The 72,089-nt window shown below is 35.6% G+C and overlaps 1 pseudogene; it reads right to left on the bottom strand.

The window, feature by feature from the left end:
* Positions 1–37,422: 37,422 nt before the first annotated feature.
* Positions 37,423–67,343, bottom strand: LOC149241178 (WRKY transcription factor SUSIBA2-like; annotated as a pseudogene).
* Between the last annotated feature and the right edge of the window lie 4,746 nt (positions 67,344–72,089).

The raw sequence follows: 72,089 nt of genomic DNA, 5'->3' as shown, positions 1-72,089 counted from the left end.
TGGCAAGCAGATGCTTCATCACCCAGTACATATGTAATGCTTTCTTGTACAACGTTAATCTCCCTCTCGTGTTCCCAGGGTCCGGCAGCAGGGTATCCCACTCTTCCATTTCGGGATCCGAAGGTTCTTCCAACACTCTGTTCTCCAACACATCGATTATCCTCCTTATGTCTTCGTTTGTTCCCTTGCTGTAAGCTGTCTCCGCTGCCTGAGTTGCCTGCCCAATAGAATGTCGTCCTCTCTTCGGCTGATCAGATGCTGGAGCTCCCTTTCACCATAATCATCCTGTCTCGTTCTTCCTCATCCCCTGCGTCTCCTTCCTTTCCCTCTTTTACCCGGCCTGCCTCTGTTGTTGTTTCTGCTGCTCTGCCCAACTTCAAAAGTCACTCTCGCCCCGCCATCCTCCTTCCCTATCTCTATATCCTTCTCTCCAGAGCTGTTAGGCGCCACCTTAATTTGTTCCTGCTCTCTCCAGGTGGTCTTCCCTTCGCCCTCCTTCTCCTGTCTTCCCCTTCTTCCTCCCTTCGCCATAATACTTTGACAACGCCTGAGTCTTTGTTTTGCGTCTCTGTGCCAGACTAATCCTTCCCTCTCCACCTTCCCCAGCTTCCGATTGTCTGTCATTCCACATGCATCTCTTCTTAAATGGGTTTCATCGCCTAGCATCTGTAGCTGCAGATAATCGCCGCCGGACCTTTCTCCTGTCATTGCCATAATTCGTTCTACTCCTTTCCTTGGTATGCGTACTGCTCCACCACCCTTCACCTCAACTCTATTAATGATCGCCCTTTTGTGTGGCGCCTGCCGACCACCTCCCCATCCCATCACTGCCCTGAATTGGCCGTAATTCTCCACCCCGATCGGGGGAGAAGGGATACCTATTATTAATATAGATTAGATGAATAATTAATTTCGATTAGATCATATTTATTGAGGTTTTTTTTTTTAATATAATAAATATAAACATAATAAATATTAAATATTTGTTATATATTCATAAACAAAATATATTATAGACTTTTAATATATATATAAAATTTAAATAACAAATATTTTATTAATATCAAATTTAAATTATTATAATAAATCAATATAATTATCCCACAATATAATTAATTTTTATTTAACAATATAAGTTTTAAATAGAGTAAGAATATAATCAAATATATTGTTAATATTTTTATTTTATATATATATATATATATATATATATATATATATTTTATTATTTTATTTTATATATTGCAAGATTTGTTCATTCAACTTGTCCTGACGATGAACCACACTGGTTGGTTCGAAACGCGTCGACAAAATTATCTCTATGTGATTTTCGCCAAAAATTCTTCTCAAAATTGATATGGATCACAGAAGCCTAAATTCTATAAATATATTAAACATTATATATTTAACTTTAAATTATTAAATATTTAAATTTATTTTTATTTTAAATAATTTTTTAACAAATACATTAAATGTTTTTAAATTTAAATTTATTTTTATTTTAAATAATTTTTAACAAATATATTAAAGATTATATATTTAAATTTAAATTCTAATCTTTATAAAATTATTAAATTCTAATCTTTATAAAATTATTAAATATTTAAATTTTAATCTTTATAAAATTATATATATGTTTGGTAAATATTTAAAATATATATACATCGTTTTATTAAATATTTAAATATTATATAAAGTATTATATTTTTTTTTTTCTAAGTTAAGACTAACCTAAGTACCCACGGGGGATTTGAACCGGTGACCTATCGCAAGGAGTGCCTTAACAATGCACCCATTCACCATCAATCCAAAGCCCCATGGGCTATAAAGTATTATATTTAAATATATATATATATATATATATATATATATATATATATATATATATAATATATATATATATATATATATATATATATATTGAAATAATAAATATTTTATTGATATTAAATTAAATTAAGTTAAATTTAAATTTATTTTTATTTAAAAGGGTCTTTTAACCAATATATTAAATATTATATTTTTAAATTTAATTTTTTATACAATCATATATATATATATTGAAATAATAAATATTTTATTGATATTAAATTAAATTAAGTTTGAATAATTCTATTATATTTAATTTCACACATATTCATTTTAAAGTACATATCCAAATGTCATTAAAATCATTGTAAATACACAACCATACAAATGCAACTAAAACCAGAAATATTGCTACAATCAGGAATACACATCAAAAGACAAGCATACACAAACATAGAAACATCTAGTGCTGGGTTTCATGGGACATTTTTAGCTGAAATAAGTCTTCGGTCCAGAGAGTTGCCAGTCCTCCAGAGGATCCCCTTGAACTAACTGCTTTGCCTGCGCTTTTCTTCCATTTTGTTTTGCTGATATCTAGAAGAGCACCCCCTTCTATCTTCGTCTCTTGGAGCATGAGGATATCTGAAGGTTCTATTTTCAGAAGGTCCATGACTGCTTCAGCTTTGGATGCGTTCCCCAGCCCTCTACAATTCCAAGAGGCGAGCTTCATCATTTACTTGAGGATGGGAGTGTGGCCTCCCTTGGAAGGCCTAGGTCTAGTGTTTCTTCCCATGGTCATTTCAATGGTGGCCTGGCTTCCTTGGACTTTGAGTCGCTCGACCTCCTCTTCCCTTAGCTCTTTGCGAGATTTCCTGCCTACTCTTTTAGAAGGTCGCTCAAAGTTTTCTTCCTATGAAGAACCTGAGCTTTCTTCTCGCTTTTTCCTTGTTACATCCACATATGAGGGGCTAGAGGGGCTTCGTTGCATAGGCTCGACCTGTGGAGCTTCTTCCCCCTCTTTGATGGGGGATGGGTTTGCTGTGTGCTCCAAGTTTTCCTGAGTCGAGGTAGAAGGGATAGTCTGGGTTTTTTCTGTGCCTTTCTAGGTTACTTCCTTTTCTTGATTGGGCTTGAAACCGCTTGGAGCTCTGGACAAGCTGCCTTTGCCATTTCCTTTTTTTTTTTTCGGGCGGTTTTTTGGACTACAGTCCACTGGTCCTCATTTGTTTTGTCTGCCTGCTCCTCGATCTTTTTCTTGCAGTTCTTTGCAAAGTGACCATGTTCATGACAGTATCTGCACTTGAATGGGAGCTGTTCGTAATCCAGTTCCTGAACGTGGGTCCACCCGGCGACCGAGAGCTTTATTGCTTCAGGTAAACCCTCCTCTAGATCAACTTCTACGCAGATTCGGGCACATGAGTACTGATCTTTCCTTACTACTTGATCTATATACTTTCCTAACACGTTGCCTATGATCTATAGAGTTTTTTGGTTCCAGCAGTGTAGAGGCAGATGGGGAAGTCGCACCCATACTGGAACTGCTGAGGGGATGTCCTCAGAGGGGTCGAAATTCGGGAACCATTTGTTTAGATACAACGCCTGCTGTCCCATAAAATAGGGGCCATTTATGAAGATTAGGCTTCTGTCATCCGAGCTCTCGAAGACGAACACATAGAATCCTTTGCCTACGAAGTAGCTTTTAACCCCTTCTTTGATCAAGGGAGACTAGTTTCTTTGTGTCCAGTCCTCCACCGACTTGGGGGATGGCCGGAGACCCGTAAACTGGCCTATCAACCCTTTCTCAGCTAGATTCATGGCAACTTTGCATATTTCTTCTTCGGGTAGGGAAACCGTTGGGATGGAATCAAGCTTCTTGACGAATTTCTGCTAGCTAGCTGAGGGTGGGCGTTTCGAGCTGGCAACTACCATGGTTTGAAAGCCGCGATCTCCGGTGGAAGGGTATGGTGGGGGGGGGGGTAGAGCCCCCGCTGTGCTCCATGAAGGGTACTGCAAGGCTTTGCGATGGGGCGCAGCAGCCGCAGGCCTAGCAGGAAAGCACTCAAGAAATGAAAGATCCGAAGCAGATCGTCAGGCGCAGGAGAGAGGCTGAATCCTCCAGCAAAGAGCCCGTGAGCCGAAGTTGGCCGGCGGGCAGAACCAGCAGCAGGGGCGGCTAGGTCTCAGGAGCATAGATCCTAACTTTTTATTTTTTCCAACATGCAAAATAGAATTTTAACTTATTATTGTAAATAATTTTTTAACAAATATATTAAACATTAAATATTTAAATTTAAACTATTAAATATTTAAATTCTAATCTTTATAAAATTATTAAATTCTAATATTTATAAAATTATATATATGTTTGGTAAATATTTAAAATATATATATACATCGTTCTATTAAATATTTAAATATTATATATATATATATATATATATAATTGAAATAATAAATATTTTATTGATATTAAATTAAATTTAAATTTATTTTTATTTTAAATGGTTTTTTAACTAATATATTAAACATTATATATTTAAATTTTATTTTTTTATACAATCATATATATATATTTTGAAATAATAAATATTTTATTGATTTTAAATTAAATTAAGTTTGAATAATTCTATTATATTTAATTTACCAATAAAATACAAAATTTTATAAATATAATTATACAAATATAATTAAACAATTATAAAAATATAAATTAAATACAATTATATAAACACAAATTGATGTAATACAAATGAAATATAATTATTTGAAAACGATTATCAAATGCAATCATACAATTATGCAAAGTATCTAAATCAAATAAAATAATCCAAACAAAATCAATTAAATAATAAAATTATACAAATACAATTATTCAAATAGAAAACAATTACAATTATTTAAATACAAGTACATAATATCATACATAAACATAAAAACATTAAGCATCAAATATTATCATTCCCCATATATACATAGTGGAGGAATGATAAAAATTGCGCTCTAATGCTTGTATGTGTGTATTCATATAAAGAGCTTCTCTTAGCTTCAAGAATCATAAATTCTCTACTGACGAGGCCAACCACATGAAGTTGGAAGCTCATCTGGCCTCCCCCCTCACTTCTAGCCTATAATTACACTACACTCATCACTCCCCAAACCCCACCTTTTATTTTAAATCACATACAATATGCCATCCGCATTCATTCTAAATACATAGATATAAAGGAAAACCAAGTAATAAACATTATACACTGGCATCAATGCACATCTAATTTCCATTAATACATGACTACATATGAAATTTTGTAAACATAAAAACATACAAAAATATAAGCATTATAATTTTAATCACATTACAAACAAAGGAATTGTAAATACACAAATCCCAAAAATTGTCAAACATACAAACACTAGATGCCATGCACAAAAATGTTGTAAATGCATAAACAACAAGCCCATGTAGGCACTAAGCATTGAAAAATTAAATTCACACACACTTCAAAGTACATGTCATACAATAACATTGGAAATACCACATGCAAATCAAACTCAAAAGACAACCATATAGAAACATGATCACATATCAATTGCACTCTACAAATATTGTAAATGCATAAGATACAAGCACATGGAGATACTACGCATTGCCAAATGAAATTTCACACACATTTATTCTAAAGTACCTATCCAAATGTCATGCACAATCATTGTAAATACACAACCATACAAATGCAACCAAAACCACAAACATTGTTACAATCATGAATACACATCAAAAGACAAGCATACACAAACATAGAAACATCACATATCAATTGCACCCTAAAAATATTGTAAATGCATAAGATACAAGCACACGGAGATACTACGCATTTCCAAATGAAATTTCACACACATTCATTTTAAAGTACATATCCAAATGTCATTAAAATCATTGTAAATACACAACCATACAAATGCAACTAAAACCACAAACCTTGCTACAACCATGAATACACATCAAAAGACAAGCATACACAAACATACAAACATCACATATCAATTGTACCCTAAAAATGTTGTAAGTGCATAAGATACAAGCACATGGAGATACTACGCTTTGCAAAACTAAATTTCACACACAATCATTCTAAAGTACATATCCAAATGTCATACACAATCATTGTAAATACACAACCATACAAATGAAACTAAAACCACAAACATTTGTACAATCATGAATACAAATCAAAATACAAGCATACACAAACAGATAAACATCACATCAATTACACCTTGAAAATATTGCAAATGCATAAGATACAAGCACATGAAGATACTAAGCATTGGCAAAGAAAATCTCACACGCATTCCAAAGTACATATCCAAATGCCATACACAATCATTGTAAATACACAACCATAGAAATGAAACTAAAACTAGACGCATTGTTACAATCATGAATACACATCAAATTTTGATCACCATACACAAATAATATTGCAAATACAAAAAAATACAAATATCACCCATCAAATTTTAATCATCACAGAAACACATGTTGTAAAGGACACAAACACACATACACACACATTTAAAAATACATATCAACATGCCACACATATTCATTGTAAATACAAACATTAAAACTCAAACAACAAACATTGTGATAGACAATCAACAAACAATACATATCAGCCTGCCGTACATATTCATTGTAAATACAAACATTAAAACTCAAACAACAAACATTATGATAGACAATCAACAAACAATACATATCAACATGCCATACATATTCATTTTAAATGCAAACATTAAAACTCAAACAACAAACATTATGATAGACAATCAACAAACAATACATATCAACATGCCATACTTATTCATTGTAAATGCAAACATTAAAACTCAAACAACAAACATTACGATAGACAATCAACAAAGAATACATATCAACATGCCATACATATTCATTGTAAATGCAAACATTAAAACTCAAACAACAAACATTATGATAGACATTCATCAAACAATACACATCAACATGCCATAGATATTCATTGTAAATACAAACATTCCAACTCAAACAACAAACATTATGATAGACAATCATCAAACAATACATACCAGACATATTCATTGTAAATGCAAACATTAAAACTCAAACAACAAACATTATGATAGACAATCAACGAACAATACATATCAACATGCCATAGATATTCATTGTAAATGCAAACATTACAACTCAAATGACAAACATTATGATAGACAATCAACAAACAATACATATCAACATGCCATAGATATTCATTGTAAATACAAACATTACAACTCAAACAAGAAACATTATGATAGACAAACAACAAACAATACATATCAACATGCCATAGATATTCATTGTAAATACAAACATTAAAACTCAAACAACAAACATTATGGTAGACAATCAACAAACAAACCATATCAACATGCCATACATATTCATTGTAAATACAAACATTAAAACTCAAACAACAAACATTATGATAGACAAACAACAAACAATACAGATCAACAAGCCATACATATTCATTGTAAATACAGACATTAAAACTCAAACAACAAACATTATGATAGACAATCAACAAACAATACATATCAACATGCCATACGTATTCATTTTAAACACAAACATTAAAACTCAAACAACAATCATTCTTAAGGGCATGGAGAAGGGGCTTTCTAGCCCCTTCAAACAATTTTTTTTTTTTTTTTATTATGAGAGTTTCCAGAGTAATTACACAATGAATAAATACATGTTAATTTCTTTTGAAAGTGATTAATGTCATAATCATTCCATCTCTTCTGTCACGAACATGATGGACATGAGAATGCTTCACATGCACATATATTCCAGTGATTCTCTGCAAAAATAATATAGTTTAAAACTCAATGACAATCCATGCTTTCTATATAGTGTAACAAAAAATACATAAATTGATTCATCATTTAAGAAAGAGAGTAACATAATTTGATGATTGAAGTTATCTTCATAATTCAACAGGGAGAAATTTCACTGCTTATATTGTAAAAGTTGGTAGTATCATCCTCTTAATTCCTATTGTAAGTTCTGGAAAATCATTAGGAACATTATTTTAGACTCCTATCTTCTCTATATCTATTCTTTCTATTTCACAGTTTTTATCTTCAACAACTTTCTATTTGACAGTTTTTTCTTCAACTGTTAAGATTTAATATTTATGATTTATCGAGTAATTTTTTTTTGAACATAACTATAATGAAAAAAGAAAATGGTGAGCACCTGTGTATGTTGAAGCTCATCAACAAAATGGTTGAGCACCTGAGTATCCGGAAGCCCACCAGTTCTTTGCTGCGTCCATTCCTGTTTCAAAATGAATCCCAGACCAATGAAATCAAATTACTTTTACTTACTAGAGTGGAACAGATAAAATTCAGTGAGTTATCCAAATTTTAGAAACCCACACCAATGAAATCAAATTACTTACTGATTTGTCATTCCGGGGATCAATATTCACAGAAAATCCAGAATCTGATCCCTTGGATTTGATTTGTGATTCCAGGGATTAATATTCACAGAAAATCCCTTGGAGCTTTAGTACCGAATTTGTTCCAGCACGCACTAGGTCCCGCAGGGACCGGCACAGGTAAGGCAACGAAACAAGGGCCACGCACTGGAACAGGTAGGCAGCAACTAAAAAGGGGCCACACATTAGCACAAGTAGGCAGCAACCAAACAAGGGCCATGCACTGGAACAGGTAGGCAGCAACCAAACAAGGGCCACACACTGGCACAGCTAGGCAGCAACCAAACAAGGGCCACACACTTGTACAGGTAGGGAAACCACTGCCAGAATCGCTCTTGAGATATCCCGCCATTCCTATGCTATGCTGAATCGAAATGGACCTCAAATCCAAAGGGAAGCTTATTTCACGTTCATTCTGCGTCGCATTGAGTCGCGGATGTAAGCTAATTTCGGCAACACAGCAGCAGTCCATGGTGTCCCAAGTGTGGATGATCTTTCATGTTCTCCGTGTGCATCATTGCCAGGTCAGGATCTTCAATTGCTTTGCTCGTCCTTGAGATATCCCTTCATAACACTCCCAACCTCGACCATCTGCACTTCACCTATCAAATCCAATTCCAATTCCAATTCTGCTGGGCCCAACCTTGCCCATCTGCCCAATTCCAATTCCACTGGGCCCAACCTCGCCCATTCCGCTTGGCCCAACCTCACCCATCTGTCGAATTCCGCTAGCTTTCATTTCGTGGGCTGCAACTCAAACTCTTTCTCACCACGCTCAATTTCCAAGCGCATGTGGGTGGGTAACACAAAATCTCAGGCTTCAATTTTCAGCAACACAGCAGCGGGCGAAGGCTAAGCTTATGGTTGGTTCCATCCCTAACGAGAGGCAGGAATTGGTTAGAGCAGAGCAGAGCAGGCACTGTGTTAAGAAGAGGCAAGAATTGATTTGAATTGAGCAAAGCAGAGCAGGAATTTTGCGTTAAGAACAATAATGGCCCTTGCCATTGGAACTGCGATTTATGCATTTCAGGGACGTTGGGAGCCACCACACAGCCTTGCAACCAAAATGGCCGATCTCAAATCAAATTTGTTCCTGCTCATCCCACTCATTTAATTTGAATATATAACCATAAAAGCAGAGAGAGATGCAAAGAAATTTACCCAATCTACCTGGGATTCAATCATTGCGCACGCCTTTGGATGTACCAATACCAATTCATATTTAAGTTTAACCTGCCAATTCAATTCAATAATACTTGAACAACAACAGAGCAAGTCAATTGCATTGAATTACAAAATTCATAATTAAATATCTTGTAAGAACAGAGCAAGTCAATTGCATTGAATTAAAAAATTCATAATTAAATATCTTGTAAGAACAGAGCAAGTCAATTGCATTGAATTAGAAAATTCATAATTAAATATATTGTAAGAACAGAGAAAGTCAATTGCATTGAATTACAAAATTCATAATTAAATATCTTGTAAGGTAGGTAGCCAATCTAAAATCTGTAACGAAACTATTACATGTATAGATATTTGCATACCTGGTATGGTATTGAGAAGCCTGATGGATGTGGGTGGATATCTTCTCATATACATACTTGGGATGGGATTGAATCCTCCTTTAGCGCCCTTCTGCTGATTTAAACAAAAATGAATTGATGTGAATGTCTACCTCCACCTCCCAGTACCGCACAACACAACACACATACACAAGACAAACAAGACAAAACCAGACCAGACAAAACCCAGACAGACCAAACCAGACAAAACTCATACAAACAAAACAAAACATGACATGACATGGAGCTCCAAGACTCAATACACACAGGACGACCCATACAGTGCAGGCAGCCATGGGAGAAGGAGAGGGAATGGAAAAGGCAGCGATTCTGACCAAGGTTGCAAATAAATAATGGTTGGATTCAACGGTCATGCTTTCACCTCTGCAAAAAAAGCTTTTTGCCAGCTCTGAAAAAAGAAGCTTTTCTTTGACCGCCACCTCTTCAAAAAAAGCTTGCTGCCAGCTCTGCAAGAAAGCGCAATGACCAGGGTTGCAAATAAATAATGGTTGGATTCAACGGTCATTCTTTCACCTCTGCAAAAAAAACTTGCTGCCAGCTCTGCAAAAAAGAAGCTTTTCTTTGACCGCCACCTTTGCAAAAAAAGCTTGCTGCCAGCTCTTCAAGAAAGCGCAATGTTAGTCTCTTTCTAATTATTTCACATATATACTTTCATAAAGATACTTGTACCCATAGTTACCAGACTCAGGTGAGTTAACTTGGCTAGTCTGACTCTGCTAGGATCTAAATTTGAGCAGATCAGACAGAGTCAAAGCTTAACCTGGTCAGAACTCAGGGTCTAACTCAGACTCGAACAAAACTTGAGAGTTATCTCAAGATCTGACATGGGCTTGGGCAAGAATCAGGTAAAAATTGACAACTAAAAAATAATAGTTTTGTCCAAGTTATTTTCTTTTGCCCAACTTTCGTGAATTAAGTCTCAAGTCTTGCCTGATTTTAAGTCAAACCTTGTTTCTTTGTCCATGCTGAGTTGCACATAATTCTTTATAGAAACAATTTCCTTAATGCTATTTTATAGACATATAATTGAGTTCAGGATCAGCTGATGCTTCCTTCACTTTTTTTAATGAGGTTTGTATTTCCAGAATCTCTTTTGTACCAAATCTCTTTTAGGAAGTAGCTATTCCCTGAATATGAAGTTATGCATTATTTCTCAGTTCTCAGTTTTCTGTTTTGTTATGGATAAAAGATGTAGTTAGCATGCTATGCCAAGTTTAGTCATAGAGATTAGTAATGAAAATCCAAATACAACATATAAAAGATAAGGTTGACAGTGGATGGTTGATTGGCTCCCAAGATACGATAATTATATTTTCCTTTCCAGTGATGACATTGTTGGTGGATTTTTTGGTATTTTTCACTTGTTCATGCTTCAGTCTTGTGTTTCAAGCTTTGGAATATAATTTCCTTCATTCCATTGTTGCTCAAGTTCATCGGCTTTATTGCATCTAAGATTCACTCACTTACACACAAACATAGGAAATGCATAGGAATTCGTTTAAATCAGAAACGAAACTAGAATAAAGAACAAAGGAAGAAAACATCTTTATTTATCAAAACCGTGCTGATTATTATTGCTAAGGCTTAATACCATGAAGAATGACTGGTGAATAGCACTACAACAAAACCTACCTAGATACATACTTAGACTGACACTTCGCTACATAAACAGCTCCATTGAAACTGACTTACTGAGACAGTCATCCATGTAGTTTGTAATTTCTCAATACTGCTTTGCCGTGATTGACAAAACTATTCATCACCTGTTAATATGTCGATCCTATATTTTTCTCTTGTACTGGGCAGTGTGTGGCATAAATGGGCATGTGACTACTCTGTGAAGAAGCAAAGATAAATTTTCCAACCATCAGAAATAATGGAAACTCCAGATTTATTTCAACTAGATTTCTCTTCAAGCACCCCTTCATAAGATTCCCATCCATTGAAAACAATGTTGTTCTCACCTTTTGAGAATTGGGGCTTGTGTCCTCTCAGATATTCATTTTTCAATCTGAAGGATGTTGTTCCAGGATGGTGAGAAAATGGAAATAGATGTTCCAACATGCAAAAGTGCACCTTGTGATCTTCCTATCAACTTCTTTTCCTTCACTGTACCACATGGCATCCTTTCTGCCATCTGACTACTGTTCCTACCTTGCTACTTAGCCAATCAGAGGTACTTGTTGAATGGTGGGTCCTCCTTCCAGGGGATGCATTCTCCTTGAGTTGCTTTGTCTGCAATTTCGGCTTGGCTTGTGTTTCTTATATAAGGCATCCTGTTCAACATGTTGAGTGTATTAGGGTGGAGCTAGACTCCATGACCACTCATGCAAAAAGTGGGCCCTTATGGGAGTGCAAGACTCTTGGCAAAACTTATCACTTTGTTACAATTAAATTCATGTGTTCTTCCCTTGGCCTGAGAGTCAATTTGGTGGTATGGTGACAAAAGAGGCTAATTACTTTGAACAATGGGGATTTAATGACTTGGCTAGCACTTTGAGATGAAGATGTAACCATTTCAATGCTGGAAATCATTGGAAAGTAACCATCAACTGCTGTTGCACTCATAAACTTGTTGGCTGCGATGATAAACCTACTGGTTGCACTCACTACCTTACTGGTTGCATTTTATGTTCTACATCTGGAGAACAACATTTCATGTTTTACATGGCTTTTGTATCTGTGTTATTTTGGTTACCATTGCCTGTTCTACAACTGGAGGAAAACTTTTTACGTTCTACATGGCTTTTTTGTCAGTGTTATTTTGGTTGCCATTGTTTAGGTGTTCAGGTTTTCTTCCCTCTTTTGTAAATTAGTGATAGGAGTTGCTTTTTCGTAATAGTAATCGAAGTTGCTTTCTCATATTAGTAATGTAAATGCCTAATAAATTTGAAGTTACATATTTAGTGGAAGTAATTCATTTTGCTACTCCTAAAAGCTTGTGTTAAGAGTAAGAGGGCTATTAATGGGACATGCCACTGTAGCAATAAGAATTGCAGTTATTGTGGATATGGATATCACAAAGATAACAGAGAATAGAGACTAAGAATGTTTATATGGATAACCCCCAGTCTCCCAATTTGCATTTATCTGTTCATCAACCATTCGTAAAACTTAGGATTCATAAGAGGCGATGCATCATCTGCAAGGTACATCGCCCTAAACCATTCTTATGGCCTGGCGAGAGAATATTGGTTAGGCCCTTGGGGTATTTTCCTTAGCAGAGAACATTGTCCTGCTAGCTTAAAATATAAAAAATTTCCATAAACTTTGTCTTCCAGTATTCAGCTATCAAGTTTGGTCTTTCAGTATAAAAGCTTCGACATTTTTGATCATCAGCAAATATTTTTGATCATCAGCAAATAAAATTTAAAAAACAGGGTTCAACAGGGTTTTAGTGTTTCCATTCAATTTGTTTTATAATCTTTGACTTAATCCTCATTATTTGAATTAAGTTTGTTTACTATCAATCTTTGTTCCCTCCATTGGTCTTTGCCTGCTAGCAATTGAGAATAAATTAGCCATCCATATTCTCTCTTACGGCTAATGGCTGCATGCATGGAATTCACTATTACTGTGTTTTTAACCAACGTACAATGTGATGACTCTGTCACATTGTATTTATTTTTCATATCACGTTTGGGCCATTGTTATGTTAGCTGGTTAAGATAATTGTATCCATATTTACCAGACTCAGCTGAGTTAACTTGGCTAGTCTGACTCTGCTGGGATCTAAATATGAGCAGATCAGACGGAGTTGAAGCTTAACTTGGTCAGAACTCAGGGTCTAACTCAGAATCAAACAAAACTTGAGAGTTATCTAAGGATCTGACTTGGGCTTGGGCAAGAATCAGGTAAAACTTGACAACTAGAAAATAAAAGTTTTGTCCAAGTTATTTTCTTTTGCCCAACTTTCCTGAATTAAGTCTTAAGTCTTGCCTGATTTTAAGTCAAACCTTGATTCTTTGTCCATGCCAAGTTGCACATAATGCTTTATAGAAACAGTTTCCTTAATGCTATTTTATAGAGACATATAATTGAGTTCAGGATCAGCTGATGCTTCCTTCACTTTGTTTAATGAGGTTGTTTGTATTTCCAGAATCTCTTTTAGGAAGTAGCTATTCCCTGAATATGAAGTTATGCATTATTTCTCAGTTCTCAGTTTTCTTTTTTGTTATGTATAAAAGATGTAGTGAGCATGCTATGCCAAGTTTAGTCATAGAGATTAGTAATGAAAATCCAAATACAACATATAGAAGATTAGGTTGACAGTGGATGGTTGATTGGCTCCGAAGATACTATAATTATATTTTCCTTTCTAGTGATCACTTTGTTGGTGGATTTTTTGGTATTTTTCACTTTTTCATGCTTCAGTCCCGTGTTTCAAGCTTTGGAATGTAATTTCCTTCATTCCATTGTTGCTCAAGTTCAACAGCTTTATTGCATCTAAGCTTCACTCACTTACACACAAACATAGGAAATGCATAGGAATTCGTTTCATTCAGAAACGGAACTAGAATAAAGAACAAAGGAAGAAAACATCTTTATTTATCAAAACTGTGCTGATTATTATTGCTAAGGCTTAATACCATCAAGAATAACTGGTGAATAGGACTAAAACAAAAGCATGGAAAGCAAAATTTGGGAATTTTACTTCCATGAGGAATGACTTATGCATAAAACAAAATTTGGTCGTTCTCATTATTTACTACTTACAATCACAGTATTCCCTTTCTCCCCATCTCGATGCTATATTTAATGGAATTTGATATTGTTTTTATGTTGAGCTTGAACAACACCATAGGTTGACTGATTCAAATTTGGAAAAAAGTATGAAAGGTATAGCCAAAATTATGCTAGCAAACCTAGGTCCAACATCTATAGTGTTCTGGGATATAAAAGCGAACACGAATTCATTCTTTTATTTTTTAAACAAGAACAATTTATGTTTATATTATGAAAGATAGTTTACATACTGTGAAGTGTTGTTTAGAGGCAAAACATACTTAGATACATACTTAGAGTGACACTTAGCTACATAAACAGCTGCATTGAAACCGACTTCCTGAGACAGTCATCCTTATAGTTTGTAATTTCTCAATACTGCTTTGCCGTGATTGACAAAACTATTCACCACTTGTTAATATGTCGAAGTCTATCTTTGTCTGCCTTACAGGAACCCCCAACAGGGTATCCTCCAGAGGAGTGTCATTTGGAGTAGAGTAAGAAGTGCTTGAATCAAAGCCTTCGCTCCACTATGATGGGAGGTACTTCCTTGAAAGCTGACCATAGATTCTAGCATATTGGGATAAGAAAACAGAGTTATTCGATGGAACTTTTCTGTTGCATAATCTCTGTACAGAGGCCTCTTGAAGTTGAGAGCCTTTTGAAGCTGGGATTTGGTCTTGTGAAGTTGCTTTGTAGGGAGTGAGAACTTCAATAGTTGTTGGTCTCACTTGCAAGGAATCAATGCTGGAAGCCAATCCTTCACAGAGAGTTGAGAACAGAGGAAGCACGGAGAGAAGGAAAGCATTCCCAATATAGCCTGCTAGCTGATTCATAATGTTATATGTTGAAGCAAGGACACCACAGCTCCTCCTTTCTTCCATACTAAGATCTGAGTCCTGATAACATTAAGCTTTCCTTGTTTTTTGTGTTTCATTTTCATCGAAAATTCGGACATGTTTATGTTTTTTTCCAACACAATGTGCTTTCCCTCCCAAACATGGAATTTCCTTAGAGTCTCTCTAAATCTATTTATGTTTCTTTCTATCTCGACATTCAAAGAACTTGAAATTCCCATTTATGGAGCTACTACTACTTGTCAGTCTCTAAGTACTGTTAGATCTTCTGAGGTGTTCTTTTGTAAGTTTTAATATAAGTATTCCTTTTGAGTGATGCCAAGGATTCTACATAGTTGTTGGTTGCTACTCCAATGTCCCAAGTTAAATTTTTAAATAATCTTCCTTTTGTTGTTAAGATTATCCATGCCATGAACGAATGGCTTGGATCTCCTTTTGATGTTCATCAAAGAGCATTTGTTAAAATCTTCGCATCCAATCATTAATATAATCAAATTTGCAGGAGATTACTTAAATGGGATTACATTCATGTACTTTTTTCGGTGCTGGTTTCCCTCCCTTTCTCTTCCCAATTTGCCAAATCATAAGTATTCTTCCAACCTTTTTCTTGTTGGCTTAATTCACTCTGCCTAATTTTTGAATTTTTCTAATCAAGTTGGCATTGATTCTTTAGACGTATTGGGAATATACCTATTTTCATTGAATATCTGGTCGTTTTGATCAGCTGTATCTTCGAAAGAGAATAATATTCCAAATTGCCTTTATAATTGGCTTGTTTTTGAATCCTTCAAGCAATAAAAGAAACCAGTTACTGAATAGTTCTCTTTAGAAGATGCTGTAATAGAGGAGGGGAGACTCATTCTCGTAACCGAAGAACGTAGGAAAGGGGGTTTCGTTGTTTACAAAACAATAGTCACATCTTGAAGGATCATTGATTCCTTGTTTCACCAGGTTCTCCTCTGTTAAAAGTGTCTCATCTGGCCAGACATTAAAAGTCAAGTTTGGAGATGGAATAGCTCAATTCGATCTTGTTTCATTTGATTTCTAGAGGGAGGAAGGATCCGCTCTTTCCAAGAAGTTTGAGGTATCCTTCTTTAATAATCTATTTTCTTGATTGGGTGCCCTGTTTTACTTATTCCTTTCTTATTGGAGCTTTCCCATCCGGGACTTGGGTCGAAGTTTGAGGTATCCTTCTTTAACAATCTATTTTCTTGATTGGGTGCCCTGTTTTACTTATTCCTTTCTTATTGGAGCTTTCCCATCCAGGACTTGGGTCAGAAAGGTCCAAACGGTGTTCAGAGTATTAAGGGAAATGGGATAGATCCACTTCGTTTAAAGGGGAAGAATGTGAATCAGCCTAGGAGGATATATGTGCCAAAAATGAAGGATTTTTAACCTTAGACCATCTTCTGAATGGAGAGAATTCCAGATTTGATATTTGAAGGGTTTCCAAGGACATGGTTTTCCAAATCTTTCCACAAGAGCCATCCTTTGGCTATAAAGTTAGATAGTTGTATATTTATAATTTATTTCAAGCTCATGGCCTAGCTAGACACTAAAATGATGTATGAGACCCACTTGTTTGTGAGACAAAAAACCCTCTCCACATAACATTTGCATTATTTAATTTACAATAGTGTATATCTAGACTAACTCTGGTTGTGCCGTTTTCATTGTTTAATTTACAGTGGTATACATACTGTAGCTTTCTAGAATAACTTCTATTGTACTTGTATTTATGTTTGCTAATGGTGTCCCATGCAAAGATTTCTAGAATATCTCCTATTGTACTTGTATTTATGTTTGCTAATGGTGTCCCATGCAAATCTCCTGTTACATTTTAGTAAAAACAATGTTCACATATTTGTGTGGAGATGATGCTAGGTACCAATTCTGACTTCTTAATCAAAGGGATACTTTCATACTTCCGAAATGCTTCCAACATATTATATTATCGTGCAAAGTTGTTGTTTATTGTTGACAAGTATTTGTGCAATGCATTTCCATTCAAAAAAACAACAAAACAGAACTCACAAAACCTTCATTGAATTCACATGCATATGATGGGCGTAGAGCCATCACATGCATTTCATAACATATAGTTTGAGTGGGATGTACTAATTATAAGTAGCGTCTTTTATCTTTTAATCCAAACGATAAAGTTTCATAATGTAAGGACATATCAACCTTGGACTTACTGGCTGCCATTATAACACCAATGGTATATCCAACAATGCAAAAACTCGATATACCAATAATTTATGACTTAGCAAGGGTTGCGATGTCCTTTGTAGTGAGGGTGCCTAACCTTCTAGCCTTATCACAACAGGCGAAACATGCCCCTTGGAATTGAACCTGGGTGGATAGGAGAACAAACTATGCTCCCAACCACTTGAGCTACTAAGACGGGACAATAACCTTTGTGGTTATTGATTGGCACGGATGGACATGACAAAAGGTTGATAGCTAAAAATAGTTAGTTTATAGGTACCCTTGTTGATGGCAAGGTGCACCATGGACATGTCTATTGCCCTTTCTCAAACTTGGCATTTTGCAAATTTGTGTAGCTCCTATTAGTTAGGCCTACTAAGAGAAGCTCGGAAGGGAACTTGGTGATTTGCAAGTATGACGCATGATGAACAATATTGGCATAAAGAACTTGATTAGCTTTTATAGACTTGTGATCCTAGGATACATGTAGATTCCAAGAGTTGGGGATTTGTTATTTTAGGGTTGCAATGGATGGGTAGAAGTGCCCTAAGGCGTAAGCATCCGAGAGTACAATTGTACAATGCACTAGTTGGGTTCACATTCATTTGGCACACATCCACTGGATGAACTTCTTATGTGCACCATTGCTAAGCACACTTGGGTGCGATGGGCACATTTGTTGGGTGTGTGGCATCTCAGGCCCAACATGATAAAGAAGTTTGATAGTTGATGGAACAAGAATGAAGTGGGAAAATGCACCATTGGCCACACATTCGGCACACATCAACTAGACACACTTGTTGGGTGTACCTTTGTTGGTTGTGCTTGGGCACCTTCAACACAAAAGCATTGGATGTCAGATAGTGGATGGACAAGAAGGGGCAGAGACTAATAGGCACGCATATGTTAGACATGCTTACTGGGTGCACCCTTAGGCACCACTAGCTACACATTCGTTAGGCACACATCAACTGGACACACTTGTTGGGTGTACAGTTGTTGGTTGTGCTTGGGCACCGTCTACATAACACCATTGGATGTTAGATAGTGGATGAACAAGAAGGGGTAGAGACTAATAGGCACACATATATTAGACATGCTTACTGTGTGCACCCTTGCCATGTGTGCTTGGGTGCCTTGGGCACACTTGTTAGGTGTGTTGTGACTTAAGCACAACACCATTAGATGTTGGGCAATTTGAAATCAAGTAATGAAGGGGGTTAAATGCATCATTGATCATAGAAGTTGGTGATGTGGACACTTGAGTCCACTTAAGCATAGAGAGGTTTGTAATATGCTAAAGAAGGATGCAAGTGTGAGACAAGTCTTGTATAAGTAGTGGACACCTCAAAGTTGCTAAGGCATCATCCATTGATCATTCACCAAGAGTGTAAATGAACTCGATTATTGTGCTAAGTTCAAGGTTGGCATGGTAGGGTGAAACTGCACTAACTGAGTGAGAAGAAAAAGAAGACAAGAATTTCAAGAGGCAATCTTTCAATTTTTTAAAGGGTTTGGATTGTGAAAGTCTATCGGGTAGTAGTTAAGGCAATACTTTCTTTGACTCATTGTATATCTAGAATAAAGTTGCAATTATGTTGTTATATATTTGTGACATTTTTTATATGATAATAGTAAGGCACTTGCCTTGGATGCTACCTCTACTTTGTGTGTTGTTATAATATGTTTACTTGAATAAATGTTATGTTCCTTGCAATGTATTTTGTTGGTTAAGTGTTAAGTATTGTTGGGATGTTTTAAAGGTTGTGGTGGGACATGTGCCTATTGTTTAATGAATTTGATTAAGTTGGATTCAATTGCATTTGACACATTGTAGCTTGCAGTAGAGTTATGAGTAGACCTCAAGTTAAAGTGTGTAGTGTGGTTGTTGTCGCTGTATGTTGGCCAACCGACTGTGGTTTAGTAAAACTAGTGTCACACAACCTCAAGAGTCAAAACAAGCTTGGGGAAACTTAGGTTCCTGTAGAAAAATTCTAGCAAACTGTAGGTTCATGACAAATCGTATCAAAGCAGAGCAAATGTTCATTATGTTTGACCAAACTTGAGGCAAATTAGTAGGTTTGGGGACAAAATCAACCACAAGAGTGACTTAAAGGTTGGAACAAAAACTTTGTTCCTTTTTTAATCAAGCAATCAAGACTACTTTTTTGCACAAATGTTGAATACTTCAACCTCTCTTAACCATGACTTAGAAGGTCGCTTCAAGCTTCGGTGACAAGTTAAGCAGGTTGACAAAAGTAGGCTGAGGTAGTAAAGTAGATTGAGTCTTTGAGACTTCGGGTAGATTCTTTGCCCCTACCTATATGCAGATGGATGGTGAAAAAAAAGAGTATGTGATGACAATGAAGCAATTGAAATTGCTCAAATCTAGTGTTAAGAATGTTGTTTGTTTCCTTCATTATCATAATCATTTTGCTGTTGATTTTCCTTTGAAGAATATGTTGGAAGACTTGGAAGTATAAAAACAACAGTGTTGGGAGGAGCCCAAGTGTACCAAACTTCAAAGGCATAGGTTCTTGATAGGCAAATTTAGGGTAGAAACTCAAGAACAATTGTTTGCTAATGTAATGTTCTTGTGAATCAACCAAATTATTTGGAGTCTATATTTGTGAATCACTAGAATTTCTTAAGGAGAACTTAAAGGAGAATTTTGAGTGGAGGTCAAGGTCATAAAGATCTTGAAACACCTTAACATTATGTCTTTGATATGACCTTAGTTACAAAAACATGAAATGGTACTCATACATAAGAGAACACACGAGAGAGAAAGTGTGAGAAGATGATAGTGAGGACTATATACATGTTATCATGCTCATATTATCAGTAAAATATTGCGAAAGACTGATAAAGCTAGGCAAAGTTTCCAATAAAATTCAGATTGAGATCCTTTTTTATGGAGCTACCCAAAAGAACAAAGGAGAGTGAAAGTTGAGGATCATCATTTGATGCCACGCTATATTGTTTGATAAAACTAAATTAATTAAATTGACATGCCTCCGACACGACTAGATGATATATCAAGAAGTTTTTAATTTTTTGAATTGAAATCATAATAATAATAATAAAAATAATAATAATTATTATACAATTTTAAGGTCACATCCAAGCCAAAAACCAAATTGGTGTATGAGACCCCCTTGATTGTGGGACAAGGGACCCACCTCTATGCAACGATTTGACTGCTAAGTCTATGAAGGCATACATACTCTACCCCTTCTGGTTTTGAACTTGTGACCTCTTAAGAGGAAACACATGCTCTTAACCATTAGGCCCACTCAGGTTGTATAATGATTAATACGTCAAAAACAAGAAGAAGAATTTGCTCACATAGAGCTAGAGCTCTGTACCAGTACTTGCAGAAGCATCGAACTTGAAGGCTTTATACAAAGACACATGAAGAAAGAGGAGTGTGTATAGGGAAGTGCACTACACTTGTTTGATAATTCCACACATTTTGAGGGCATGCCAATGGAAATGTCAATGTTGTTGAATACACTAGCATTTGTTAGTTTTAGAAAGTTCTCTTTGTCAAATATGTTGTTTTCATGAAGTAATATTTCCAACCAAGAGGATAAAGACTTTGCGTTTTTTTCCCAAAGGAAATATCGTAATTTTCATTAATAATATATTGAAAATTACATGTAGGAGATGCTATGAAGCATATCCAAAACTGTGTAGCTGATGTTGTGATAACATGTCCAAAACTGAGTAGGTCTTACAATTCAGATCCCACTATGTATCCAAACATAATACTGATATGTCTATACATACCTATCTATATATACATCGTCATACATATGAGAAAATTAAACATAATAAAAGCATGGTAGATGTGCGGTAAAATCATGTAAGTGCATAAAATCTCCACAAAATGACCAGAATCCTTTTGTTATGCTTTGTCTTCATTGCTGCCAATATGATCTATGAATGGATGATGATAATACTGATAGTATCCGGCTCTATTGTGCTCAATAATTAACCATGTGGTCATCTTGACTAAGGCATGAGTAAAGAAGACCTTCACTCGCTACTTTTCAACACTCCCTCTTAGCGAGGAAGGTGCTTCTAGAAGAACCTGGTCCACCTAGATTTGTCTCCTTAGCTACTACGTTTTTTGCTGTTGCAACTGCTCCCTATGAATTCAAAGGCTTCCTTGCTTTATCTCGCAGAATTTGATTTGAAGACCTGTTCTTTCCAACCATGCTCTATGAGTCCATCACTTTAGTGATAAGTGTCATGTATCCTGTGTACCTATGGGGTTGCTTCCTCTGGCTGAAGGTGATACTGGAAGATCCAACTCTCTCTTGATCTCCCTTAAACAAAACCTCTGCCCTTTCTCTCTGAAGGTGATACTGGAAGATCCAATCTCTCTCTTGAGCTTTGTCCCCCTCTAAGAACTACTTGCCTTTATACTCAAGGTTGTGCTTGTCTCTACCTAGAACTTGTAGAGATTCTTTACCCTCACACCTATCTTGCTTCTTACATCTAGAAGCTAAATGTTGTAGGTAAGCCTTACCCTTCCTGAAGATTACATGATAACCCTTGTCATCATGGGTAGTTGTCGAAACAATATTCTGCTTTAATCCTGGAACATAAAGGACATCTACGAGGAGAAGTTAATGCTTGAATCCCTCTAAAAAATGATAGTGCTAACTCCACTAGTTGCATTCATGCCATCATCTCTTAGCTCAATTTGAAAAAACATGTCCTTCTCCTTCAAGTGGTTGAAACATAATTTTTCGATATGAATTTTTTATTAGAAACAAAAAAGTAGACCTTGTTTGCATGATCCAACATGACCAATGCTATAGTGTTTGTGTTGAAGAATCTTGGGCATTCAGAATTAAAGTGATTCTTCTTACCATGATAACAATTTGTGAAGTGTTTTTACACTTATCTTAGCTTGATGTTCTTTGTATTATTAGTGTGTGTTTACTTCATCAAACTGCTATCAAAACAAAGAGACAAGAACACTAGATATTTGGCTTTTTTCCAGGGCCAAAACCTCTCCCTCGTGGAGAGGAAAACCCACACAAAATTCTTCTTATAAAAATTCCAATTGATAGATACCAAGACCATGACCCTTGATCCATTCTGCCACTCCAAGACCAAGATACCAATCCTCTCCTCTGTGACTGCTGAGATTATCCTCATTGCTGCACCATTGAGGCCATCATTACTACATCATTGAGATATTCATTACCGCTTCTTCATCATGTCAACGAGGTCCCTTGTCTTCATTGAGATCTTCATTGTGACCTTGATTCTATGGAAATAATCATGATAACTGTTGCACCATATCTTCATTTGTACTTAGATCATCACTGCAATCTTGCTGAGATCATCATCATGACTGTGACCATGTCGAGAGTATTTTTCGAGACTGTGATGATCCTTGTCACCTTTTCTTATTATGCCGAGACAATAATTCTTATTACTGCTTCTCATTATGTTGAAACTGTAACCCTTGTCACTGTCATTAAGTCTCCTTCTCATTATACCGAGACTACTACAGAGATATCACTTGGATCTTCTTCATTATCAGTATGCCGAGACTATAGAAATGCTTAGACAATATGCGGAGGTTACTAGAGATAGATTCGAACCCTTTACAATGATATCCTCCGAGACTTAACTTGTTGTAACCATGTCGAGACTGCAGAGATATGTGTGAGGGATTCACTGTCATTGTAACCATGACTGCTGCTCATTGTTCCATCCGAAGACTCAAAGGAATCCGAGAATTTGTCCTTGTTGTACCATCAGAAATAGTAGAGAAGAATCTGACTTCTTGCACCCTACTGTACCCATCTAAAATATGTCCTACCTACATACCCATCGAAATTTCAGAGGAGAATGCAAGTTTTTTGTCTTTCATTTGTAGATACCCTAAACGGGTATTTATAGTGGTTTGTGCCTCCTATATTGAACCGACTCGAATACATGAACCGACAAGTCTATTGTTTGAGCCAACATGACACTTGAATATATATTTAATTCAATATTGAAGCTGACATGATGAATTCTTATCGATTTGCTTGCAGACTTCTTGGGCTTGCTAATGGAGCATTGGTCTTGGTCTTTGGAGGGCTGCTACACACTTTTGTGGACTCTCGGACGTATATGGAGGAGATCCAAAGCTAGCACGACTAATAGCATATGTGGATGCTTGTGGTAGAGAGGTATACATTTACATAAGCTCATGAAGAGCTCCTTTTTACATGACATGACTCTTTGACATATTAATAAATCCTAAAGACATCAAGAAGAAGTCTTTTGTCCTATGACACTTCATGAAACCCATGTAGCAAGGCATACAAAAATAGTTTATTCTCTTTTATTAAATCATTTACAAAGATTATGTCATTATGAAGACCGAACCTAGTTACACTTTCTTCAACACTTTGTTTATTGTAGGTATCATAAAACATTTGTGATAGGAAAACCAAATCACCGTAGTGACGATATGAAAGTACAATTTAGGATCAAAAAACCAAAAAAATTCTAAGAATTACAGTGAAACCAAGGAGACCTATGATAGAGAACTCAGTTGATTGAGGAATATGCAAGCCATCTAGAGTGCTAAAGTGGGTTAATGAGAGGTTGGCTAGGAGCTGGATGGAGGATCTTTCTTGATCTTCTAGGAGTGTCACAACTGGCTTCTTTTGTGTCGCCACAATTGTCAGCTTCTCCTCTAAGATGTTGACCCTGTTTTCCAAGTTGTCGACTTGAGGCTTGAGATGTGGAAGAATGCTTAATGACATGATGAAAATTTTCATTGGGTGTTTTCCAAAGCCTATAGTCTTTTTGAGAGAATATCCTTGCAGATGCATAGTTCTTCAATGGCCGTTGAGTGCGGGCATAGGGAGCTACATGTGGCTCATAGCTCCCCACAATCCATATCCACTACGGAAAAGGTTAGTTGTGAAAGACTGTGGCCAAAGTTAGTCACCCAAACCAATCAATCAACCAAGCTATCAATCCAAGGAGGAAACCAAAGTTTTGCATTAGAAGCCATGCCTTTTCACATAGTTATTCCATAGTTTAAGTGTGAGAAGGGACTGATGTGATTAGACCCAAATCATACACACTATGGTTCTTAATGGAGAGGGGAGGTGGATGATAATTGATTACGATGCAAGGAAGATTCTAATGATTCCATGTGGTACACAGAAGAGTTGGGCCTTGGTAGATTGAGGAGTTCATTACCATAGTAATCCATTAGTTGATTAAGATCCCTCTTAATGTGATACCATTCAATTGGGCATGCTAAATAAGAAGCTTGAGATTGTACTTGAATGATGATAAAAGTGAGTTTGATTTCTTGTACATTTGTGCCTTTAATAATATAACTAATTCTGAGTTGGGGATCTCCAAATACTAGAAGCCACTCTGGGTGAAGAACTTGAGTTAGAAAAATGCCTTTTAAGAATGCATAATTTTCCATCATATTTTGGTTCGTAATTCAAGTTTCCAAGCAAAAAATTCTTCAATTGTTCCAATTTTGTCGATGTTTTGAATCCAATAAAGAGTCCATCTTTGGGAAATTAAGGAAAGTAGATCTTCTTTTATATTTGTAACATCAGGATTATTCAATAAGCAATATGGATAATAATCTAAGTTTACTTGCAAATCTAAATATTAGAAATTTTAAAACATGGTCCCCACACACACACACATATATATAAACATATTAGATACTAAATATGTAAATATATGTTTTAAATATAAATATATAAAGCGGATATCAAATCCACAACTAGTTATAGGGTCTTCCTAAATGGAAACCATGTGTAGAAGGTTGGTCCATAGTCTTACTGTTTGGTTCATGAAAGTTCAAATAAAAGCTAACCATGCTTAATACTAATAACAAAAGAGGCTTCATAAGCCATAATATGCATGCAAACAAAACAATATAAAACATATAGATTAATTAAGGACTATGACAAAACTAGGCATACTAGTAATGGATGTAAGCCATAAAAGGTGCATGTAGTTATCCAATTGGTGTAGGCCTCGCTGAGGGTGGTTGTTATTAATCTCTAAGCAAATCCACATCTATGCGTTGTAGTGGACCATCCATAATCTAATAGAGAAGGTGAAGCTCCCCCATGCAAAGGAGGAGCTCATCCCTACTCTCGTTACAATCAAATAACACCTTGCCTAGTAGGTGGTTGAGGTCTCAATACAAGCCTATTGTGTGGAGGTATTGATTTCTCTTAGGGGGCACCTAGGTCGGGGACCTAATCCTCCACCCTAGACAAAACATCGAATCCAAAAGCTCTATGTTCTTGTCTATCAATTCTTATTTAATGTAAAAATTTTCATGTTGCATGACCACCAAGTTGTCCTCTCGAAATCGCTTCGTCAATGCTTGGACTTAGGCCTAGTATTCTGCATTACCTTGCATGTTGCGACTGCCTACTCCTCCATGATCAAGCTCGTTTTCTTGGAATTGTGGGAGAGTGGAGACCAAGCATGAGTGAATGGAATAACTCTATGCGATAAAGACACAAGAATCTAGAAGTTCAGGACTGAAACAAGGGTTGTCAAAATTCTCGGAAAGGAATAAGCACATAGAGAAGTTACAACGAGAAATGGCAGGGGAGTATAAGGTGAAACAAGGGATATTAGAACAAGAGGGTGGACAAAAGGGTGAATGAGGCGAACATAGATGAAACATGATATAATTGCATATGGAGAACTTGTCACATGTAGGGTTGCAGGGAATGAGGTTTTGAGGAGTATCAACGACGAGGGAGTTCACCAGGACTAGACCACGGGGCTTGGTCCTTCAACTTGTAAGGCTACCATAATAGAGATAGTGGTTTAGTTTCCCTTATTGGCCTGACACCATTCTTTCATGGATTTATGACTTCGATATGAAAATGGTGACATTGTTGGATTCATTCTACCAGTAGAGTGCATCAATGTAACTTTGCAAAGTAAAATCACTTGGCTGGGAGAATGTATGTTTGTGACTCTACACATGGCAACTGAAATGTCACCCTCTCTTAAAGGTGGGTGATGCGTTCATATTTGTTGTTAGTTGGCTTCCCCCTCCCCCATGCTTAGTGAGTAATTAAATGTGTGCTAGGTAATCAAGTGATGACTCATGTATTGAATGTATGCATTTTTATGTTCACTTTGACATTAGAACACCCCATTCAAATATAAATATACAAACATTAAATAAATATAAATATTCGTTATATATATATATATATATATATATATATATATATATATATATAAATTATTATATATATGAAATTCAAATTCAAATTTTAATAGGGATAAAAAAGCTTTAAATTTAATTATATCTATATAAACATTAAATAATATACGAATTAAATAATAAATATTATTTTATTAGTTGTAAATGTAATTCATATAATTTAAATTTAAATAATTTTTTATAAAATAAATATTTTCTTCACTGGTGGTTCATGGATACCCATGGTCAGTGGGTTCGCTACGTCCAGGATCAAACAACGCTAGGGTGGACCTCACCCGAAGGGGGTCACACCCCTCGGCCTATTGACTGACTTGACCCGAAGAGCTTTCAGGTTTTGACCCTGTGACCTCCCATTGGCGAGGCCCCGACTTGACCGATTGAGCTAACCCTTGGGGCTATAAAATAAATATTTTATATGAAAAATAATATAAATTTAAAATATCATATTTTAATAAATATATGATTTTTCTTTCATATATATATATATATATTTTGACGAAAATTACAATAATATAAAAAATATATATATTTTTAAATATTTTATTCTTTCCTAACAAAGATATAAATAATAAACACATTATAAAATTAAATTTCCTAATTATTATATAAGTAATTAATATTTTGTGACGAAGGGATACCTATTTTTTTTTTTGTAAGCTATGACGTTTCCATTTCTATTATATACAACGAATTTAAACTATACAAGCAAAGGCGACCTGAACCCGCCCCGAAGGGAAACCAGGTCTATTGGTCCCTCAAAAATATTGTTTGAAGAAGTTTACTTATCCAACATAAAAACATCGCCTATCAAAAATCCTGACAATATTCTATCTGCAATTTGACCCTAGCTGTCTAGAATCAGAAACTTGACAAACTACCTTAAACATAGAATCACTACAGTTTATAGCAGCATGCAAAAATAAAAAAGAGTAACTGCGCATAAACTTCAATCTACCGTAATTTCTTTCTTAGTCTCCTCTTCTCGCTTTGCCTTTGTCAGGTCTTTTAGCATACCTCTTATTTCCTCTATTTTGATGTCCTGTTTCCGAGTCATAAACTGCAGACTGGCCATCTCTTTCTTCATATCCGACACCCCTTGGACGATCTCTGTCATCTCAACTACAACTTGCTCCATGGCTCTGGCAAGAAGATGCTTCATCACCCAGTACATATGTAATGCTTGCTTGTACAATGTTAATCTCCCTCTCGTGTTCCCAGGGTCCGGCAGCAGGGTATCCCACTCTTCCATTTCGGGATCCGAAGGTTCTTCCAACACTCTGTTCTCCAACACATCGATTATCCTCCTTATGTCTTCGTTTTTTCCCTTGCTGTAAGCTGCCTCTGTTGCCTGAGTTGCCTACCCGATAGAACGTCGCCCTCTCTTCGGCTGATCAGATGCTGGAGCTCCCTTTCACCATAATCATCCTGTCTCGTTCTTCTTCATCCCCTGCGTCTCCTTCCTTTCCCTCTTTTACCTGGCCTGCCTCTGTTGTTGTTTCTGCTGCTCTGCCCAACTTCAAAAGTCACTCTCGCCCCGCCATCCTCCTTCCCTATCTCCATATCCTTCTCTCCAGAGCTGTCAGTCGCCACCTTAATTTGTTCCTGCTCTCTCCAGGTGGTCTTCCCTTCGCCCTCCTTCTCCTGTCTTCCCCTTCTTCCTCCCTCCGCCATAATACTTTGACAACGCCTGAGTCTTTGTTTCACGTCTCTCTACCAGACTAATCCTTCCCTCTCCACCTTCCCCGGCTTCCGATTGTCTGTCATTCCACCTGCATCTCTTCTTAAATGGGTTTCACCACCTAGCATCTGTAGCTACAGATAATCGCCGCTTGAACTTTCTCCTGTCATTGCCATAATTCGTTCTACTCCTTTCCTTGGTATGCGTACTGCTCCACCACCCTTCACCTCAACTCTATTAATGATCGCCCTTTTGTGTGGCGCCTGCCGACCACCTCCCCATCCCATCACTGCCCTGAATTGGCCGTAATTCTCCACCCCGATCGGGGGAGAAGGGATACCTATTATTAATATAGATTAGATGAATAATTAATTTCGATTAGATCATATTTATTGAGGTTTTTTTTTTTTAATATAATAAACATAAACATAATAAATATTAAATATTTGTTATATATTCATAAACAAAATATATTATAGACTTTTAATATATATATAAAATTTAAATAACAAATATTTTATTAATATCAAATTTAAATTATTATAAAAAAATATTATAATAAATCAATATAATTATCCCACAATATAATTAATTTTTATTTAACAATATAAGTTCTAAATAGGGTAAGAATATAATCAAATATATTGTTAATATTTTTATTTTATATATATATATATATATATATATATATATATATATATTTATTTTTTATATATTGCAAGATCTGCTCATTCAACTTGTCCTAACGATGAACCACACTGGTTGGTTCGAAACACATCGACAAAATTATCTCTATGTGATTTTCGCCAAAAATTCTTCTCAAAATTGATATAGATCACAAAAGCCTAAATTATATAAATATATTAAACATTATATATTTAACTTTAAATCATTAAATACTTAAATTTAAATTTAAATTTATTTTTATCTTAAATAATTTTTTATTAAATATTTAAATTTAAATTTAAATTTATTTTTATTTTAAATAATTTTTTAACAAATACATTAAATGTTTTTAAATTTAAATTTATTTTTATTTTAAATAATTTTTAAACAAATATATTAAAGATTAAATATTTAAATCTGAATCTGTATATATTAAAGATTATATATTTAAATTTAAATTATTAAATATTTAAATTCTAATCTTTATAAAATTATTAAATTCTAATCTATACAAAATTATTAAATATTTAAATTTTATAAATTGGTAAATATTTAAAATATATATACATCGTTTTATTAAATATTTAAATATTATATAAAGTATTATATTTAAATATATATATATAAAATTGAAATAATAAATATTTTATTGATATTAAATTAAATTAAGTTAAATTTAAATTTATTTTTATTTAAAATGGTCTTTTAACAAATATATTAAATATTATATATTTAAATTTAATTTTTTATACAATCATATATGTTTGGTAAATATTTAAATATATATATATATATATATATATATATATATATGAAATAATAAATATTTTATTGACATTAAATTAAATTAAGTTTGAATAATTCTATTATATTTAATTTCACACACATTTATTTTAAAGTACATATCTAAATGTCATTAAAATCATTGTAAATACACAACCATACAAATGCAACTAAAACCACAAACATTGCTACAATCATGAATACACATCAAAAGACAAGCATACACAAACATAGAAACATCCAGTGCTGGGTTTCATGGGACTTTTTTAGCTGAAATAAGTCTTCGGTCCAGAGAGTTGCCAACCCTCCAGAGGATCCCCTTGAACTAACTGCTTTGCCTGCGCTTTTCTTCCATTTTGTTTTGCTGATATCTAGAAGAGCACCCCCTTCTATCTTCGTCTCTTGGAGAATGAGGATATCTGAAGGTTCTATTTTCAGAAGGTCCATGAGTGCTTCGGCTTTGGATGCGTTCCCCAGCCCTCTGCAATTCCAAGAGGCGAGCTTCATCATTTACTTGAGGATGGGAGTGTGGCCTCCCTTGGAAGGCCTAGGTCTAGTGTTTCTTCCCATGGTCATTTCAATGGTGGCCTGGCTTCCTTGGACTTTGAGTCGCTCGGCCTCCTCTTCCCTTAGCTCTTTGTGAGATTTCCTGCCTGCTCTTTTAGAAGGTCGCTCAAAGGTTTCGTCCTCTAAAGAATCTAAGCTTTCTTCTGGCTTTTTCCTTGTTACATCTGCATATGAGGGGCTTCGTTGCACAGGCTCGAACTGTGGAGCTTCTTCCCCCTCTTTGATGGGGGATGGGTTTGCTGTGTGCTCCAGGTTTTCCTGAGTCGAGGTAGAAGGGATAGTCTGGGTTTTTTCTGCACCTTTCTGGGTTACTTCCTTTTCTTGATTGGGCTTGAAACCGCTTGGAGCTCCGGACAAGCTGCCTTTGCCATTTCCTTTTTTTTTTTTTTCGAGTGGTTTTTTGGACTACAGTCCACTGGTCCTCATTTGTTTTGTCTTCTTGCTCCTCGATCTTTTTCTTGCAGTTCTTTGCAAAGTGACCATGTTCATGACAGTATTTGCACTTGAATGGGAGCTGTTCGTAATCCAGTTCCTGAACATGGGTCCACCCGGCGACCGAGAGCTTTATTGCTTCAGGCAAACCCTCCTCTAGATCAACTTCTACGCAGATTCGGGCACATGAGTACCGATCTTTCCTTACTGCTTGATCTATATACTTTCCTAACACGTTGCCTATGATCTATAGAGTTTTTTGGTTCCAGCAGTGTAGAGGCAGATGGGGAAGTTGCACCCATACTGGAACTGCTGAGGGGATGTCCTCAGAGGGGTCGAAATCCGGGGACCATTTGTTTAGATACAACCCCTGCTGTCCCATAAAATAGGGGCCATTTCTGAAGATTAGGCTTCTGTCATTCGAGCTCTCGAAGACGAACACATAGAATCCTTTGCATACGAAGTAGCTTTTAACCCCTTCTTTGATCAAGGGAGACCAGTTTCTTTGTTTCCAGTCCTCCACCGACTTGGGGGATGGCCAGAGACCCGTAAACTGGCCTATCAACCCTTTCTCAGCTAGATTCATGGCAGCTTTGCATATTTCTTCTTCGGGTAGGGCAACCGTTGGGATGGAATCAAGCTTCTTGACGAATTTCTGCTGGCTAGCTGAGGGTGGGCGTTTTGAGCTGGCAGCTACCATGGCTTTGAACGCCGCGATCTCTAGTGGAAGGGTATGGGGGGGGGGGGGGGGGGCAGAGCCCCCGCTGTCCTCCATGAAGGGTACTGCAAGTCTTTGCGATGGGGCACAACAGCCGCAGGCCTAGCAGGCAAGCACTCAAGAAATGAAAGATCCGAAGCAGATCGTCAGGCGTAGGAGAGAGGCTGAATCCTCCAACACCAGCAGCAGGGGCGGCTAGGTCTCAGGAGCGTAGATCCTAACTTTTTATTTTTTCCAACATGCAAAATAGAATTTTAAATTATTATTTTAAATCATTTTTTAACAAATATATTAAACATTAAACATTTAAATTTGAATCTTTATAAAATTATATATATGTTTGGTAAATATTTAAAATATATATATACATCGTTCTATTAAATATTTAAATATTATATATATATATATATATATATATATATATATATATAATTGAAATAATAAATCTTTTATTGATATTAAATTAAATTAAGTTAAATTAATTTTTTTTTTTATTTTAAATGGTTTTTTAACCAATATATTAAACATTATATATTTTAATTTTAATTTTTTATACAATTATATATATGTTTGGTATATATATATATATATATATATTGAAATAATAAATATTTTATTGATATTAAATTAAATTAAGTTTGAATAATTCTATTATATTTAATTTACCAATAAAATACAAAATTATATAAATATAATTATACAAATATAATTAAACAATTATAAAAATATAAATTAAATACAATTATATAAACACAAATTGATGTAATACAAATGAAATATAATTATTTAAAAACGATTATCAAATGCAATCATTCAATTATGCAAGGTATCTAAATCAAATAAAATAATCCAAACAAAATCAATTAAATAATAAAATTATACAAATACAATTATTTAAATAGAAAACAATTACAATTATTTAAATACAAGTACATAATATCATACATAAACATAAAAACATTAAGCATCAAATATTATCATTTCCCATATATACATAGTGGAGGAATGATAAAAATTGCGCTCTAATGCTTGTATGGGTGTATTTATATAAAGAGCTTCTCTTAGCTTCAAGAATCATAAATTCTCTACTGACGAGGCCAACCACGTGAAGGTGGAAGCTCATCTGGCCTCCCCCCTCACTTCTAGCCTATAATTACACTACACTCATCACTCCCCAAACCCCACCTTTTATTTTAAATCACATTCAATATGCCATCCACATTCATTCTAAATACATAGATATAAAGGAAAACCAAGTAATAAACATTATACACTAGCATCAATGCACATCTAATTTCCATTAATACATGACTACATATCAAATTTTGCAAACATAAAAACATACAAAAATATAAGCATTATAATTTTAATCACATTACAAACAAAGGAATTGTAAATACACAAATCCCAAAAATTGTCAAACATACAAACACTAGATGCCATGCACAAAAATGTTGTAAATGCATAAACAACAAGCCCATGTAGGCACTAATCATTGAAAAAATATATTCACACACACTTCAAAGTACATGTCATACAATAACATTGGAAATACTACATGCAAATCAAACTCAAAAGACAACCATATAGAAACATGATCACATATCAATTGCACTCTACAAATATTGTAAATGCATAAGAACATGGAGATAATACGCATTGCCAAATGAAATTTCACACACATTTATTCTAAAGTACCTATCCAAATTTCATGCACAATCATTGTAAATACACAACCATACAAATGCAACCAAAACCACAAACATTGTTACAGTCATGAATACACATCAAAAGACAAGCATACACAAACATAGAAACATCACATATCAATTGCACCCTAAAAATATTGTAAATGCATAAGATACAAGCACACGGAGATACTACGCATTGCCAAATGAAATTTCACACACATTCATTTTAAAGTACATATCCAAATGTCATTAAAATCATTGTAAATACACAACCATACAAATGCAACTAAAACCACGAACATTGCTACAATCATGAATACACATCAAAAGACAAGCATACACAAACATAGAAACATCACATATCAATTGCACCCTAAAAATGTTGTAAGTGCATAAGATACAAGCACATGGAGATACTACGCTTTGCAAAATGAAATTTCACACGCATTCATTCTAAAGTACATATCCAAATGTCATACACAATCATTGTAAATACACAACCATACAAATGAAACTAAAACCACAAACATTTGTACAATCATGAATACAAATCAAAATACAAGCATACACAAACATATAAACATCACATCAATTACACCTTGAAAATATTGCAAATGCATAAGATACAAGCACATGAAGATACTAAGCATTGGCAAAGAAAATCTCACACGCATTCCAAAGTACATATCCAAATGCCATACACAATCATTGTAAATACACAAACATAGAAATGAAACTAAAACAAGAAGCATTGTTACAATCATGAATACACATCAAATTTTGATCACCATACACAAATAATATTGCAAATACAAAAACATACAAATATCACCCATCAAATTTTAATCATCACAGAAACACATGTTGTAAAGGACACAAACACACGCATACACATTTAAAAATACATATCAACATGCCACACATATTCATTGTAAATACAAACATTAAAACTCAAACAACAAACATTGTGATAGACAATCAACAAACAATACATATCAGCGTGCCATACATATTCATTGTAAATACAAACATTAAAACTCAAACAACAAACATTATGATAGACAATCAACAAACAATACATATCAACATGCCATACATATTCATTTTAAATGCAAACATTAAAACTCAAACAACAAACATTATGATAGACAATCAGCAAACAATACATATCAACATGCCATACCTATTCATTGTAAATGCAAACATTAAAACTCAAACAACAAACATTATGATAGACAATCAACAAACAATACATATCAACATGCCATACATATTCATTGTAAATGCAAACATTAAAACTCAAACAACAAACATTATGATAGACATTCAGCAAACAATACACATCAACATGCCATAGATATTCATTGTAAATACAAACATTACAACTCAAACAACAAACATTATGATAGACAATCAACAAACAATACATACCATACATATTCATTGTAAATGCAAACATTAAAACTCAAACAACAAACATTATGATAGACAATCAGTGAACAATACATATCAACATGCCATAGATATTCATTGTAAATACAAACATTACAACTCAAATGACAAACATTATGATAGACAATCAGCAAACAATATATATCAACATGACATAGATATTCATTGTAAATACAAACATTACAACTCAAACAAGAAACATTATGATAGACAATTAGAGAACAATACATATCAACATGCCATAGATATTCATTGTAAATACAAACATTAAAACTCAAACAACAAACATTATGGTAGACAATCAGCAAACAAAACATATCAACATGCCATACATATTCATTGTAAATACAAACATTAAGACTCAAACAACAAACATTATGATAGACAAACAACAAACAATACAGATCAACAAGCCATACATATTCATTGTAAATACATACATTAAAACTCAAACAACGAACATTATGATAGACAATCAACAAACAATACATATCAACATGCCATACATATTCATTTTAAACAAAAACATTAAAACTCAAACAACAAACATTATGATAGACAATCATAAGCAAAACACAAAATGTCATCAATCATGAAACATTACATGAAAATAACATTAAATTAAACAATTGATCATGGCGCTAAATTAACTTAAAATCAATTTCTCATGATGCTAACTACTTTTAAATGTAACAGAAAAGGAAAAGTCAACACTAAGAAGTGGAAAAAGAGAGAAGATGCACAAACCCTTAAGAATGACCATGGTTCATTCTTAAGGGCATGGAGAAGGGGCTTTCTAGCCCCTTCAAACAAAAAAAATATATTTTTTTATTATGAGACTTTCCAGAGTAATTACACAATGAATAAATACATGTTAATTTCTTTTGAAAGTGATTAATGTCATAATCATTCCATCTCTTCTGTCACGAACATGATGGACATGAAAATGCTTCACATGCACATATATTCCAGTGATTCTCTGCAAAAATAATATAGTTTAAAACTCAATGACAATCCATGCTTTCTATATAGTGTAACAAAAAATACATAAATTGATTCATCATTTAAGAAAGAGAGTAACATAATTTGATGATTGAAGTTATCTTCATAATTCAACAGGGAGAAATTTCACTGCTTATATTGTAAAAGTTGGTAGTATCATCCTCTTAATTCCTAATGTAAGTTCTGGAAAATCATTACGAACATTATTTTAGACTCCTATCTTCTCTATATCTATTCTTTCTATTTCACAATTTTTATCTTCAACTACTTTCTATTTGACAGTTTTTTCTTCAACTGTTAAGACTTAATATTTATGATTTATCTAGTAATTTTTTTTGAACATAACTATAATGAAAAAAGAAAATAGTGAGCACCTGTGTATGTTGAAGCTCATCAACAAAATGGTTGAGCACCTGAGTATCCGGAAGTCGACCAGTTCTTTGCTGCGTCCATTCCTGTTTGAAAATGAATCCTAGACCAATGAAATCAAATTACTTTTACTTACTGGAGTGGAACACGATAAAATTCAGTGAGTTATCCAAATTTTAGAAACCCACACCAATGAAATCAAATTACTTACTGATTTGTCATTCCGGGGATCAATATTCATAGAAAATCCAAAATCTGATCCCTTGGATTTGATTTGTGATTCTGGGGATTAATATTCACAGAAAATCCCTTGGAGCTTTAGTACCGAATTTGTTATTTGTTCCACGCACGCACTAGGTCCCACAGGGACCGGTACAGGTAAGGCAACCAAACAAGGGCCACACACTGGAACAGGTAGGCAGCAACTAAACAAGGGCCATGCATTGGCACAGGTAGGCAGCAACCAAACAAGGGCCACGCACTGGAACAAGTATGCAGCAACCAAACAAGGGCCACGCACTGGCACAGCTAGGCAGCAACCAAACAAGGGCCACACACTTGTATAGGTAGGGAAACCACTGCCAGGATCGCTCTTGAGATATCCCACCATTCCTATGCTATGCTGAATCGAAATGGACCTCAAATCCAAAGGGAAGCTTATTTCACGTTCATTCTGCGTCGCATTGAGTCGCGGATGTAAGCTAATTTCGGCAACACAGCAGTGGTCCGTGGTGTCCCAGGTGTGGATGATCTTTCATGTTCTCTGTGTGCATCATTGCCAGGTCAGGATCTTCAATTGCTTTGCTCGTCCTTGAGATATCCCTTCATAACACTCCCAACCTCGACCATCTGCACTTCACCTATCAAATCCAATTCCAATTCCAATTCCACTGGGCCCAACCTTGCCCATCTGCCCAATTCCAATTCCACTGGGCCTAACCTCGCCCATTCCGCTTGGCCCAACCTCACCCATCTGCCCAATTCCGCTAGCTTTCATTTCGTGGGATGCAACTCAAACTCTTTCTCACCACACTCACATTTCCAAGCGCATGTGGGTGGGTAACACAAAATCTCAGCGCTTCAATTTTCAACAACACAGCAGCGGGCGGAGGCTGAGCTTATGGTTGGTTCCGTCCCTGACGAGAGGCAGGAATTGGTTAGAGCAGAGCAGAGCAGGCACTGTGTTAAGAAGAGGCAGGAATTGAGTTGAATTGAGCAAAGCAGAGCAGGAATTTTGCGTTAAGAACAGTAATGGCCCTTGCCATTGGAACTGCGATTTATGCATTTCAGGGACGTTGGGAGCCACCACACAGCCCTGCAACCAAAATGGCCGATCTCAAATCAAATTTGTTCCTGCTCATCCCACTCATTTAATTTGAATATATAACCATAAAAGCAGAGAGAGATGCAAAGAAATTTACCCAATCTACCTGGGATTCAATCCTTGCGCACGCCTTTGGATGTACCAATACCAATTCATATTTAAGTTTAACCTGCCAATTCGATTCAATAATACTTGAACAACAATAGAGCAAGTCAATTGCATTGAATTACAAAATTCATAATTAAATATCTTGTAAGAACAGAGCAAGTCAATTGCATTGAATTACAAAATTCATAATTAAATATCTTGTAAGGTAGGTAGCCAATCTAAAATCTGTAATGAAACTATTACATGTACAGATATTTGCATACCTGGTATGGTATTGAGAAGCTTGATGGATGTGGGTGGATATCTTCTCATATACATACTTGGGATGGGATTGAATCCTCCTTTAGCGCCCGCCTGCTGATTTAAAAAAAAATGAATTGATGTGAATGTCTACCTCCACCTCCCAGTACCGCACAACACAACACACATACACAAGACAAACAAGTCAAAAATAGACCCGACAAAACTCAGACAGACCAAACCAGACAAAACTCATACAAACAAAACAAAACATGACATGACATGGAGCTCCAAGACTCAATACACACAGGACGACCCATACAGTGCAGGCAACCATGGGAGAAGGAGAGGGAATGGAAAAGGCAGCGATTCTGACCAAGGTTGCAAATAAATAATGGTTGGATTCAACGGTCATGCTTTCACCTCTGCAAAAAAGGTTTGCTGCCAGCTCTGCAAAAGAGAAGCTTTTCTTTGACCGCCACCTCTGCAAAAAAAGCTTGCTGCCAGCTCTGCAAAAAAGCGCAATGTCAGTCTCTTTCTAATTATTTCACAGATATACTTTCATAAAGATACTTGTATCCATAGTTACCAGACTCAGCTGAGTTAACTTGGCTAGTCTGACTCTGCTGGGATCTAAATTTGAGCAGATCAGACAGATTCAAAGCTTAACCTGGTCATAACTCAGGGTATAACTCAGACTCGAACAAAACTTGAGAGTTATCTCAAGATCTGACTTGGGCTTGGGTAAGAATCAGGTAAAAATTGACAACTAAAAAATAAAAGTTTTGTCCAAGTTATTTTCTTTTGCCCAACTTTCGTGAATTAAGTCTCAAGTCTTGCCTGATTTTAAGTCAAACCTTGTTTCTTTGTCCATGCTGAGTTGCACATAATTCTTTATAGAAACAGTTTCCTTAATGCTATTTTATAGACATATAATTGAGTTCAGGATCAGCTGATGCTTCCTTCACTTTTTTTAATGAGGTTTGTATTTCCAGAATCTCTTTTGTACCAAATCTCTTTTAGGAAGTAGCTATTCCCTGAATATGAAGTTATGCATTATTTCTCAGTTCTTAGTTTTCTGTTTTGTTATGGATAAAAGATGTAGTTAGCATGCTATGCCAAGTTTAGTCATAGAGATTAGTAATGAAAATCCAAATACAACATATAAAAGATAAGGTTGACAGTGGATGGTTGATTGGCTCCCAAGATACGATAATTATATTTTCCTTTCCAGTGATCACTTTGTTGGTGGATTTTTTGGTATTTTTCACTTGTTCATGCTTCAGTCTTGTGTTTCAAGCTTTGGAATATAATTTCCTTCATTCCATTGTTGCTAAAGTTCATCGGCTTTATTTCATCTAAGATTCACTCACTTACACACAAACATAGGAAATGCATAGGAATTCGTTTAATTCTGAAGCGGAACTAGAATAAAGAACAAAGGAAGAAAACATCTTTATTTATCAAAACCGTGCTGATTATTATTGCTAAGGCTTAATACCATGAAGAATGACTGGTGAATAGGACTACAACAAAACCTACTTAGATACATACTTAGACTGACACTTCGCTACATAAACAGCTGCATTGAAACTGACTTACTGAGACAGTCATCCATGTAGTTTGTAATTTCTCAATACTGCTTTGCCGTGATTGACAAAACTATTCATCACATGTTAATATGTCGATCCTATATTTTTCTCTTGTACTGGGCAGTGTGTGGCATAAATGGGCATGTGACTACTCTGTGAAGAAGCAATGATAAATTTTCCAACCATCAGAAATAATGGAAACTCCAGATTTATTTCAACTAGATTTCTCTTCAAGCACCCCTTCATACGATTCCCGTCCTTTGAAAACAATGTTGTTCTCACCTTTTGAGAATTGGGGCTTGTGTCCTCTCAGATATTCATTTTTCAATCTGAAGGATGTTGTTCCAGGATGGTGAGAAAATGGAAATAGATGTTCCAACATGCAAAAGTGCACCTTGTGATCTTCCTATCAACTTCTTTTCCTTCACTGTACCACATGGCATCCTTTCTGCCATCTGACTACTGTTCCTACCTTGCTACTCAGACAATAAGAGGTACTTGTTGAATGGTGGGTCCTCCTTCCAGGGGATGCATTGTCCTTGAGTTGCTTTGTCTGCAATTTCGGCTTGGCTTGTGTTTCTTATATAAGGCATCCTGTTCAGCATGTTGAGTGTATTAGGGTGGAGCTAGACTCCATGACCACTCATGCAAAAAGTGGGCCCTTATGGGAGTGCAAGACTCTTGGCAAAACTTATCACTTTGTGACAATTAAATTCATGTGTTCTTCCCTTGGCATGAGAGTCAATTTGGTGGTATGGTGACAAAAGAGGATAATTATTTTGAACAATGGGGCTTTAATGACTTGGCTAGCACTTTGAGATGAAGATCTAACCATTTCAATGCTGGAAATCATTGTAACCATCAACTCCTGTTGCACTCATAAACTTGTTGGCTGCGCTGATAAACCTACTGGTTGCAATCACTACCTTACTGGTTGCATTTTATGTTCTACATCTGGAGAACAACATTTCATGTTTTACATGGCTTTTGTATCTGTGTTATTTTGGTTACCATTTCCTGTTCTACAACTGGAGGACAACATTTTACGTTCTACATGGCTTTTTTGTCAGTGTTATTTTGGTTGCCATTGTTTAGGTGTTCAGGTTTTCTTCCCTCTTTTGTAAATTAGTGATAGGAGTTGCTTTTTCTTAATTGTAATAAGAGTTGCTTTCTCATATTAGTAATGTAAATGCCTAATAAATTTGAAGTTACAGATTTAGTGGAAGTAATTCATTTTGCTACTCCTAAAAGCTTGTGTTAAGAGTAAGAGGGCTATTAATGGGACATGCCACTGTAGCAATAAGAATTGCAGTTATTGTGAATATGGATATCACAAAGATAACTGAGAATAGAGACTAAGAATGTCTATATGGATAACCCCCAGTCTCCCAATTTGCATTTATCTGTTCATCAACCATTCGTAAAACTTAGGATTCATAAGAGGCGATGCATCATCTGCAAGGTACATCGCCCTAAACCAGTCTTATGGCCTGGCGAGAGAATATTGGTTAGGCCCTTCGGGTATTGTCCTTAGCAGAGAACATTGTCCTACTAGCTTAAAATATAAAAAATTTCCATAAACTTTGTCTTCCAGTATTCAGCTGTCAAGTTTGGTCTTTCCGTATAAAAGCTTCGGCATTTTTGATCATCAGCAAATAAAATTTAAAAAACAGGGTTCAACAGGGTTTTAGTGTTTCCATTCAATTTGTTTTATAATCTTTGACTTAACCCCCATTATTTGAATTAAGTTTGTTTACTATCAATCTTTGTTCCCTCCATTGGTATTTGACCGCTAGCAATTGAGAATAAATTAGCCATCCATATTCTCTCTTACGGCTAATGGCTGCATGCATGGAATTCACTATTACTGTGTTTTTAACCAACATACAATGTGATGACTCTATCACATTGTATTTATTTTTCATATCACGTTTGGGCCATTGCTATGTTAGCTGGTAAAGATAATTGTATCCATAGTTACCAGACTCAGCTGAGTTAACTCGGTTAGTCTGACTCTGCTGGGATCTAAATATGAGCAGATCAGACAGAGTTGAAGCTTAACTTGGTCAGAACTCAGGGTCTAACTCAGACTCAAACAAAACTTGAGAGTTATCTCAGGATCTGACTTGGGCTTGGGCAAGAATCAGGTAAAACTTGACAACTAGAAAATAAAAGTTTTGTCCAAGTTATTTTCTTTTGCCCAACTTTCCTGAATTAAGTCTTAAGTCTTGCCTGATTTTAAGTCAAATCTTGATTCTTTGTCCATGTTGAGTTGCACATAATGCTTTATAGAAACAATTTCCTTAATGCTATTTTATAGAGACATATAATTGAGTTCAGGATCAGCTGATGCTTCCTTCACTTTGTTTAATGAGGTTGTTTGTATTTCCAGAATCTCTTTTAGGAAGTAGCTATTCCCTGAATATGAAGTTATGCATTATTTCTCAGCTCTTAGTTTTCTTTTTTGTTATGGATAAAAGATGTAGTGAGCATGCTATGCCAAGTTTAGTCATAGAGATTAGTAATGAAAATCCAATTACAGCATATAGAAGATTAGGTTGACAGTGGATGGTTGATTGGCTCCGAAGATACTATAATTATATTTTCCTTTCCAGTGATCACTTTGTTGGTGGATTTTTTGGTATTTTTCACTTGTTCATGCTTCAGTCCTCTGTTTCAAGCTTTGGAATATAATTTCCTTCATTCCATTGTTGCTCAAGTTCAAGAACTTTATTGCATCTAAGCTTCACTCACTTACAAACAAACATAGGAAATGCACAGGAATTAGTTTCATTCAGAAACGAAACTAGAATAAAGAACAAAGGAAGAAAACATCTTTATTTATCAAAACTGTGCTGATTATTATTGCTAAGGCTTAATACCATCAAGAATGACAGGTGAATAGGACTACATCAAAAGCATGGAAAACAAAATTTGGGAATTTTACTTCCATGAGGAATGACTTATGCATAAAACAAAATTTGGTCGTTCTCATTATTTACTACTTACAATCACAGTATTCCCTTTCTCCCCATCTCGATGCTATATTTAATGGAATTTGATATTGTTTTTATGTTGAGCTTGAACAACACCATAGGTTGACTGATTCAAATTTGGAAAAAAGTATGAAAGGTATAGCCAAAAATTAAAATTATGCTAGCAAATCTAGGTCCAACATCTATAGTGTTCTGGGATATAAAAGTGAACACGAATTCATTCTTTTATTTTTTAAACAAGAACAATTTATGTTCATATTATGAAAGATAGTTTACATACTATGAAGTCTTGTTTAGAGGCAAAACATACTGAGATACATACTTAGAGTGACACTTAGCTACATAAACAGCTGCATTGAAACCGACTTCCTGAGACAGTCATCCTTATAGTTTGTAATTTCTCAATACTGCTTTGCCGTGATTGACAAAACTATTCACCACTTGTTAATATGTCAAAGTATATCTTTGTCTGCCTTCCAGGAACCCCCAACAGGGTATCCTCCAGAGGAGTGTCATTTTGAGTAGAGTAAGAAGTGCTTGAATCAAAGCCTTCGCTCCACTATGATGGGAGGTACTTCCTTGAAAGCTGACCATAGATTCTAGCATATTGGGATAAGAAAACAGAGTTATTCGATGGAACTTTTCTGTTGCATAATCTCTGTACAGAGGCCTCTTGAAGCTGGGATTTTGTCTCTTGAAGTTGAGAGCCTTTTGAAGCTGGGATTTGGTCTCTTGAAGTTGAGAGACTTTTGAAGCTGGGATTTGGTCTTGTGAAGTTGCTTTGTAGGGAGTGAGAACTTCAATAGTTGTTGGTCTCACTTGCAATGAATTAATGCTGGAAGCCAATCCTTCACAGAGAGTTGAGAACAGAGGAAGCACGGAGAGAAGGAAAGCGTTCCAAATATAGCCTGCTAGCTGAGTCATAATGTTATATGTTGAAGGAAGGACACCACAACTCCTCCTTTCTTCCATACTGCGATCTGAGTCCTGATAACATTAAGCTTTCCTTGTTTTTTGTGTTTCATTTTCATGGAAAATTCGGACATGTTTATATTTTTTTCCAACATAATGTGCTTTCCCTCCCAAACGTGGAATTTCCTTAGAGTCTCTCTAAATCTGTTTATGTTTCTTTCTATCTCGACATTCAAAGAACTTTAAATTCCCATTTATGGAGCTACTACTACTTGTCAGTCTCTAAGTATTGTTATATCTTCTGAGGTGTTCTTTTGTAAGTTTTAATATAAGTATTCCTTTTGAGTGATGCCAAGGATTCTACATTGTTGTTGGTTGCTACTCCAATGTCCCAAGTTAAATTTTCAAATAATCTTCCTTTTGTTGTTAAGATTATCCATGCCATGAACGAATGGCTTGGATCTCCTTTTGATGTTCATCAAAGAGCATTTGTTAAAATCTTCGCATCCAATCATTAATATAATCAAATTTGTAGGAGATTACTTAAATGGGATTACATTCATGTACTTTTTTGGTGCTGGTTTCCCTCCCTTTCTCTTCCCAATTTGCCAAATCATAAGTATTCTTCCAACCTTTTTCTTGTTGGCTTAATTCACTCTGCCTAATTTTTGAATTTTTCTAATCAAGTTGGCATTGATTCTTTAGACGTATTGGGAATATACCTATTTTCATTGAATATCTTGTCGTTTTGATCAGCTGTATCTTCGAAAGAGAATAATATTCCAAATTACCTTTATAATTGGCTTGTTTTTGAATCCTTCAAGCAATAAAAGAAACCAGTTACTGAATAGTTCTTCTTTAGAAGATGCTGTAATAGAGGAGGGGAGACTCATTTCTGTAACCGAAGAACGTAGGAAAGGGGGTTTCATTGTTTACAAAACAATAGTCACATCTTGAAGGATCATTGATTCCTTGTTTCACCAGGTTCTCCTCTGTTAAAAGTGTCTCATTTGGCCAGACATTAAAAGTCAAGTTTGGAGATGGAATAGCTCAATTCGATCTTGTTTCATTTGATTTCTAGAGAGAGGAAGGATCCGCTCCTTCCAAGAAGTTTGAGGTATCCTTCTTTAATAATCTATTTTCTTGATTGGGTGCCCTGTTTTACTTATTCCTTTCTTATTGGAGCTTTCCCATCCGGGACTTGGGTCGAAGTTTGAGGTATCCTTCTTTAACAATCTATTTTCTTGATTGGGTGCCCTGTTTTACTTATTCCTTTTTTATTGGAGCTTTCCCATCCAGGACTTGGGTTAGAAAGGTCCAAAGGGTGTTCAGAGTATTAAGAAGGGAAATGGGATAGATCCACTTCGTTTAAAGGGGAAGAATGTGAATCAGCCTAGGAGGATATATGTGCCAAAAATGAAGGATGGTTAACTTTAGACCATCTTCAAAATGGAGAGAATTCCAGATTTGATATTTGAAGGGTTTCCAAGGACATGGTTTTCCAAATCTTTCCACAAGAGCCATCCTTTGGCTATAAAGTTAGATAGTTGTATATTTATAATTTATTTCAAGCTCATGGCCTATCTAGACACTAAAATGATGTATGAGACCCACTTGTTTGTGAGACTAAAAACCCTCTCCACATAACATTTGCATTATTTAATTTACAATAGTGTATATCTAGACTAACTCTGTTTGTGCCGTTTTCATTGTTTAATTTACAGTGGTATACATACTGTAGCTTTCTAGAATAACTCCTATTGTACTTGTATTTATGTTTGGTAATGGTGTCCCATGCAAAGTTTTCTATAATATCTCCTATTGTACTTGTATTTATGTTTGCTAATGGTGTCCCATGCAAATCTCCTGTTACATTTTAGTAAAAACAATGTTCACATATTTGTGTGGAGATGATGCTAGGTACCGATTCTGACTTCTTAATCAAAGGGATACTTTCATACTTCCGAAATGCTTCCAACACATTATAATCGTGCAAAGTTGTTGTTTATTGTTGACAAGTATTTGTGCAATGCATTTCCATTTAAAAAAACAACAAAACAGAACTCACAAAACCTTCATTGAATTCACATGCATATGATGGGCGTAGAGCCGTCACATGCATTTCATAACATGTAGTTTCAGTGGGATGTACTAATTATAAGTAGCGTCTTTTATCTTTTAATCCAAACGATAAAGTTTCATAATGTAAGGACATATCAACCTTGGACTTACTGGTTGCCATTATAACACCAATGGTATATCCAACAATGCAAAAACTGGATATACCAATAATTTATGACTTAGCAAGGGTTGAGATGTCCTTTGTAGTGAGGGTGCCTAACCTTCTAGCCTTATCACAACAGGCGAAACATGCCCCTTGGAATTGAACCTGGGTGGATAGGAGAACAAACTATGTTCCCAACCACTTGAGCTACTAAGACGAGACAATAACCTTTGTGGTTATTGATTGGCACGGATGGACATGACAAAAGGTTGATAGCTAAAAATAGTTAGTTTATAGGTACCCTTGTTGATGGCAAGGTGCACCATGGACATGTCTATTTCCCTTTGTCAAACTTGGCACGTTGCAAATTTGTGTAGCTCCCATTAGTTAGGCCTACTAAGAGAAGCTCGGAAAGGAACTTGGCGATTTGCAAGTATGACGCATGATGAACAATATTGGCATAAAGAAATTGATTAGCTTTTATAGACTTGTGATCCTAGGATACATGTAGATTCCAAGAGTTGGGGATTTGCTATTTTAGGGTTGCAATGGATGGGTAGAAGTGCCCTAAGGCATAAGCATCCGAGAGTACAATTGTACAATGCACTAGTTGGGTTCACATTCATTTGGCACACATCCACTGGATGAACTTCTTATGTGCACCATTGCTAAGCACACTTGGGTGCGATGGGCACATTTGTTGGGTGTGTGGCATCTCGGGCCCAACGTGATAAAGATGTTTGATAGTTGATGGAACAAGAATGAAGTGGGAAAATGCACCATTGGCCACACATTCATCAGGCACACATCAACTGGACACACTTGTTGGGTGTACCTTTGTTGTTTGTGCTTGGGCACCTTCAGCACAGCAGCATTAGATGTCAGATAGTGGATGGACAAGAAGGGGCAGAGACTAATAGGCACACATATGTTAGACATGCTTACTGGGTGCACCCTTAGGCACCATTGGCTACACATTCATCAGGCACACATCAACTCGAAACACTTGTTGGGTGTACCTTTGCTGGTTGTGCTTGGGCACCTTCTACACAACACCATTGGATGTCAGATAGTGGATGGACAAGAAGGGGTAGAGACTAATAGGCACACATATGTTAGACATGCTTACTGGGTGCACCCTTGCCATGTGTGCTTGGGTGCCTTGGGCACACTTGTTAGGTGTGTTGTGACTTAAGCACAACACCATTAGATGTTGGACAATTTGAAATCAAGTAATGAAGGGGGTTAAATGCATCATTGATCATAGAAGTTGGTGATGTGGAAACTTGAGTCCACTTAAGCATAGAGATGTTTGTAATATGCCAAAGAAGGATGAAAGTGTGAGACAAGTCTTGTATAAGTAGTGGACACCTCAAAGTTGCTAAGGCATCATCCATTGATCATTCACCAAGAGTGTAAATGAGCTCGATTATCGTGCTAAGTTCAAGGTTGGCATGGTAGGGTGAAACTGCACTAATTGAGTGAGAAGAAAAAGAAGACAAGAATTACAAGAGGCAATCTTTCAATTTTTTAAAGGGTTTGGATTGTGAAAGTCTATTGGGTAGTAGTTAAGGCAATACTTTCTTTGACTCATTGTATATCTAGAATAAAGTTGCAATTATGTTGTTATATATCTGTGACATTTTTTATATGATAACAGTAAGGCACTTGCCTTGGATGCTACCTCTACTTTGTGTGTTGTTATAATATGTTTACTTGAATGAATGTTATGTTCCTTGCAATGTATTTTGTTGGTTAAGTGTTAAGTATTGTTGGGATGTTTTAAAGGTTGTGGTGGGACATGTGCCTATTGTTTAATGAATTTGATTAAGTTGGATTCAATTGCATTTGACACATTGTAGCTTGCAGTAGAGTTATGAGTAGACCTCAGGTTAAAGTGTGTAGTGTGGTTGTTGTAGGTGTATGTTGGCCAACCGACTGTGGTTGAGTAAAAATAGTGTCACACAACCTCAAGAGTCAAAACAGGCTTGGGGAAACTTAGGTTCTTGTACAAAAATTCTAGCAAACTGTAGGTTCATGACAATTCGTATCAAAGCAGTGCAAATGTTCATTATGTTTGACCAAACTTGAGGCAAATTAGTAGGTTTGGGGACAAAATCAACCACAAGAGTGACTTAAAGGTTGGAACAAAAACTTTGTTCTTTTTTTAATCAAGCAATCAAGACTACATTTTTGCACAAAAGTTGAATACTTCAACCTCTCTTTAACCATGACTTAGAAGGGCGCTTCAAGCTTCGGTGGCAAGTTAAGCAGGTTGACAAAAGTAGGCTGAGGTAGTAAAGTAGATTGAGTCTTTGAGACTTCGGGTAGATTCTTTGCCCATACCTATATGCAGATGGATGGTGCAAAAGAAGAGTATGTGATGACAATGAAGCAATTGAAATTGCCCAAATCTAGTGTTAAGAATGTTGTTTGTTTCCTTTATTATCAGAATCATTTTGCTATTGATTTTCCTTTGAAGAAGATGTTGGAAGACCCCGAAGTACTCCAAGTGCAAAAAATTTAGAAGATAAAAACAACAGTGTTGGGAGGAGCCCAAGTGTACCAAACTTCAAAGGCATAGGTCCTTGATAGGCAAATTTAGGGTAGAAACTCAAGAACAATTGTTTGCTAATGTAATGTTCTTGTGAATCAACCAAATTATTTGGAGTCTATATTTGTGAATCACTAGAATTTCTTAAGGAGAACTTAAAGGAGAATTTTGAGTGGAGGCCAAGGTCATAAAGCTTTTGAAACACCTTAACATTATGTCTTTGATATGACCTTAGTTACAAAAATATGAAATGGTACTCATACATAAGAGAACACACGAGAGAGAAAGTGTGAGAAGATGATAGTGAGGACTATATACATGTTATCATGCTCATATTATCAGTAAAATATTGTGAAAGACTGATAAAGCTAGGCAAAGTTTCCAATAAAATGCAGATTGAGATCCTTTTTTATGGAGCTACCCAAAAGAACAAAGGAGAGTGAAAGTTGAGGATCATCATTTGATGCCACACTATATTGTTTGATAAAACTAAATTAATTAAATTGACATGCCTCCGACACGACTAGATGATATATCAAGAAGTTTTTAATTTTTTGAATTTAACTCATAATAATAATAATAATAATATTATTATTATTATACAATTTTAAGGTCACATCCAAGCCAAAAACCAAATTGGTGTATGAGACCCCCTTGATTGTGGGACAAGGGACCCACCTCTGCGCAACGATTTGACTGCTAAGTGTATGAAGGCGTACATACTCTACCCCTTCTAGTTTTGAACTTGTGACCTCTTAAGAGGAAACACATGCTCTTAACCATTAGGCCCACTCAGGTTGTATAATGATTAATACGTCAAAAACAAGAAGAATAATTGGCTCACATAGAGCTAGAGCTCTGCACCAGTACTTACAGAAGCATCGAACTTGAAGGCTTTATACAAAGACACATGAAGAAAGAGGAGTGTGTATAGGGAAGTGCACTACACTTGTTTGATAATTCCACACATTTTGAGGGCATGCCAATGGAAATGTCAATGTTGTTGGATACACTAGCATTCGTTAGTTTTAGAAAGTTCTCTTTGTCAAATATGTTGTTTTCATGAAGTAATATTTCCAACCAAGAGGATAAAGACTTTGCGTTTTTTTCCCAAAGGAAAGATCGTAATTTTCATTAATAATATATTGGAAATTGCATGTAGGAGATGATGTGAAGCATATCCAAAACTGTGTAGCTGATGTTGTGATAACATGTCCAAAACTGAGTAGGTCTTACAATTCAGATCCCACTATGTATCCAAACATAATACTGATATGTCTATACATACCTATCTATATATACATCGTCATACATATGAGAAAATTAAACATAATAAAAGCATGGTAGATGTGTGGTAAAATCATATAAGTGCATAAAATCTCCACAAAATGACCAGAATCCTTTTGCTATGCTTTGTCTTCATTGCTGCCAATATGATCTATGAATGGATGATGATAATATTGATAGTATCCGACTCCATTGTGCTCAATAATTAACCATGTGGTCATCTTGACTAAGGCATGAGTAAAGAATACCTTCACTCGCTACTTTTCAACACTCCCTCTTAGCGAGGAAGGTGCTTCTGGAAGAACCTGGTCCACCTAGATTTGTCTCCTTTGCTACTACGTTTTTTGCGGTTGCAACTGCTCCCTATGAATTCAAAGGCTTCCTTTCTTTATCTCGCAGAATTTGATTTGAAGACCTGTTCTTTCCAACCATGCTCTATGAGTCCATCACTTTAGTGATAAGTGTCATGTATCCTGTGTACCTATGGGGTTGCTTCCTCTGGCTGAAGGTGATACTGGAAGATCCAACTCTCTCTTGATCTCCCTTAAACAAAACCTCTGCCCTCTCTCTCTGAAGGTGATACTGGAAGATCCAATCTCTCTCTTGAGCTTTGTCCCCCTCTGAGAACTACTTGCCTTTCTACTCAAGGTTGTGCTTGTCTCTACCTAGAACTTGTAGAGATTCTTTACCCTCACACCTATCTTGCTTCTTACATCCAGAAGCTAAATGTTGTAGGTAAGCCTTACCCCTCCTGAAGATTACATGATAACCCTTGTCATCATGGGTAGCTGTCGAAACAAGATTCTGCTTTAATCCTAGAACATAAAGGACATCTATGAGGAGAAGTTAATACTTGAATCCCTCTAAAAAATGATAGTGCTAACTCCACTAGCTACATTCATGCCATCATCTCTTAGCTCAATTTGAAAAAACGTATCCTTCTCCTTCAAGTGGTTGAAACATAATTTTTCGATATGAACTTTTTAATTAGAAACAAAAAAGTAGACCTTGTTTGCATGATCCAACATGGCCAATGCTATAGTGTTTGTGTTGAAGAATCTTGGGCATTTAGAATTAAAGTGATTCTTCTTACCATGATAACAATTTGTGAAGTGTTTTTACAATTATCTTATCTTGATGTTCTTTGTATTATTAGTGTGTGTTTACTTCATCAAACTGATATCAAAACAAAGAGACAAGAACACAAGATATTTGGCTTTTTTCAAGGGCCAAAACCTCTCCCTCGTGGAGAGGAAAACCCACACAAAATTCTTCTTATAAAAATTCCAATTGATAGATACCAAGACCATGACCCTTGATCCATTCTGCCACTCCAAGACAACACGACGTGAATGATATGCAATTGCGATAATCGGTGGACCCGACAGACTATCAACTGCAGTATAACTTGTATCACATCTGAAATATATCGCTATCGAAAAAGCCAGGGTAATACATATAACGAGAGTTGCACTGTGCGATATGTGATTGCGATATTGCAATCTCAACCTGATACTATCGGGTCCGATTCTGTTGAACTTCCCTTCTGCGATGTGCGATTGCGACTATTGCATTGCACCCTGGCTTGTTCTAGGGTTGATTCTTTAACTTCGACCCACCTTAAATATGCTAGTTAATAACCAACCTATGGGCGTGGTAGTAAATCTTGGTGTTGTTGTGGGTGAGGTCGTGAGTTCAACCTCAACCTCCTCACATAAAATTTTATTCGACCTTTTAGAGGGCACGTGGCAACCTCTGGGTTTGCCACATGTCACCCTCTCATTGGTCCACCTGTATAACCTTCAACCAATAGCATCCTGCCAACTCATGTCTTTAAGAATGTGCCACATGGAACTCAACCATTCACTGATGAGATTATGGTGCCACCTCAGCTACACAGTCATTGCCAACTGGGTAGCCTAGTTAGCAGTACGTACTGCTGACTAGGTTGTCCCCTTTTTTTTCCAAAAATCTACCTATTTGCCAAATGAACAGAATGTGTTTCTGAAGCCATATGGTGTCCATGTCACGCGAAACAAGTTGCAACAGTTTCAAGATGACGAGCACTACGCAGTCATTCAGGTTCCATACCATTATGACAGCTTTATTTTTTAGAATAATTTTGAGCACCTCATCAAAGAATTACCTAGAAAAAACCCACAAATGGAGGCTAATAATTGTCAAGATGGTCTAGGATTTACCATACAATCCATGAGTACAGGTTGGAATTTGTCAAGATGGTCTAGAATTTATCTTTCAACCCAGAAATGGAGGCTAGCATTTGTCAAGATGGTCTAAATTTTACCTTAACATAATGTTTGATATCATTACACCTCATATGATAAATATTCTTATTAAAAATCCTTAGCAACAACTTCCACTATCCATACTCCCTGACTACTAGAACTGGTTAATACAAATTCACTCACATGAAATATATTGTGAGAGCAGAAATAGAGAACCAACTAATTTTTAAATCATACCTGGAGTATCCCTGAATGAATATCATGTATATATGTTTAGCTTAATGTGGAAAAAACAACAATTATGCATTGAATCAAAATTAAAAAGGAGTAACATGAATATGTTTAAAGAGGCTTGACTTCCCAAGGCTATAGCTACATAGTCTCCTCCTAACCCTAAGCTTCCAATAAGTCCCAATCTATCAAACAAGTAACTTAAGAACAAAAGGTGATTGCCACAAAATGAAAATGTATACACCCATCTAGCTTCCTCAAATATCATTCTTGATAGAATGAATATACATATAGAGATAGATAAATAACAGATAGATGAGACTGGTCCATGGCATAATTTTGCATTTTCTTGAAAAAAGATTGTAATATGTCCTCAGTATGATTTATTGATAAAATCCAGATATGCTGTAAAACAAAATTCAATACTAGTGGTTACAACATCTGCATAAAAAGGTTATCACCTTGAAAATACCTTGTAAACAAAACAAGGTTGACATGTTTGGTATTGTAATTGAAATAGATTAGGCAGGAATAAATCAATGTCTAGAAACTATTTACAAGGTCCAGAGATTGAGTTGAAAAAATATATAAACAATAATCAAGGTTCAATAAAACAATTCACTTGCTGATCCTTTCAGAAGAGGGGTCAAAAGTTAAAGCTGTAAACGGGCTCGACAAGATGCAGTCCAGAACAACATGACACACTTGCCCCCACAAATTAACATGTCAAAAATTTCACATGTACATGTTATGTCAAGGTCAACTTGAAGCCAAGAATATTCCAGATTGCTTGCTTGCGAAGAAATTTAACTTGGTAAGGAAAATATCCACTGTTAGCTGTTTAGTTATACTCTATAGTATGCACCACCTGTCAATAATCATCCAATAACATCAAATGATAGCAAAAATACATAGCTTGGAGCCACACTCACCAATGTCCAAAAGAATATAGAATGGTAGAGACATATAAATGTTAGTCTCTTCTCTCTTTGTATATATTAGAGGGCCAATTCAATGTAAAGAAGTATCAAACAATAAATTGCCCCTTTTGTTCTTCTTTAGGCCTAATTAGTCCATCTTTGTATTAGACTAGTTGTAATATAAGTGAACAGAATTACCTGAACCAATACTAGAATACTCATGGCTTGTAGACTTAATCTGCATTGAAAAAGAAGTCAATGCTTCTACTTGTTGTATTAAGTGAACAAAATTACTTGAACCAATACTATAATACTCATGACTTGCAGAATTAATCTACATTGAAAAAAAGGTGGGCACTTTTTCTTGTTGTATTTTTGAGTGCTTACTCTCTAGACCAAATGCCCCAAGGCCCATCCCCAACCCCATACTTCTCTCAACAATACCTACACCTACATGACCATTTTGATAAGTAAAACTCTCATTTACAATTATTCCAAACATATAATTGTTGTTCCCATAACCATTGTTAAGATCAACATGCTTCCTCACAGAACATCCTGCATTTGTGCATTTATAGTAGCTCCTACCAATACCACACTCTCTAATGGTAAGGACCCAGGTAATAAAATTTTGAAAAGAAAAATATGATGATTATAGTGTTTCATATCTTCACCTCACAAACGTAAAACTAAATTATATGTAAAAGTATAATATCTTAAGGGCCTTCACATTTGGAATTTCACTGCAGTACAAAGCATGTAACAACAATATACAGTCTAAGCTAGATTAGAGATGAGTGCTCGAGTAAAGACCACCTATAGCTAAGCTAAAAAAAAAATCTTTGGAAAGTGTAGGAGATTTGGAAACGTATTCACATTTGTGGTAAAACCTATTCTAACAAATGCATTATTCTATTTTGCATGTATAGAAATAAATATATCCAAGGTGGACCACATAAGAAAATGTGTAAGTGTTATTAGCATGTACGATACTATGATATAAAATTCACCTTTTCTACTATTTATAAGTTCCATACCAAATGCCCGATATTGCATGCCATGTTCACATATTTTGTTTAGATAATTGTTTAGCTACTGGAAATATTATATAAGAAAATGATCTTCATAGAGAATGAAACCAAACGAATAATACTCATTCAAGGGTGGTTCAATTCTCTTAACGCTTAACAACATTAATCTTACAGAAAACCTAAATCAATGTCACCACCCAAAGATGAATCATAGAAAAGGTTCCAGATCCTGAAAAAAAAATGCCATAGCTCTAAAATAGATGAATTATATTATGAGGGAATGTAGCAGCTGAAGAAGTGACATACAATTGCACCAATCATTATACATGGACAAGAAGATTGTATGTCCTTCAATGAAAATCTAATGGCCCATTTTTTTTTTTTCAAAGTGGAGGAGCAGAATTATCAAAAATATCAAATTCCTGGATGTGCAAACTTTTTTGAGGGTGTAAAGAGTTAAAGTAAGGTGATTTCCCCACTTTGGAACATGTGAACTCCCATTAGCAACATGCCTATGGCATATGGTCCAAACAATTTATCTAACCCTACCAGGCAACTTGTGACAATGAAGGAAGTGGCAAGGTACACCCAAACCCTATCCTTCACTTAAGTGTGTGGGTGTGGCTCAAACTTATACATTACACATCCCTCATGCTGGGTTGTACACCTATATATATATATATATATACATATATATATATATATATATATATATATATATATATATATATATATATATATATATATATATATCCTATAGAACTATCTAGATTCACTGATATCATGGAAAATCTTATAAAAAATATGCTTTCTCTAAAGCTTGGGAAATAAAAATCAGCTATTCATCAAAAAAATCAACACAAGATTTGGTTTACTTTGACAACTCAAGCTATGTTTACTTAGTAATATTGTTTATTTTTATAATATGTAAAAACAAAAGGTCTAAGTGGAAGACAGTAGTCAGTAGAGTTATTCATAAAGGAAAAGTATGGAAGGGAGATATGGAAATTCAAGACATTAAAGAGGTGGCCTAGAAATCCTCATGTTCAAACATGCAACAAATTGTATTTCCATCTACTTCCACAACTCACATAGATTATGACTAATAATGGGGCATTCCTAAATGAAACCCATGATTGGACAATAAGTAGTTTAAATAGCAAGGTGAATTTGTACACCAAGCAACAGAAAGAAGGCTATCACTTTATTTATTTTATCATATACCATATTAAGACAAAAAGTATTCACGATACTGTGATATAGCATTCACCTTTTCTACTATTTATAATTTCCATACCAAATGCCCAATATTGCATGTCGTTTTGACATATTTTGTTTAGACAATTGTTTAGCTACTGGAAATATTATATCAGAAAAGGAACTTCACAGAGAATGAAACAAAATGAATAATACTCATTCAAGAGTGGTGCAATCTCTTAAATCATAAGAACAGTAATCTTACAAAAAACCTAAGGCAATGTCACCTCCTGAAGATGAATCATAAAAGAGGTTCCAGATCCTAAAAAAATGCCATAGCTCTAAAACAGATTAATTATATTATGAGAGAATGTAGCAGTTGAAGAAGTGACATACAATTTTCACCAGTCATTATACATGGACAAGAACATTGTATGTCTTTCAAAGGCAATCCAATGGCCCATTTTTTGGTCAAAGTGGAGGAGCAAAATGATCAAAAATATCAAATTCCTGGATGTGCAAACTTTTTTGAGGGTGTAAAGAGTTAAAGTAAGGTGATTCCCCACTTTGGAACATGTGATCTCCCATTAGGAACATGCATGTGGTATATGTTCCAAAAAATTGATCTAACCCTACCAGGTTGTGGTTGAACAGGTAACTTGAGACAATGAAGGCAATGGCAAGGTACACCCAAACCCTATCCTTCACTTAAGTGTGTGGGTGTGGCTTGAACTTATACATTACACATCCCTCATGCTGGGTTGTACACCTATATATGCTTTTCTTTGAAGCTTGAGAAATAAAATCAACAATTCATAAAAAAATTCACACAAGAATTGATTTACTTTGACAATTCAAGCTCTGTTTACTTAGTAATATTGTTTATTTTTCTAATATGTAAAAACAAAAGGTCTCAGTGGAAGACAATAGTCAGTAGAGTTCTTCATAAAGGAAAAGTATGAAAGGGAGATATGAAAATTCAAGACATTAAAGAGGTGGCCTAGATAGCCTCAAGTTCAAACATGCATCAAATGTGCAAATGCTTATTTTCATATGCTGCCACAACCACATAGATTATGACTGATAATGGGCCATTCCTAAATGAAACCCATGATTGGAGAATAAGTAGTTTAAATAGCACAAATTTGGAGTATAAATAGAGAACTTGAAAAAAGTGGGAATAAGGAAGAAAATATGATAAAGAACCATATATGCCAGTAAGGTGCATTTGTTCACCAAGCAACCCAAAGAAGGAAAGAAATTTATTTATTTTATCATATACCACATTAATACAAACATTATTATTTCACATTATCGAGAATGGGTACAAAATATAGACTAACAAATACCCTTTGGAGGCAAAACTTTCCATAACCATAGGCACCTAATGTGAGATTGCCTAGTAAACCAAAAAGTTAGCTACAAGGAGAAATTGATCCAGATGGTTTCAAAAAGAGGTTAAATCTAAATCCAACAAATCAAACAAATAAAAAATAAATAGGAAGATCAAGAGACAAACCCTAACAAAAAGGAATCATTAAACAACCCGAATGAGAAGCAAAGAGTTGAAAAAGAGAGTCCCGAGACTCCAAAAAATAGAGTTTTCCAAGTAAATCACCAAAAAATTCTAGGACAAGGAATCTCAAAATCACAATTACCTTTCTCAAACCAAACCCTAAAAAAAAAGTATTAAACAACATGAATGAAAACAAAGAGCTAAGCAAAGAGCATCTTGAGACTTGGACAAATGGAGTTGTTCAAGTAAATCTCCAACAAATATATAATAAAGAAATCACATTTTCCCTTCCCAAACTTCTGAACCAGATGGACTAACATGAGACTCTTTCCCTCAACCACCAATGACAGTGAGATCAAGGGAGATCAAACTTGTAATCCAGGTACTAGGAGGATTGAGATGTAATGGAGACATGACAACAGGACATTGATGAGGAGACATAATCATAATCCTTTATGAGAAAATGGAAGATGTAAACCTGGATTATTTAGCATTATTGTATGATCATAACTTCTTAGAAACTCTATCTAAAGATAGGTTTAATTTTCTACAACCCAAAATACAAAATGGAAACAAGGCCTCAACTAAAATCAAGTTAAAAATCTCTTAGACTCAAAGCACTAGGCATTAAAGTGAATCCTTTAAAGTCCCAAAACAATAATCAAGCAAGGCCTCATCTAAAATCAAGTTAAAAACCTCTCAAAGTCAAAGCACTGGGTATCAAAGCAAATTCTTTAAAGTCCCAAAACTAAAATCCAAATAAATAGAAGAATGGATGGAAAACAACTAAGGAAAAAATAAGAGAATAGGGTTAGTTACTTGTTGATTCAATTAAAACTTAGATTCCTTGAGAGATTTAGATTTTATCTCCAAAACAAGCATAATAAACTAAAATGAAAAATCTATCCTGAAATATTAGTGGACTCAATGCTCCAGGTAAAAGAGGAGACTCCTAGCAAGGAAACTCATGATGGGTAAATCAAGTCTATGATTTCTCCAAGAGGCAAAGTGCATAATCTCTCAGAAGATTAGATGTATCACCCCCATGATTTTGAAATCTTTCAACCACAAATATCTTCCAACTCTCTTATCTGGTATCTATCCTACACATGAACATAACATCTTTTTTCCTTTTTAAATATTCACTTATGTTACCTTATACTTTGCAGTTTTCTTTCCCTGTCCTTATCCTCTTTTCCAAGTATTCTGCTGAAATTATACTAGAATTATCATGTCAGGAAGTTTTGTATCAGACGTACACACTTTGACAAGACTTAATTCAACTTATTTTCTATTGTTATGATATGTTAAAAATCTATAAACTCCATGTTCCAAACATTGCAACATTCTTAAATACCAAATGGAAGCATAAACTTACATGACATGTACCAAAAAAAAATGCATAAATTTTACCAAAATTCATTTGACTGTTATTAAATACTTTTAAACATACATGACAATTTAAAATTTCAAGGAAATTACAAACGTTGACCATCCAGAAGAAAGAAAACACAGTATGAAGAAAATAATAATTTAGGATACCTTAGGTTGGGATTGCCTTTTACTATTTTCTGTCCATACATGCTCCAGTGATACCCATCGTCAAGGATATTGATATCATTGTTTGTTTGTACAACTCAAGGCCACCAAATAACTCTAGTTTCCCATATGATGTCGATCGTATCAGGTTTTTTTCTTCCTATCAATTTTCAAAGAAGCATTTGACACATATTAGAGAAAGTAATTAATTACATCTATAGAAATGATCAAATAGCTTCTACCAAATGAAAAAATTAATATGAGCTATCATAAAAGTAACCCATGGTTTGAATCAGATTATTCTGCACCAATATCTTCATCAAAAGAGAAATTGTCCACTTGTGTCCTTCCATCATCATCTTCACTTGCAGAAATTGATGATTTCTCCAGTGTACCTAGTGACTCCAGGTGATTAGAGTTTTTCCTGTGCAGTCTAGTAGAGAATGGATCTAAGAGATCAGTAACGACATAAAATAATAAGGACAATTCAAGATCTTCTCTCTTCCCTTGTTGAGAATAACTTGAAGCATATTTAACTTTCATTAACACTAAGTTAGTATTTTTCCAAGAGAACCCACCTTAAAATTTGACAAGAGAACCACAACCTTCAATACTTTCTTTAGGAAGGGTCGCAACAGCAGAAAAAAATCTAATCTGATGACTGGGATGAGTTTTATTATGGTTATGAACATCATTGTACACAATCTCTGTTACATGTCCATCCAGAGAACGTTCAATCTTCTTTTTGGTTAAACAACTAGGGTGTGTGCACTTATAATAACTCTGAGGATACTCACCACCTTTAACATGATTTTTCCCATATCTGCGCCAATTTTATCCATCGTCATAAGGCCTTTCAATTCAAGTAGGAGGAAATATTGATGTTTGGTTAAAATCTGAAAGTTGCCTCTGTTGTTGCTCCTCAAAAGAAGTTGCCTGTGAAGGAACAACCTGAAGAGGAACAATGATTCAGTGCTAAAAAATATGCTAAAATATTAAAGTTGACGGATTAATGTGAAACCTAAACAACCGCATAAATCTTGTCATCCTGAATTTGGCGCAACTCGTTTCACAGAAAATGGACGTTGTATGCTCCCAGAAATGAGTTCTAATCGATTTGGCAAATAGGAAAAATTTTGTGTAGGGTTTCCCAATCAGCAATATGTACTGCTGACATGCCATGCTGACTGGGCCTTTTGATTTGGAAAATGGCATCGTGCCACTTTTCAAGTTTGTAATGGTGCTGAGTTGGCAGTGCCGTATTGGTCAATTTGGTGTTGATTATGTGGCCCAACTAGAGGCTGCCACGTCGCCCAGTCAGAGGCTACCACGTGGCACCTCTGTGGCCACTAAAATATTTTTGAAAGTCAAATTAACCTCTATGGGATTCGATCATGGAACCTCTTTGAAACTAAACTTGGCTCTTACCAATGCGCTATGTGTGGGCCTTGTTAAAAGGACCCACATGTTTTATATTTAAACATAACGTTGGGCAGGGGTTTGGTTAAGGGCTAAGGGCTAGCCCCAACCCTCGTCACCACACCCATACGGAACAGGGGCCAAGGCTTAGGTCTGACACCCCAACCTTAAATTTAAGCCATGTGACCAAGAGCCCGGAACCAGCGATGCGTGGGAAGGAGGGCTAGACCCTAAGCGCTAGCCCCTAGCCTTATGGAGACCATGTGACCAAGAGCGCGCGCACAGGGGTCATTTCAAAATTTAATGAACCCATAATTTTCACTGGAATTGTGCCGATTTGTCACCCAGTTAGCAGAAAAAGGGGCAAAAATGTAGGACAATTAGTCAGACTTGGCGAAATTGTGGGTCGACTAGCTACAAAGCTTGGGAAGCTCATAACTTTCTCAGTTTGTGGCCTTTTTGGGAGAAGAAAGAGGCTAGATAGAGGTTTTTGATAGCTATGAAGTTGTTGGAGCATGTTTTAAATACATTTGAGCACCGTAACATAATGTAATCACTATTTTATGAGCATAATGAAAGAGGGCTATGCATTGGAAGTTGGACTAGGAGACGTAGCCCAAGAGGGGTTAACTCCTTCATCACTTGTTGTTTTGTGGTTACTGTTATGGTTTATTGTATGCAATTTTCTACAATTTATGAGTTAAATTCATGTTTTAATGTGTGTATTAATTCAACTTAAAGAACCATAAAAACCCATTTTATACACTTGCAATTTACATAATCCTCACGCAGTTTCATAGACATATCAAGTTTGGTATCAGAGCATAGGTTCTTTTTTACTATGAGGATTTAATTATTTGCAAGTGTTCTGATGCTTAAAAGGTTGAAGCTCAAGAGAGGAGAAGGAAATATTGTGGGTCCAAGTTCTCAAGTTGGAACAAGGACAAGGAGAGCACATTTGCCACAATCTCCACCACAAGTTTCACCTCAAGTTGTTCCTGAAGCTTCAGTAAGCATGTCTCATGAAGGAGGAGATGATAACATGCCAGATGATGAGAAGGCTTTCAGAAAATCATTCTTTGACATGAATGAGATGGTGAAAGTTCTCTGTGAAGCGAGAAACACAAGATTGCAGGATGAGAGCTCCTAGCCTCCAAAGGGAGAGGGTTCTTCAGGAGGAAAGGGAGGAGATGAGGACAAGCATACAAAAGGGAATGGAGTTAAACCACCACCTTCTCCAACTTCATATTCATCTTCATAATCATCTTCATCTTCTTCCACAACTACCCCTTCACAAACACCTCCACAATCTCCAAAGGGACATGGTAAACTCCCTTATTGAAACTTGATATTAAATTTGATTTGCCTATGTATGATGGTGAGGTTAATGTTGACAGACTAAATAATTGGGTTTGTCAACTTGAAGTATATTGCAATATTCAAAACATCAAGGATGATGAAACAAAGATTTAACTAGCTTCATTAAGGTTGGAAAGTGCTGCATTGATTTGGTGGGAAGCCAAAACACAAGAGGAAATGAAAAAGCATGGTAAGGTCTCAACATCTTGGATTGATTTTATTGCTACACTTAGAAGACAATTTTATCCTTTATCTTCTATGTGGAAGGCTATTATGGATTGGTATAATTTTAGACAAGGAAAAGGACAAAGTGTTCAAAATTATACTCAAGATTTCAGGAGAAGAGCACTAATATTGGGTGTAGATTTGTCATCTCAAGACACTTTGTTAAAATATATTGGAGGTTTACATAGCTACCTTAGGCACACTATTCTCATGTTCAATCCCAAAAATTTAGATGAGGTTTGTGTTGAAGCCACACATCTAGAAGAAAGAGGGAAACATAGTTCAGATGAGAAAACTAAGAGTTCCATTGAGTAAGGAGGAAAATGGAAGGGTAATTTTAAGGGAAAAGGGAATAATAATTCTTCTATTAAAATGGAAAAAGAAAAAATCACATGTAAACATTGTTTGAAAAATGGCCATGATGAAGATCATTGTTGGAAACTCCATCCAGAAATGAGACCCAACAAACTTAAAAACAAAGAGAAGGAGAAAACATCTGCAATTATAGAACATGATTTAGGTTATGATTCAAGAGATGAGACCAAGATTACAACGATGGGTTTGAAAGGTAAGAACATAGCAAGCACTAGTTCTCCAAGTTGTTCCAATGATACTCAAGATGATGAAACAATAATTGAACTTTTCCACATTAGAGTTGTTTCAAAGCATACCAAAATTGACACATTATTTGATAGTGGTTCTCAAGAAAATTTGATTTTTGAATACTTAGTCAACAAGTTAAATCTAGAAACCCTTACACATCCAAGACCTAATCCCTTAGGCTGGATATGTAAGAATGTGAATTTGCATGTAACAAGAAGTGCATCCTTAGATTTGCAATTACTGCAAATCTTTCTTGATGAAGTTGAACTTGATGTAGTTTCGCTTGAGATTTCTAGTATTGTTTTGGGAAGCCCATATCTTTATGATAAGAGGGTAATATTTCATCGCCATGAGAATAAGTACCACTTATTCAAGAATGGAATTGAGTATATAGTTAGAGTGCATCGTAAGAAGATGAGTTTGTCTCTTATGCATGCTGGACAAATGAAGAGAATTGTGAATGCAAGTCAAATTTTTGTTTTGTTAATGTTCAAGCATCAAGATGTTGTGAATGAGGCCTTTCAAGGAAACGAATCAAATGAAAAATCTGATTTCATTAAGGTTTCTAATCGTTGTAACAAGTTGTTTCAGGGTTCTAACATGTTGCCTCGTAAAAGAGATAAACAAGATGAGGAAAAATTGCAGCAACATACGTCATTGTTGAACAGTGATGGGAACTATTGGACATTGGATAAACCAATGCTCCCCATGTGTTTTGCTACATGGACTAACCGCCTCTCATGGATCCTTATCTCTAGTGATGCGATCATTGACTAACACTTGCGAGTTTTGGTCTGACAAAAATCGTGATTCCTGCTAAGGCACACCATTTCCTAATTAACTGCTAAGAGCTATGCTTTGGAATAATGCTAAATTGACATGAAAAAAATGCTATTGTCCTAAGAATGGAAGTCAAAAACATCAAACATCAATGTTATGCATGTAAAGGACTGTAATAAACCTGTTTTGTCTTTTTATGCTTTTCATGAAAAATCAAGTGTGCAAGCTAATCTCTTTTGGTGATGTGGCAGGTGGCTTAGGGATGCTAGTAGATGGCTGGAAGGTTCATGAGATGGTTGGAAGGTTTTGGAGACGCTTGGGTGACCTTAGGTGGCTTCCTAGAGGTTTTCCCTCAATTCGGCCTCAAAACATGCCACTACAAGAAAACCTACAGGATGTACTAGAAACCTACAGGATTCCTTGTATTTCTACAGGATACAACCAAGAGAAAAACGATGGGTGTTGGAGGTGATGGAAGGCTTAGGGAAGGTGGTTTATGGGTGGAATGGAGTGAGAAAAGGCCTAGGATCATTCAAAACCCAAAACCAAGTTTAGGAGATGGTTGGATTTGTTCAACATGCTTGGGGGAATTTCTATGTAAAATGATGAAATTGGTGAAGGTCTTGATGAAAACAAGGAATGCCTATGGATGGATGAAGTTGGAAGGTTTTTGCTTGCTATGAGACCTCTTTCTAATTCTGAAGCACCTACTCTACATCAAACATGTGTAGCTTCCAAAAAGTCATGTAAACAAGAATAATTCTCATGAGCTAGAAAAACATAATTTAATGAACTAACTGTCTACCTTATGCATGAGGAAATTGCTGAATAAAATGGAATCATGGATGAGATCTACTGAAAGAATGAATATAGAAGAGATGGAAATGAAATCCTACACTTGCAAAACTGATCAAATGCTAGTTCAAGTACAGTAAACTCTAAATCTTATGAAATAAATGGAAATCTATCTTTTTGGGGTTGCATAAGGGTCTTTTCCTCAAATCATGATCCCAGAAGGAAGAAGTGAGGCCAGGACACCTACTAATAGCTTTGTGGTGCTTCTTTTATCCCTTCTAACTTGCTACTGAAGTAAGGCACAAATGGAAGCAAACTAATAAACAATTAATCAAATCTACACTACTTGCAATGAAATACTTCTAAAGATAGTTTAACCATGAATCTATGAAACTAAGCTAAGAATATAGATACAAGAAGAGGAGCCTTTGCTGCTAGGGTTGGGCCCTAACCCAAGAGCTTCAACCCTCTGAGTTAACTCAGTGCTGGATCAAGAAAAAGCTCATTCTTATTACCAAAATAGAAAATTACATCAAAGTCTTCCACAAGTCTGGAGCTCGAAAATAACTAGAGTTTTTACAACAAAAATTCAAATCCTAATGAGGCTCTAGGCCTCTCTACTTATACAACTAAAGTCCCCAACGAATTCCTTAAATTTAGGGAGGCTCGGCTCCCAAACTCGAGATGAACTAACTCTTTGTCTATCACTTGCTCGGCTGCCTTCTGATCTTCATGACTTGGCTGCTTGCACTCTGAGCTGGTGGGATTAATGGAGGAATATTCAAATGGGGGAGGAGTAAATGAGGAGGATTTACCTCCTACAATCTCTCTCCCTTGTCCCATTCAAGTTTCAAACCTTAGTCTTGCCAAAATTCCTTGATTTTCTCTTCCAAACCTGCATTCAATGCATATTAGTTCACTAGGCATAATATCTCACTTTAACTCATCTCATTAAACAAAATATAATCAAAACATGTAATAAGTTGTGAGAATAGTTGGTTTGACTAAGCTAGGAGGTGAATTAAGGCCCATATAATTACCCAATTATGAGGCTCATCAATTCCCAATAAGTGGTATGAGAGCGTAGGTCACAAGCTCGATACACACCCGACTCACGTTGGGGGGGAGATTGTTGGACATTGAATAAACCAACATTCCCCATGTGTTTCACGACATTGACTAACCGAATCTCATGGATCCTTATCTTTGGCGATACGATCATACACTTGCAGGTTTTGATCTAACGACAATCGTGATTCCCAACAGGAACAAGATGTCAGTGTTAAAGAGTACAAAGGTCAAAGAGAAAGTGCTAAAGAAATTTGACAAAGAAGAATCCACAAGTTCTTCTTGTGGGTTTCAAAATGGTGCATGGAAATGGAGAAAAAACTTGGTTGAGATTCAAGCCAAGTACAGAGCAAGACAAGCTAAACATCGTCATGTCAACAATGTTCGAGGTGAGAAGAATTTCAAGTTGTTTAAGTTTCAATTCATTGACGACCGAGGAGGGAATATATTTGTTCCTCGAAGGACAAATTTTTTTATGCAAATTATGGGAAAATGGAGCAAGATGGTATCTACAACAACAAGACAGGGTCTCTAGAATAAAGGAAAAAAATAGTTTTCATGAAAGGCTCAAATTGTTGAATTTAGGAAAATTCCAGTGGATTTAGACTGGAAGGGTGAGGGGGTTGTACCCTCATCTAATTGTTCAGTAATAAATAGCTTTTGGGGTCTCAAATCTTCTAGTGGGGAGGAGTGATTTGGTGCTAAAAAATATGCTCAAAAATGAAAGTTGTCAGATTGATGTGAAACCTGAATGACCGCGTAGATCTCGTCATCCTAAATCTAATATAACTTGTTTCGCGAAAACGAATTTCGTATGCTCCCAGAAATGAGTTCTGATCGATTTGTAAAACATGTAAAATTTTGTGCAAGGTTGCCCAATCAGCAGTCCATACAGCTGACATGGCATGCTGACTGGGCCTTTTGATTTGGAAAATGATTGGACTTCAAAAAGAGCCAATGACATCACGCCACTTGTCAAGTTTGTAGTGGTGCTAAGTTGGCAGTGTCTTATTGGTCAATTTGGTGTTGGTTATGTGGACCAACAGGAGGCTTCCACGTGGCACCTTGATGGCCACTAAAAAATTTGGTAGGTCGAATTAACCTCCGTGGGATTCAATCATGGAACCTGATTGCAACTAAACTCTACTCTTACCAATGAGCTATGTGTGGGCCTTGTTAAAAGGACCCACATGTTTTATATTTAAACATAATGTTGGGTAGGGGTTTGGTTAAGGGCCAAGGGCTAGCCCCAGCCTTGGTCACCGCACCCATATGGACCAGGGGTGGGACTAGGGGCCAGGGATTATCCTTGGCCCCCCAACCTTAAATTTAAGCCATGCAACCAAAAGCCCAGAACTAGGGGCGCGCCGGAAGGAGGGCTAGACCCTGACCTTATGGAGTCCATGTGACCAGGAGTGTGTGCACAAGGTTCATTGGGAAATTTAATGAACCCACAATTTGCACCGGAATTGCACTGATTTGTCACCCAATTAGCGAAAAAAGGGGCGAAAATGTAGGACGGTTAGCTAGATTTGGCGAAATTGTGGGCCAACTATTAACAAAACATGGGAAGCTCATAACTTTCTCAGTTTTTGGTATTTTTTGGAGAAGAAAGAGGCTAGATAGGGGTTTTTGAGAGATTTGAAGCTTTTGAATCAGTTTTTGAAGCCATTTGAGCACTGTAAATTGATGTAATCACTATTATGTGAGCATAATGAAAGAGGTCCAAGCATTGGAAGCTGGACTAGGAGACGTAGCCCAAGAGGAGTGAACTCCTTCTCACTTGTTTTTTTGTGGTTACTGTTATGGTTTTATTGTCTACAACTTTCTGTAGTTTATGAGTTAAATTCATGTTTTAATGTGTGTATGAATTCAACTTAAATATCCATAAAAACTCATTTTATATACTTACAATTTACGTAATCCTCAAGAAGTTTCATATACATATCAAACAACTTTCACAATAGTAGCCCAAGTCGTTCGTGGTTCAGATGAAGAATCTGCCACAAGATCTTTTTTCTTGCTAAATATTGGCAAATTCCACATCTGAGCATCATCTTGAACCCATTTTAGAGACTGGTGGTGGTTGTAACCAAAAGTTGCCTTCAAGATAAAACCCATACAACTGTCAGTTTTCCAACTTCCAATGTTACTAACTTGAAATAAAATCTATAGAGAGATAAAATGGAAAAATCAATCAATTAGAAAACTATAGAGAGAGGTTTCCAATAATCCCAAGATCAACATGCTCACTATAGCCCCATCTAAGTCTATTAGCGTGTGCAGTTGAAACAATCCCTCATAAATTGAAATTGTTTGAATTGGGTGACAAATCCAAAGAGAAATACATTTCTAATTCCATAAGTATAGTCCAAATTGGATTTCCCTTTTCTAGCTTGATCCTTACTTTTCAATATAGCCCAACATCCATTACATCTTGTCGTTTCTTTTCTATTCTAGTCTAGTAAGGAGTGGATTTTACAAAGTCATGGAAAGAAAAAAAACATCAAATACTTGACTGCACTCTTCTTCAAAAACAAAAATTTTACTATAGCTTTATCAAATTGTGTTTCCAAAAATCCAAAGGCAAAGAGTTGCATGATGATTATTGGGTTTCCCAAAGGTTGCATGTCTATACTAAGGTTGGAATCAAAAAGAGGTTTGAAAGGAAAGCTGGAGAAACTACCATCCTCATTATTTACAATATCTAAAGAAGGAGTAGTAGCAGTTCTTTGAAATGAAAACACTCTCTTGCAGCAGGATCATAAGATAAATTCTAGACCAACTTGACAATTGTAACCCATATGTTGCATAGGGATAGATTCATTTAAATATTACCCATATAAGTGCATGGTTTCCAACATAACTAGATAATCATTAAAGCAAACGAGTTTTACCAGAATTACATAAGATAAATTAATTATGTTCAATAACATTATGTCTGTTGCCAGTATTGCTACCTTATATCAACTTATCATTGAATTCCAAGTGGGCACTTAATGGTAAATAAGCAACAAAAAGCAACCATTTTTTACAAAGACAAATTCGTAGATGGAAATGGAACATAGTTTGACTGCTCCTGAAAAAAATTGAATGTTTTGAAACTGCTAATTCATATTAAAACAAAATATGCACAATATCTAAACCAAACCCACTGACTAATGAATTTAATATTTTCCTCCAATAGTAATGGTGCTAGGTGGCATTCTATTTTATAGCTATGGTTGGTGAAAAAGGACACTTGGGGCCCACATGGTATCAAGGGGTGCCACATGGAAGAGTGGGGCCATGCATATTTAAAGGTGTATGTTTGCATGAGAGGGAAATTCTTGAACACGTTCATTCATTTTGGCATTCATTCAAGCATCCATTATCCATCATTCTGGTGAAATAGGTTTTTGTGGGACCAAAGAGTGAGCACTGTGCTTGGGTATTGACACCAACTAGAAGCTAGTTTGGTTTATGGCTATAAATGTGCCTATAGAGTAGCATGATCTCCTGTAAGCCCAAATTTGAGACTGTCTCTAGATGGAGGTAAGGCACCCTAAAGAGGAGGGAACAACAGAAGACTAGAAGGGCACAAAGAAGGGGTGTGCCACTTAGGCACAAGTTCGGGAGAGTGGGAGCTTATAGTTGTAGTGTTTGCTAAGTTAGTACCTCATTTGAGGATACGTGTTTTTTATTTAGTTTTCACCGTTGTCGGTGGAGTTGTAGCCTGAGCTTGGGGGTGATCCATGGTTGAGATTTATGAACCACACGATCTATGGTTGGGTGGAACATGGAGAACCCATATCTAGTTGGAATTCAATTGCAGATAAGTGTATATTGTGCAGTTTATTATATTCATGCCATGCTTATAATTGTATGTTTTCTTGTTGGAAACCCTAGTTAGGGTTTAGTATTTATGTATGTGTTCCATTGTGCATGAAATTAATATGGTGTATTTAAACCCCACTTTTCTTGTGCATAAACCCCAATTAGCAAAGTGTGAATTGGTGATGTTCTTATTGGGTTTTACTAAATAGGATTTTTTGAGTTAAATATATTTTGCTATGTATGACTCTGAATTATTACGTAAACCCTAATTACTATGTGAATGTTAATGGCTAAATCATTGTGCTAATTACTCCTTAATTTTACATGTTTTTAATGGATTCAATGTTGTGGTTAATACCTAGGTGACATAATTACAAAGAGGTTTGCACATATTTATAGGGTTTTTAGCAGTGAGTTAAGGTTTAATATTTGAAATTAGAAATTACGTGCTTCCACAAGAATTTTTAGGGAATCTTGGTTTCCGGGTTAATAGTGTTGCCTTGTTGGGGGTCAAGGATGTTACATAATTGATGTGGAAGTTCAATGTTCTCACCTCAATCCACATCATGGCATGCATGACTATTTTTGGCAAGTAGTATCCATAGCCAACTTATCCATATTGTAGTAACTTCTAGTCCTCCCCCTTTCATTCCTCTTGTTTACAAGTCTCCTTCCTCTCTTCATGTCCTTCGCCTTCCCTCCCTTTTCTTTGTCATTAACATTAGCCCCGGTTTGGGGTTTGTGAATCTCTATTAAGTGGTATAACTCTTCTCACTCTCTTTTGGACAATGGATCTAGTCAATACAATTGCAGTTGAAAAGAAAAATGCTTAGCTAGATTGTTTCTTCAACAATAATCACCACATTAAAAATAACACTCTCGTTGTTTTTTTAAGTTGAATCTTAAATTATGCATCTTCTCGTAGTAGTTGGAGGTTGTTACCTCACCCTAAGCATATGTAATCACCAAAGATATTGTTGTAGATTTGCATGTCTCAATGGAACATAGAGCATACCTAGATTGAGCAAGATGTTGGGAAATTATGGAATTGTAATGGATGCTTTGTCCGAGAAAGAAGATGAAACAGGGCGAAACACTGACTTTGGTGCCTTTTCCTCTGCTTATGGATTTGGATTTTCCTTAGATGCATAGGATGAGGCTGGAACTTACTCACATGTTAGTTGATTGTCTAACTGTGAAGTGGTGGAGGAATTTCATCCATGTGCCACCAAGTATCACAAATTGTTAGAAAATTGACACACTCACCCCATCCACTGCAATGAACTATAGAGCATCGATTGTAGATAACTCTGCAATTTGAACAAGACTGTAATGCCTCACCAACAACATGGAATACAATGAATTTCAAAGCATTGATTGCATGGAGATATGCAATCTTATAATTATTTAATAAGCCTACATAGTGACCAATACAAAAATCAGTTTTTTAAATGATTAATTATTTCGAACATCTAAATAGAAATAAATCCCAGACTTAGGAGATATAAGTCAAATCATGTAAGAATGAACCCATGAAAAAGGAATATTTCAAATTTAAAAAATATAGAAATGAATTCAATTTTTCTAAATAAATAAAATAAATATTAAAATTTGATAATACTTGGAATAAATATGATGAAACGGAGAAAATTAATATACATTCAATGTATTTTGACTACTACACAAAAACTATAGTCCATGGCTGGAGGGAGGGACTAGAAATGTCACAATACAAAAATGTCTATAATTAAACATCATAAACTAATATTGTGAAATTCTTAATTGGCCTTATTTAATATTGAATTTACTTACAACCGAGTTCATTATTAACAATTCATTTGTTTGCTTGAAAAATGTCACAGGTGCAAGAAGGAAAATAAATTTGGTAACACTGCCTCAAACCAGAACAATCACACAAGGGGGGAGGACCATGCACCCTCATTATATAACAGTTATGGATCTTAACCCCAATACATGTGGTCACTTTGCCTCAAACCAACACAATCATGTAGGAGAAGGAACTTGCACCCTCATGATATGAGGGTTATGGATCTTAAACCAAAAGAGAAGGACTAAAAAAAAGTTATTCCCCTCCACTAACATTAATTTCTAGAAGTCATATTACTAAGTGGAGTGGAAAAATAGAAGAATCATAACAAGTGCATGTGGATAAGGTTTTGAGAATCGAGATAAAGCAATGGATTCAATATTCTTATGTGTTTGTTGCTTTTGTTGCAAGCTTCCATCTCCCTTTTTTGTTTGATAATATATCTTGTTCCTTTTAGTTGTTGTATTCTTCGGTTATTTTGAATGTATTGCTTAGATATATCAATGTTTATGCCCATGGTAATGAGATCATTATAAATCAAAAAATCTTGGACAAGTGACCAACAAAAGTGGTCACACCTATCATGAGTACATGAGAGCAAACATGCATGGTACCTCCACCTCAAACAAGCATGACAAAGTAGGGTGAAGAACAATGCAAATTCATGATATGGAACTGATGGATCTTAACCCCAAGAGAACGATTAAAAATTGTTTCACCCTATGCAGAAGTCACATTATTGTATGAATTGGCAATATGGAAGAATCCTATGAATTTCCAAGTAAAAAAAGTATTGATAATGAAGAGAATCCATATCTTCAATCTTGTAACACATTTGTTTCTTTTTAGTATCGTTTTTATCACCTTTTTGTCTAGATAAAGACCCTATTTGGTTTTACCTAGTCTATGTTCCTAGGTTTTCTAAGGCTTGGTCTCAATACAAGTTAGTGTGTTGACCTAAGACCAAATGAAAGTTGATTTAGGAATTGGAAAAACATATTTCTAGGATGAAGTATGAGGCTCTGTTTCAAGATATGTTAGTGTGTGAATTAAGGCCCAACTAAATTTGATTGAAGAATGCTAGAAATATGTAGGATAAGAGCTAAAAGGAGTTTATGGAATGAGGTCAAAGTTGGAGCATTCCTTCCTAGCCTTCTAGGAGGCCAATTTTTTTATGTTCGTTATATTGCCTAACTATGATAATTTCTTGTCAAATGTGCGTTCCTATATGATAAAATGATGGAAGAAGTTCGTGATTCTTTTGGCTCTTTCATAAAAACATGAAGCAACCATATATAAAGTTGTAGATATTATGGGGTTAATACGGAAAATATGCCATGTTTTAATGATAATGTTGAGATCGAAATACACAAGTAAGAAACCCACACTCTCCAGTGGCACAAAGTGCTTAGTACCCATCCCAATTGTAGATGAAAATTGGTATGGTCATAACTTGGATTGTAAAAGTGCTTAGTACCCCTCCCAATTGTAGATGAAATTTGGTATTTTCATAACTTGGATTGAAAAAGTGGTTAGTACCCCTCCCAATCGTAGATGAAAAATAGTATGGTCATAACTTGGATTGAAAATTTTGTTTGGTTCTATCCATTTCTACAAACTCTACTCAATTATGAAGCAACAATATAGAAAGTTATAGATATTATGGAGCTAAAAAGACAGATGTCTCATGTTTTATGAAGCAACATTATAGAAATTTGTAGATATTATGGGGCTAAAAAGACACCCGTCTCATGTTTTAATGCAAAATTTGAGACTGAAATACAAACGTAAGAAACCCACACTCTCCAGTGGCACAAAGTGCTTACTACCCCTCATAATTGTAGATGAAAACTAGTATGTCAAAACTTGGATAATTTTTTTTGTTTTGTTTCATCCATATTTACAGATTATACTCAATAAGAAGAAATTTTTTCTTATACTTGA

Source organism: Pinus tabuliformis, chromosome 8 (assembly GCF_031772625.1).
Source record: "Pinus tabuliformis cultivar Carrire ecotype Pingquan chromosome 8, CPIR1, whole genome shotgun sequence".
NCBI lineage: Eukaryota > Viridiplantae > Streptophyta > Pinopsida > Pinales > Pinaceae > Pinus > Pinus tabuliformis.
This window is presented reverse-complemented; position numbering and strand designations above follow the sequence as displayed.